At 51.3% G+C, this 60948-nt stretch overlaps 1 protein-coding gene and 1 long non-coding RNA gene across 2 annotated transcripts; both read right to left on the reverse strand.

The window, feature by feature from the left end:
* Positions 1-7735: 7735 nt before the first annotated feature.
* Positions 7736-9455, reverse strand: LOC132022792 (uncharacterized). Its single transcript, XR_009405717.1, has 3 exons — positions 9175-9455; positions 8797-9080; positions 7736-8202 (listed from the first exon to the last, which is right to left on the reverse strand). It is a non-coding gene; the product is annotated as an uncharacterized LOC132022792 (long non-coding RNA).
* Positions 9456-30624: 21169 nt separating this feature from the next.
* Positions 30625-60341, reverse strand: UBE2V1 (ubiquitin conjugating enzyme E2 V1). The gene is made up of 4 exons (XM_059407219.1): positions 60273-60341; positions 42158-42306; positions 33388-33513; positions 30625-32186 (listed from the first exon to the last, which is right to left on the reverse strand). Exons 1-4 carry the CDS (start codon positions 60292-60294, stop codon positions 32040-32042), a joined length of 444 nt encoding a protein of 147 aa, XP_059263202.1. The 5' UTR covers positions 60295-60341; the 3' UTR covers positions 30625-32039.
* Positions 60342-60948: the final 607 nt, after the last annotated feature.

Here is a 60948-nt window from a genome sequence, read left to right on the forward strand (position 1 = left end):
CTGCGGCCAGAAGCTGGATGCTTGCTCTATCCCTAGAGAAGTCCCAGGACTCCTTGCATTCAATTTTCCTGTGACCTGGGCTGGGGGAGGACCCACGAAGTAGAGACCTTGGACTCTGGGGAAGAGCCAGACCTGGACAGAGAGAGAGAAGGCTCTGTCCTGCCTGCAAAAGTCATTTCTCACCCCACCTCCATTCCGCCCATCTCCTGGCGTCTGCCGGGATCTTAATGGATAAAACATCCTGCCAGTGCCTAAGTTTCCGCCTCCATCCAAAGATGGGCGCCAGCTCAGGGGAGTGGCTCTGGGCGCCCGGATGGAGGGAGTCAGTGTCAGTCCAGTCAGCCTACAGAGGCCCAGAGTTCCCAAAGGGCAGGGTCATTACGGAAGGCTTCCTGGAAGAGAGGGTGGGGCTAGAAGCCGTTCTGTGGCTGTTGGCCTGGGAGGCAGGAGGTTTGAGTTCCACCCAGACCCCCCACAAGAGCAATGACTATATCATCTTGGTCTCTCTGTGTCCATAGCTCCCAGGTTAGAGTCTGGTACATAGCAGGCACTTGATAAGTTTTTGTACAATGAAAGAACAGAAAAGAATATCTTTAGAGAACAATTTCCCTATGCTAAGAACCCTGTGAGGTAGTGTCGTTTTTACCTCCCATTTTATACATGAGGAAATAGGCACAGAGAGGTTAAGTGATTTGCCGGAGGTCACACAGCTAGCAAGTGACAACCCAGATTCAGACCTGTCTGCAAAGTTTGGTGCATATCACTTCTTGAATGTTTCTGTGTCTGTCTCTACCTGGGGCTATGAAAGTCATAAAAGCTGAGTGTGTCTGTTTGATTCCTGCTCATCTGCTTCTGCCTGGCACATAGTAGGTGCTCAGTAAATCTTCACTGAGTAAATTACAAATGTCCTGACCTATCTCAGAGTCCTCAGACAAGTCACTTCTCTCTGAGCCAGTTTCCTCATCTGTGCAAGGGGCACACTCTGAGAAATGACTTCGTGAGTCGTTTTGACAATGAAGTGATCTGCTCAGTAAATCTACCTGCTAAATATGTGTTTTCAGTGAATTTGGGCCTGATTAAATGCCTGGCACACAGTAGGTTTTCAGCAAAGTCTATAGTGACATTGATGGCCCAAAGAGGGATAAGTTGAAGGAATAGGAAAAAACACTCAGGTACTGGTTCTGCCTGCTGTGTGACCTAGGCAAGTGCCTTGCCCTCTCTGTCCCCAGGTCTCTATCACTTCAGCTACATTAGGGGATGACCACAGCAACAGCCTCCAGGGTTGCTGGGAAGCCTAGTAAATTCTGTAAAAACTGGAACCAGTCCACCCCCAGCAGGTCCCCCCATGCTCCCCTCCCCCAGCCCCTGGGCCGGAGGTTCCCCAGCTGCCTGGGGTGAGTGGGGAGGCCACAGCCAATGGTGTCTATGAGGAAGGATGAAGACCCCGGCCTGCTGCTGCCCCCCCTCCCCCGCCAAGCCCAAGCAGGGTGCACCTGCCCCAGGTCATAGAGCACAGGCAGGGAGCCGAGGGGGTGGGGAGTAGGCATCCTGGGGGTCTCCGAGGACAAACTGTCTATTGTGGCCTTGTGGGTGGCGGGGGCCCCTCAGGGCCTGAATGAGGGTGAGGAGGCAGGGGCAGGTGTGGGAGCAGGTGTCCACTGTCATCCCACAGCATTACCCGGCAGGAGGGAGGGGTAGGGCAGGGAGTACCCCCCAAACATGCCCTGGAACCGGCCTGGCTGGTCAGACACCTGTCCCCGGCTGCTGCTTGTCAGGACCCATCACAGGCCTGAGCCGGGCCCTGGGTGAGGGGGGTGGAGGGACCCTCCTGGGGTGGAATTCCAGTCCTACCCCTTCAGGCTGGGGACACTGGGCAATCACTTCATTTCTCTGAACCTGTTTCCTTATCCACAAATTGGGGCTGCAACTCCCTTCTGTGAATTTTCCAGGCACATGTGAGGCTTGGGGCTTGGCGGGGGTTCTCTGAGAAATGTTTTGGGGGCTCAGCTACTAACAGATACCCCCCGACAAAGATTATATCATTCTTCCATTTCATTGTTTCTCTCAAGAAACATTTACTGGGCACCTACTATGTGCTAGAATCATGCCAGGCCCTGGGGACCAGCAAGGCTCCTGTTGCAGGAAGAAGGCAGACAACCCATGGGAAAAAGAGTGAGCCTGAAAATTCCAGACAGTGGTACAGGCGATGAAGAATTAAACAAAGGTGCTAGAGGGGGACAAGGGCAGGAGGTCAGGGAGATATCTTTGCGGAGGTGACACAGAGCGACCTGGAGGGGGGGCCGCAACAGCCGGGAAGAGTTGGGGAGTGGGCTCCCAGCAGCTGCCACCGCCAGGCAGACCTCCTTCCTCCTTCCCCTGGGGCCGAGCTGGCTCTGCATTTACAGAGGAGCTGCAAAGAGGCCCCTCCGTGAGGGCATCTGGCCTGGGGGGACCCTCCTGCCCTGTTCCCAGGGGCTGAGGCCAGGGGGCAGGGCAAGGGCCAGGCTGGAGGAAATGGGGCCAAGCCCCTGGGGCAGCAGACTCTCCCGGGACGGCTAATATCGCGAGTGCCGGTGACGAGACCCAGTCCCGGGTGGCAGGGGCCGGGGGCCTGGGCCTCCATAAACAGCCACGGCTCGTAAAGCAGATCAAAGCTGCCTATCCGAGCCCTGGCCACTTCCTGCAGGGCCCAGAGCCCCCAGCTCGTGGGAAGGGGCCTCTCGGACTAGCTCTGGGGTCTCTGTGGGGCTGGTGGCAGCTTCCTGAGCCTGCCCAAGCCCCCTTTTCCCCACCTACCTCACAAGGGGGCTTAGTGGAACCTCTGGACAGGTCCTTTCATCCTCCAGCTTTGACAAGAGTTTAGCTTCTGGAACCGCAGGTCTGGGAGTTCCAATCCCAGTGCCGCCACTGGGTGACCTCAAACAGTGACCCCCACCCCATCCCACCAGACTGTCCTCGGCCCTCAAATGGGGCTCATGACGTTTTCTGCTGTGGAGTTATATTACCTAATTTATAATTTGTAATTAGAGTTGATTGCTTATCTAATGATAATTCGGTATCTGCAGGCAGCAGGACTGACAGAGGTCCGGCGAGCAGAAAGTCCCAGTCCAGGCACCTCGGTGGCTCTTCTGCACAGGTCTGGGCACAGAGATGCCCTGGAGGTGAGGATTTCCAGGCCAGGTGGAGGTTGGTCCAGCCCAAAGCCTGAAGTCCAAGGCCCTGGGGGGAAGCAGCCCTTCCCAGGCCTCAGGGCCCTGGGGTGGGGGGGCTCCAGGACCAGATGGCCAATACGGCCTCCCTCTGCCCAGCGCAGCCCTCCCCATCACACTCTCAGCAGGGGCCACACCGCATAAAAGTTCTCTATACTCCTCCTCCCACGGACAGGACTAGGACTGCTTTTCTCGGGTCTTAACATGCGCTGTATAAAATACAGACGGACCCTGTCTGTCTCCCCCACAATTATCAGCTTCCTAAGGGCTGGGCTGTTATTGTTTTTTTTTTGTTGTTTTTTTTGTTTTTTTCTGTTTTGTTCCTAGCTGCACCCCACCCACCCCCGGGGGTTCCTAAAACAGTAGGTGCTTAATAAGTATTTGTGGAATGCTTGAATGAGTGTTCACCCAGCTCCAGGAAGTACGCTCTATTGTTATGTCAATATACGAAGGAGGAAAGTGAAATCCAGCAAGGCAGTAAATTGGTGAGTTGCCCAAGATCTCAGACAGCTGGGGAGTGGGAAAGACAGGGCCGTGGTAACAGCAGTATTGGCAGCTAAGGCGCATTGAGCACCTACTATATGCCAGGCACTGTAATGGGTGTTGGAATAGAAGTGGAAGAAAAAAGCCAGGCATATAGGAAGTGCTTTCTAGGGGCTACTCTCGGAATCCTCAGTGGGATTGTCCGTAGAGGAGGGGGCCGGTACACCCATTTCACAGATGAGGAAACTGAGGCTGAGAGGGATTAAATAACTAATCTATTCCAAACAACAAGCCTGGTTTGCTGGGCTGTGTTCTGGACCCTGGCTTTACATTCAGCATCTCTCAACTTTACCACGTCTTCTATTATACTTTCCAACGAAGAAACCGCACTCTGAGAAGCAATTTAGTGTCTGTGGTAAGATGGCATGAGGGAGCTTGAGCTCATTTCCAGGCTCTGTTCCAGGACCTGTCTGCACTGGGAGGCGAGCAGGTCCAAACAGAGAGGCCCATTGCACACTTGATGCCTCAAAGCCAGAGGACCCCCCCCCCCGGTACTTTAGTTCCCCCAAGTCTCTATAGGGTCCGGGGCTCTCCCGACCCCAGCATAGAATGGGCAGGTGGCTTCTTTCCCAATTCATACTTGGGTCTCCCATTATTTGACCATTTTACCAACACTATCATGAAACTTAATATAAAGTCAAATGTAGATCTGCATGTAGGTAAATCTAGATAAATGCTACAGACTCCTGCCTCTGAGTCACAGGAACCCATCCAATCACATTATCCAATGTACAACATTACTCCATGGTCTCCCGGCAGGAAAGTGGGGGGAGGCTGAAAAAGTAGTGGCAGCTGTGCTGTGTGACCTCAGGCAAGCTGCTGTGCCTCTCGGAGCTACCAGTCTCTAGTAAATCCATGGAGTCTCAGCTTGCTGAGAAGGCTCTGGGCTGGGGTCTGGAGCCAGGCTCTGGGGAGGAGTGAGGATTACTCGTAGGCTTGGCACCTGAAAGCACCTGCTCTCTGCCTGCAAGGACCAGGGAGAGATGACACTCACCTTCACCCCTGCCCTAGGCCTGTTTCTCCCTGTTCCCTGTTAGTGCTCTGCAAGCCCTCAAGAGATGGGGCCCAGTCCTGTCCACTGGTCCCAGCTGACCTCTTCTGGCCTGCCCTTCATCACTAGGAAAGAAAAGTGCAACGCAAGGAGGCCACATTCTGCAGACCCCGAGTCTTTGCCGTCCGTCCCTGTCCTGAATCTTTCTTACTCGCCCTTCTTCCACGGCTGCTTACCCCGTGATCCTTTCTGTCGTTCTATCCCTGCAATGTCCAGGTCCCAGTGTCCCAGCTCTTAGAGAGTGGGAAAGCGAGGTGCAGAGAGGTACCTGGACTGGTCCTGGGTCCAAGGAAGCCAGGACATCCTTCCCAGAGTGCCGCCCGGGGATCTCTCTGAAGGCCAGCCTTCCCCGTCATGCCCCTGCCTAGGGTAATAATGCTTCTGTTGAGGGAGCAGGCACAGTGTGCACTGTCCCCCCATTTTACAGGAGAGGGAGCTGGGCTTCAGCTACCTCCCTGAGGTCTCATGGTCAGGAGATGGCAGAGACTCTGACTACAGAGGGGGAGGGTCTTGTCCAAGGCCATGCAGGCCCCTATAGGGCCTAGATTCCCACCGAGGCTGGTCTGGTGCTGAAGAGCCTTCCCATGGCCCCAGTGGGGTGGGGGTGGGGGCACCGCCTGGCATTTCGTATTGGTTTGGGCAGGACTTGGGCAAGACCTGAGTGAGAAGCTGTGGGGAGACTTCCCATGGTCCCCTCCTCGCTCTCAGGCAATAACCCGGACTGAGGGGCCAAGCCCCCACCTTCCGCCAGCACGCAGTTGGGGGGCAGAGGCTGGAGGCTAATGTCCTGGCTTCCAGGTCTTTCTCCCTCATTGTCTGTCCTTGCCCCTGTCCCCCCACGCCGCCCCAAAGTACCTGCATCCTTGGGAGTCTCCTTCTTCTTCTTTTTTAAGATTTTATGCAGACTCCCCACTGAGCAAGGAGCCTGATGTGGGACTTGATCCCAGGACCCTGGGATCATGACCTGAGCTGAAGGCAGACACTCAACCAACTGAGCCACCCAGACACCCCGAGTGTCCCTTTCTTACCATCCAATGAGTAGACTCGGCCAAAGTCCGGGCTCTCAGAGAGCACAAGGTCATGACCTTGGAGAATCACTTCCCCCTTCTGAGCCTCAGTTGCCTCTTCTGTCAAGTGGAGTCATTGCAAGGGTAGAATGGGGAATGTCAGCTCAGCGCTTTGGGAACGCCACTTCCCCGAGAGAGGGAGTCATCAAGGTCCTGACACTGACCTGATTCGGTTTCCCAGATGGGGAGCTGAGGCAGTAGAGGTCAGGGGACCCATACAAGGACACAGCCAGCGCAGGGCTCCCCCCTGCCATTTCCTAAGAAGTGGCTGTGCAATGTCAGGAAGGCATGTGATAGTGTCGGACACCCTGAGTTCAAATCCTGGCCCCGTCACTCACTGTGTGGCCTCAGGCAGGTTACCCTTCCTCTCTGAGGCTCAGTTTTCTCTTCTGCAAAATGGGAGAAAACTAACCTGGCGGCAGGACTTTTGAGCTAATTCAGCATGTAAACTCCTAATGACAGGGCCTGGCACCCAGTAGACCTTCAGTTCGTGCTAGGTCTTCCCAGAGGAGAGGCTGTGCTGGGCCTTCTTGGCTCCATGGCTGGAGAGGGTCAGGAGTCCGGCTAGTGTGGCTGGTCACTGACCTTCTGCTCTATGTAAACAGGATCCAGCCCTTCTGCCTCTCCCCCTCCCTGGTGCTAGTGAGCTGACCGCAGCCACTGCCCTTTCTTACGCTTTCGGGTACTTGGCCCTGCTGGCCTTTCCTGCCACACCCCAACCACGCTCGCTCACTAGCGCTGTTCTCCAACCTGGCCCCTTTTGCTCCTCTGTTCTCCCAGCTCACTCCAGCCTCAGGGCCTTTGCACCTACAGGTCTCTCTCCCTGAATTCTCTTTTCCCCACATTTCCCTTTTATTTTTATTTTTTATTTTTAAGATTTTTTAATTTATTCATCTTACTGACAGAGATCACAAGTAGGCAGAGAGGCAGGCAGAGAGAGAGGAAGGGAAGCAGGCTCCCTGCTGAGCAGAGAGCCCGATGACACGGAGCTCTATCCTAGTACCCCAAGATCATGACCCGAGCCGAAGGCAGAGGCTTTAACCCACTGAGCCACCCAGGCGCCCCCATATTTCCCCTTCTTTTTTTTTTTTTTAAAGATTTTATTTATTCATTTGACACACAGAGAGAGAGAGAGAGAGAGATCACAAGCAGGCGGAGAGAGAGGGAGAAACAGGCTCCCTGTCGAGCAGAGAGCCCAATGCAGGGCTCAATCCCAAGACCCTGAGACCACGACCTGAGCCGAAGGCAGAGGCCTACCTCTCTGAGCCACCCAGGCGCCCCTATTTCCCCTTCTTTAACAGAGATTTTATTTTTAAGTTCTATCATTAGAATCTAAAATAGGACCTAAAATACTTTAGACATTTAACAGATATTTGTCCCATAAATAAATGAATGAATTTTAATTTCTGATCCAATGTAACAGTCTATGTTTTCTAATAGAGCCACTCAACCCGTTTTTTATTTACGTGGATATGTTGGTCTCCTTTCTTCCTCTCTTCTGTTTCCTGTTGACTGGCTGACTGACAGACCGACAGACTGACAGACTGAATGAATGAAGCCGAATCCTGTGATTGCTGGGTCAGGCTGGAGATGGGGACTTCTCCAAGCTGCCCTGGGCAGTCTAAGGTAGGAAGAACTGACCTGGGAGACCCTACATTCCTTTTTTTTTTTTTTTTTTTTAAGATTTTATTTATTTATTTAAGTAATCTTTTTGCCCAACGTGGGGCTGGAACCTACAACTCCAGGGTCAAGAGTCGCGTGCTCTACCGACCGAGCCAGCCAGGCGACCCAGGTACCCCTCATTCTCACAAGTATTTATTCCACAGCTCTCTGTCCCCCAGATAAGGGCTTATCTTTGTCTCAACCAGCGTCCCTCACCCCTTCCCTCCCACCACCACCCCCACTTCCCTGCAGGAAGTGCCAAGCTTATGAGTCTGGCTTCTGGAGCCAGACCTGCCTTCTCGTCCCAGGTGCCCTGTTCCCCGGTGGTGGGGTCCGACTTGCCCCCCACATGTCAGGTGGCGGCGATGGTATTCACTTCCTGCCATGACGGCGTGGAGAGGACCAAAGGGCACGATGCAGGGCTGAGGCCTTCGCACGGCGCCTGGCTCCGAGTGCGAGCTGGGTAAGCGTCAGAGGTGACTGCACCATTGTGTTCTCGTACCTCAGTTTCCTTCCATTGTACAGGAGGCCGCTTGTCACTTCCTGGTGGGCACCTCAGGGTCCAGCCTCAAAGTCTGGAGCTAGAGGACTGTTTGGTCCTCCGTCCCCGTCCTTCTGCCCCAGCCGCAGAGAGGGTCGTTCTCCAGGACTCGGGGTTTTCCCCAGAGGCCTGTCCGAGCAAGGGAAGGTGGGGTGAGGAGTCAACACTAATGTGTGGAGAGCAGTTTGGTCCCAACCCATGGTCACACCAGTGTCATCCCCATCACACAGATGGAGAAACTGAGACCTGCCGGCTCATTAAATCCCCGGACACTGCCTGTGCTCCTACTGTGCGCGGGCTGTGCTGGGCCCAGTGGGGAGGACGGAGGACGGAAAAAGCAACCCACCCTGCAGGATTTAAATCAATGGTCTTGCCCTGCTCCTAAAAGTCTCCCAGAGAATCTTCCAGCATTCCTGAAGGGGTGGGGGGCCCCAGTCCCTTTGCACAAAGGAGAAAGTGAGGCCAGAGAGAGGCCTTCCCAGGCAGAACCGCCAGCCAGGCCAGCCTCCCCGGGGTGGGGCAGCCTTCCTGCCTCTGCACCAGCTGGTGCCCCGAGGGAATGTTCTTCCTCAGCCGCTAGCGGAGGCTGCTCAGGCGCCACTTCCTCAGGGACCCTTCCAGGCTGGGAGGTCGAGGTCAGGCCCTGACACTCTTGCTCAGGGGCCCAAGGCTTTCCTCTCCTATAACCCTTCCCTGCCCACTCCCATGCTCTCCCCGCTTTACCTGGCAACGAGTAGGTGCGCCATCCACACGTGAACCAGCCCCTGCAGGGGCCCCGCGTCAGGGAGACACTCCCCCGCCCCAGACGCCCCTCCCCCGCCGCTGCAGGTGCACCTCGTCCACAGCTGCACTTCTGCATTTCGTTTGAGCGGTGACTGCATTGCTGACGAGCATCGTCTTCTCTAGAACACGAGCTTCCCAAGGACGGGGGAGCTCTGCCCGAGCCCCGCGCAGTGTGCGCCTACACCCGGCACAGGACCTGGCCCACAGCAGGGGTTAATCACTCTCTGCGGAAAGAAGGAAGAGAAGGAAGAAAGAAGATAGGGAGGGCTTGCAGTTTACTTATCCAGCTTTTCATTCGTTTATTCAGCAAATGCTTACCGGGCTCTGATTGCAGGCTGGTTTGGGGACAGAGCATGACCAACACAGACACAATTCCTGCCCTGGGGACCCTGACTTTCTGGTGGCTGCAAACAGTGGTGATGTTGGTGGTGGAAAGCGCTATGGGGAAAGGGAGAGTGGGAAGGGCTGCAGACAGGGTGTCTGGGCTCCTGGGAGGGGGCTTCTGGGAGGAGGCGGCAAGCGGCAGAGGCAGGGGCAGGTCCCGGGTTCCCCGCCCCCAGCTGGCAGATGCGGGGCTGTCGTAACTGTGGGCAGCCAGGGTTGCCAAATGCCACCACAGCTGCGTCACTGAGAGCCGGGAGGGCTGGTTGGGGGGCGGGGGGAGGCGGGGGCGGGGACTAGGTGGGGGGAGGCGAGGGCGGGGACTAGGTGGGCGGGGCCCCCACGCTGAGCCAGCTTCAGGCCCCAGTCACGCAGAGCCGGGGCAAAGCCCGCCGGATGTCCACTGTTAGTCACTCTGCGTAATGCGGCTGCATGGACCATTGTCAACATACCTGAGTGTTGCGTTCCCGCTCCGAGAAAGAAAACGTGGCAGAAACCACGGAAGACCCTGTGCGTGCCCTGCCCCCCTTCCAGAGCTGACTTCATCCCGAATTTGGCGTGCCTGACCATGTGTGTGATTTCATCATGTTACTTTCCTGGGTTTGCTCGGCGTGTCCCTGGGCAAGGCACTTATCCTCTCTGGGCCTGGGGTTGCTCCTCCCTGTGATGGGAGCAACCACACGCCGCCCTCAGAGGGCCCGTAACAATCCAACCCGCTCCTCCGTGTCAAGTGATCAGATGAGAGCCTGGCACATCGGAACTCATTCTTGTGGCGGAACACCCAGGACGGGGGGATGCAGACAAGAATGTACCCTTTAAACAAGCTCTCTTGTGGGGGTGCCCGCCGCTGGCTGCGCTGGTGGTGTGGGGTGCGGAGGCTCTCATTCTGGTTCATTCTGCTCCACTCCCTGTGGGGTCCGCCTCCCCCATCCGCCTGGAAAACCCAGGGTGCAAGCCTGCCTTGTTCTCTTCTGTCACCCCAGCTCCCAACCCAAAGTCTGGAGACTCCCAGGATTGGTTTGTGGAGTGAATGAAGGGGACTCAGTTTCCTCATCTGTAGAATGGGTCTTCTCATTGGCACGAGAAAGTGCCTGATGCACAGTAGGTGCTTTGTAAACTCTTTATTTCCTCCTTTCCCTACTGTACCCCCTCTCCTCCTCCTCCCCCTGGGGCTAGTGCTGGAGCCCACTGCCCTTGGGGCAGCCATGATGCCAGCTGATCCAGGCTTTCCCCTAACTTGGTCATTCATGCATTCATTTCGGCATGCATGCATACAACAATTGTGTGTGTGTGTGTGTGTGTGCACCTGTTGTGCTCCAGACTCTGCTTTAGGATCTGGGGATTCAGAAATGAATCAAACAGGCAAAAATCTTCATCTTCCTGGAGGTGACATTCTGTCAGGGGACATAGCCATTGGACAAGAGCGTGACCCAAGCTAAGATTTGCTGGGGCTGGGCAGGGAGAACCAGGGGGAGGCTCCTGCTTAACCCGGTCTGGAGGTGTGGGGAAGGTGGTGAGCTCAGACCAGAAGGGTGAGAAGTTAGCCAGATGAAGGGTACAGAGGCTGTTCCCGATGGACGGACTGTGCAGAGGGTGAGGGGGGCCTGGCGATTTGGGGACCTGTCTGTGGCTTGGCCTGGATGGAGGGGAGGGGGGCGGGGGTGGGACCTTATCCTGACAGGTGGGTGGTGATCTGGGAGAGGCCTGGCTGGATGAAGGCTTCGCAAGTTTTGCTCTGGCTGCAGCATGGGGCCTGGCCTGGAGAGCGGAGGCTGGAGGTGGGAAGATGAGCGGGAGGCTGGAGTTCTGTCCACCCATCAGAGGAGAGGAGGCAGGCAGGCTCAGATGTGCTGGCCCGGATCCGAGTTTCCCTGGAAACAGGCTGCTGATGAGGCTTCCCCTGTCCTCCCAGGATGGTTGGATAATGGCCCTTGGGCCTCCGATGCTAACCCCCGTGACTGGCCAGGCCTTTGGGGGAAAGGACCCCAACCCCCAACCCCATAAGCATGACGTCCCACCAGCCCAAGATGGAAACAACCCAAGGATGCGTCACCCGAGGCCTCATCAAATTCGCCAGGATCCATCCCGACAGAATATTCTGGAGCCTTGGGAGAGGCAAAATGGTACAGAGGTTTGGAGCATAGACCTGGGAGCCTGACAGCCTGGGCCTAAATCCTAGCTCTTCCATCACTGCTGTGGTACTAGGCAGGTGCCTTGCTGCTCTGTGCCTCCATTTCCCCATTTACAAAATAGGGACCATGAGAAGAACAGAGCCTCTTAATAAGATCATTTCAGCCTTATGGCTGATTAATTAATCCGCGTGAAGCATTTGGAATTGTGCCCGGGTATAGGAGGTCAGAGGTACAGAAACCTTTGGTGCCATTATTATTAACATGATGATTAGCGGCAGTCATGTTAGAAATATGGATAAATCCAAGGGAGAGAAAAGGAAGGGGCAGGACAGAACGTGAAGTGGGCTGCTACTTGTACAAAAGGCAAGAAGAGTAAGTAGATGGTGTGTGTGCAAATATTTGCACCATTGCAGGAGACCCAAGACACTGGCCACATTGAATTCTCTGGTTAGAGGGAGTAGAGACCTGGGAGGAGGGGGTTAGGGACCCGGACTTTTCACTCCACACCTTTCTACCCTCTGTGCTGGTGTGTGTGTGTGTGTGTGTGTGTGCGTTTCCCCTGTGTGCTTGGATGTATATTCAAAACCAAACACCAGAAAGCAATTCTGCAAGAGGTTTCCTTCGGGAAGGCCCCAGATCCCCCCACCCCCACCCTCCCCAGCCCGCCCCCGCATCCTGGCCTGTGTGTGGCCCAGTCTCGACGCTGCTGGTTTTCAGAGCTCTAGGCCTTGGAGCAGGTCCGAGCTGGAGTGCCCTGCAAGAAAAGGGGCTCCTTGGAGACCCCCAGAGCAGCCTCGGCTCCGGGTGGCGCGGGGTGTGGGGGCTGGGGGGGTCCCGACCGACTGATGAGAACTCCAAATGCTCCCCAGCCCGGGCTGCTAATCACTTCCAGATTGGCCGGGTCAGGGCCAGGGCCGCCGCCGCCTGGCTCCATAAACAGCCCGTTGCTCCAGATGGTGGCTGGCTCCAGCCTGGCGAGCAGGTTCACGGGGGACTGGGCGGGGGGGGTGGGTGGCAGCAGGTGGAGGACCCCCACCCCGTCTCGGTGGGGCGGGGAGGCTCCAAGCAGCCGGCCTCGGCAGCCGCCATCCATGCTGCTCTGAGTCAGGGACACAGGGCGGGAAGGGGCTGCAGAGCTTGAACCCATTGCTCAGAGGAGAGAAACTGAAGTCCAGAAGGGTCAAGGGATGGTTCAAGGTTGGCGGTAGACAGAGGGAGGGGCTCCTGAGGTTGACGCTGGGTTTGCTTTGTCTCTGTGAATCCAGCAGACCGGCATACCGCATACCGTGGGGGCATGGTAAAGACCCAAGGGGGGAGGGGAGCGCAGGAGGGAGGGAAGGAGATGAGGAGGTATGTTGCTTCCTACGTTCAAATTCTGGCTCTGAGTATTACTCCCTGAGCAAATAAACTATTTTTGTTCTCTGGACCTTAGTTTCTTCATCTGTAGAATGGGGATGGCTGGAGTTCAGACTTCAGCAGATTGTTGGAAGGGTCAGGGACGTGGCTCCTGCGAACCGCCAGGCTTTGTGCGGGCTGCAGATGTTGCTCAGTCCTCCTCCCCCTCTCCCTGATAGGCCTTTGATTCCTGCTTCTGAGAGCACAGTGGCCTCCTCCAGGAAGCTGCCTGGACTTCCCCTCAGACATCTCCCTTTGTGCCAAGCACTGTGCCCTTCCCACGGCCGCTCTCATGGAATCTCCCCGCAGGGAGCCCTGCTCTGACCCCTCCGCAGACAAGGGGCTGGAGGGTCAGGAGCTCCCTATGCAGTCTCCACCTTCTGACCCTGTCAGTGAGGACACAGGGCATCACGGAGGCAGTGGGACACGGCAAGGGCCTCACTGCCGGGAAGAGGAGAGGTAGGTGTGCGCTAGAGCTGTTTCTCTGGGTCACAGGGCGCCCATCCCAAGTCAGGAGACCCGGCTGCTTCTCCCGGCCCTGCCCACTGACCCGAGAGCCCACATCGTGGACAGGAGGTGAGGACCCAGGCTGGCTGTTGCCTTGGTTGGTTCTGGGTTGAGATCCCCCAGAGAAGAGGAGCCCTGGCCTGACCCCGTGTCCCCACACCAGCCTGGAGCCCTGGCTGGGCAGTAGCCTCGTCCCAGGGGAACAGGCTGCAGAACAAGCTTGGGGGATGACCCCCTGGTGATCACACCTCCAGATCCCAACCACTGAGCGCCCGTCTCTCACACTCTTAACCTATGCTCGGCCCAGGACATTCTCTGTGCGGCTTGGTTGAGCGAGTGACCAAGCAGCCATACTTTACGGGCCCGGCACTCTTGGGAACAATGAACTTCCGGTAACTTTAGAACTCACATAAGCCACTGCAGGAGGACCTCCTGTTCCGCCCATTTTACAGATGTGGAAATGAGGCTCAGAGAGGTAGAGAGCCTTGCTCAGGATCACACAGCTGAGCCGTCCTTCGAACCCAGGCCTTCCAGCTCCAGAGCACACTCTCTTAACCACAAGTCCCCACTCCCAGGGCAGAAGGGGGCCTGCTGCGAGCTGGGCCCCTGGCAGGTAGTAGGTGCTTTTCCTTGCCTCTCCTCCCCCTCCCGCCCCATCGCCTAGCGCCTGGATTCAGATTTCAGCCCAGCCTCGAGGTCAGCAGCCTGTTCTGCCCTGAACAGGGAGGAATGTTCGTGGTGGCCTCGGCCCGGGTCCGAGAAGAAAGGCAGCCTTGTGGGCGAAAGGTGAGCCGCTGGGTGGGCGCGGGCGTGTTTACCCAGGGCCGGGCGTGCGGCTCAGGGTGGCGTCGCTGTCAGCCGCGCCGGCTGCCCCGGGCCTGTGCTGGCCTCCAGATGTGGGCTGGCTCCAGCCGGCCGGGCCCCCCCACCCCATGCACAGAGGGGCTTTATCAAAAGCGGCTGTGAGGAGGCCCGGGAGGCCGCCTGTCTCCAGCCTGCTGGCTCAGAGCCCCAGGCCTGCAGAAGCCAGGCCAGCCGCATGAGGGCTTTTGTGCCCGGGGGTCTCTGTCCGTGCCACCACCCGGCCAATCTGCTGTCCTTGGACCTGGGGGGAGCCCAGGCCAGGGGTGCAGCCCCCTTTCCCAGGAAACCAAAGCTCCGGGAAGAATCCAGAGGGATGGCGGTTTAAGAACACTTCTTTTCCATGCATTTTTCTGCATCCCTAAGGGGAGAGGTAACCCACACAGAGGAAAAAAGTGCAAAACTCAGGAAAACTTGAGGGGCGCCCAGGGAGCAGCCAAGGGGAAGGCACTCGTGGGAAGGCTAAACTACAGAGTGGGATGGTGGTTCCCTTAGCGGGGGGTGAGTCACGAGGATGGCTCTGTTCTCCCGCGTCGTATTTCCTTTCTTGGGGTGGGAGTGGGGCTGTCATTCTTCATGCTTTCTTTGGTGGCCGGAACTACTTTGCATTAACAAATAACAATAAATGGAGAACACATCAGACAAACAAAGACCTTTACTTGTAGCTGTCTTCTGATACCTTCTAGTGCTTGCCCAAGAGCCCACAAACAGATCCACGCACATTCCCTTTCTGATTTCATTTTCGTTTTCCTAGTAGTTTTCCAATAGGCACTGCTGGGTGCCTGGTGCTTGTACTTAACAGCCTGTCCAAGGCTTCCCACAGCCTCGGGCCTTTTCCCAGCCGTGTAGTATTCCACTGGGGTTGGGCTTGTGGTCATTCCCAGGGACCATGCCGCAGTGAATCCCCCCCAACCTTGCACCTGTGTTTGGGGGCTTGGGAGTGTGTTCTGGAAGCTCAACTCTTGGGAGGAGAGCTAGAGGGTAAATGCATTCAGTGTTCTGAGAGCTATGGCTGACTGGTCCTCGCTGCCGTGGTCCTCTATGGTCTCACCAGCAGTGCAGCCCCACACAAGGAAACTGAGGCACAGAGAGTCAGCTCTTCTTAAGGGCAGGCAGAAATAGCTTCCTGTGAGTCTCTCCCAAAAAACACACCAAAACACCCCTCTCTTGGTTTTGTTTCTTCCTGATTGCACAAGAGAAGCATGTCCTTTGCAGAAACTTCAGGAAGTACAGAAAAATCACAGCTAGAAAATAAGGCTCCGGCCCTCCCCGCCGCCCACCACCGGCCTCTCTGGTGGGACTTTCACAGTCCCCTCCCCTCCCCGAGCCCCTTCTCCCGCTTCCAGCCTGGTTCCCCCTCTGTCCCTTACGGGCTAATAGAGAGGTTTTGCATCCCTTCGCCGGGGGACATATGGCAAGGTTGGGGACATTGTGGGTTGTCACCCAGGCAGAGGCGCATGCTACCGGCATCTGGTGGGGGAGGCCACCACTAAACCCCGTCCAGTGCCCAGGCTGGCCCCGGGACAGACAAGCATCCAACTCCAATGGCAACAGTGCCAGGCCAAGAATCCCGAGTCCCGTGCCGTCTGTCCCGTGCGCAGATCTTCCACGGCTTCCACCTCGTACAGAGGACAACCGAGTCCTCCCAGCGGCCACGAGGCCTGCAGCTCGTGCCCCATCGCATCCCTGCCCTCCATCTCTGGGCTCCGGGACAAGCTCCTCTCGCGGAACCTCCATGCTCCCCACCCCCGTCTCTGTCAAGTGTCATTTCCTCTGGGAGGCCTCCCTGACCTCCCTATTTAATATCTGCCCCTCCCTGATCGTTTCCACCTTCTTTCTCCCTGGCACTAGGCTGTGATGTCTTGTGGACTTGTCGGCCAGGCTCCCCACCCAGAAGACCAGCTCCAGGAGGGAAGGAGTGGGAGGACTGGTCTGATGCAGAGTGGCCCCCGGGCACCCCAGGGGGCTCAGCAGAGGCTCATGGATAGGACAGCGGACCCTGCAAAGTCCTGATGTCTGGGCAGCAGCTGGGGACAGAGGATACGGATGTTGAAAGTTGGCCACTGGGGTGGAGGCTCAGAGGAACGTGCAGGCCCTCAAGGCCAAGGCTAGTGTTTCTTCCACCTGGCAGCCCACCTGAGTCCCTTCCAGCAGCTGTGCCCTTGGTCCTCCAGGCCCACCTCACCCAGGTCCTGCCCTCATTACACCAAAGCTTCTCTCACCAGGGACAGCAGGAAAGACAGAGGGGACTCCAACATTAATGGAGCACCAACCGTATGCCCCACTTGGACTAGGCAGCATGGGGATTGTATCTCAGTGATTTCCTGGAGGCCAGGGGTGGTGACTTAACTATCTCCCTGTCGTCAGGGCCTAGCACTATGACATTTATGGAGCACCTACTGTGTACCAGTGACTATACCGAATGTACCTTCCTGCGGGAGAGAGAAATACTGGACCGCGGATTTAGGGAGGGAGAAAGCCAGTGCACTTTTCTATGGCTGCTTCTAGTTAAATTTTCTTTTTTAACAGAAAGCAATCTTTTTCTAAATAAATAAAGAAATCTCAAGTAAAAAAAAAGACAACCCTACCACCTACTGATGCTGGGAGGAAATTCAAGAGGCCTTGGAGCCCGCAGGGGCTGCCTGGGGAGCCTGCCTGCCTCCCAGCCTGGGAGAGTCCTCCACGAGGAAATGAGTTGTAGCAGAGGCCCCAGGAGGTGTGGGCAGGAAGAAGCCTGTGGGAGGCTGCTGCCCAGAACTCGGGGAGGCAGCCAGGCAGCTGGGGTGCTGATGGTCCGGCCCCTTGCTGTGTGTCCCTGAGTCTAGTGTTTCTTGGTGGAGCTCATCACAGCCTCGTTCCTGCGATTGGGTTTCTGTCCCTCCGGGGCACTCCTGCACTGGGACTCGGTGAGGGCAGAGCCCACTCTGTCTCACCCACCTGTTTGTCCCTAGGGCCCAGAGCTCACAGCAGGCACCAAAACACACGTCCTTCCAGAAGCTCAGAATGTGGTTTTTTTGGAAATCAGTCTTTGCAGGTGTCGTAAGTTTAAGGACCTTGAGACGAGATCCTACTGGATCGGGAGTGGGCCCTACCTCAGTGACTGAGGTCCTAACAAGGACAGGGGAGGACACACAGACACACAGAAGGTCATGTAGAGATGAAGGCAGAGACCAGAGGGATGTGTCTATGAACCAAGGGATCGCGGGAGCCCCCAGGAGCTGGGACAGGCAAGGCTTCTGTCCTGGAGCCCCCGAGCAGGCGCGGCTCTGCTGACCTGGGTTTCTCTTGTTTTAAGGCACCAAGTTTGGGGGACCTGGTTACGGCTGCCTCCGGACACTCATGAAGTTTGCTCACAGAGACGAACAGGTGAGTGAAGGAACGCTCCAAAAGCAGCTTGGGTGGCTGCTCCCGGCCAGCTGTGTGTGGTGAGGTGACTGTCCTCATCCCCGGTGACTTCCTGGGGTGCCTGCTCAGGCTGTGGGGCTGGGGAGCTGGAGGCGGCCCAGCGAGAGAGGGTGTGAGCATGGGGAGCTGCGGAGGTGACAAGGAAATCAGGTCGTGTAGACATCACCTCTTCCCCCCCCCCCCGTCCCCAGAAGCCCATGTACATACCCCGTGTGGACCCCCAACTTCTGAGGGCCTCCCCCCTCCTGATGCCTTTCAGATTTGCTACAGCAGGTGCTTATTCTCAAATGCGGACGCTCTTCAGAATGTGCACCCAAGTCACTCTCCTCAACTACAGGTGGAGCCCAGAGCCAGGCTGTCAGGAGGGAATTTCTCCACCTGCTCACCCTTGGTCCTTCTGCTGTGCCTCTGGACGTGAGATGACTTGTGCAGAGACAAAGCTGGTCCTGGGCTGGCGGGGCACCCGGCCCGTAGGTGCTGACTAAGACAGTGGGCCCGGCGTCCTGCTCTCCCAGAACCCAGCCCTAAATCCTAAAGGGAGTTAGCCCTTCCCGGCCTCGGACCCCTTCAGAGCCCCAGTCCCTGGCCCGTGGCCTGTCCAGTGGCCCCACAAAGCCACTCCACTCCCAAGGAGCTCAATATCTTTAGGAGGACCAAGGCTTGGATTTCATGCCCATAAAATGCCTGAAATCAAAGCAGGGCTGCAGACACGGAGGGTTTTGAAGTTGGTTCAGGGCAGGAGGGGCTGAGGAGCCCCCAGCGGTCTTGGGCCCTCTCTGGGAACTGGGGTAAAGAGGGACCCCTGGCAGGAAAATGGTGGCCAAGTCTAAGGGGGCATCTGTCACTTTAGCAAGCAATCATCTGAATTCCAGCAAAGACTTATCGTACCAAGTTTTAGAGAAGACAATGGGGAAAACTCAGCTGGAAATTGACCCTATTCTGGTGTTGGAGGCAGGGTGGGAGCCAGCGGTCGGGCTGGGAAGCAAGGATCTTCATCCGTCCCCTGCCACTTACTTGCTGTGTGACATCAGGCAATTTGCCTAATCTTTCTGTGCCTCAATTTCCTCACCTGCCAAATGGGAGATCATCATGCCTCTCTCAAAAGGCTGTGGTGGTGGTGGTGGGGAACCTTACTGATTCTGTGTGACCTGCTGGCCCAGCCCTGGGTATGGTTGGCGCTTGGGCACGGACACTGTCACAGTCATTTGTCCTAATGACACAAACATCAGCTTGCTTCTCCTGAACCGAGGGCCTCCTACACGCTGGGCCTTCGGCAGGCATCATCCCACCGAACCCTCCCAGGGTCGCAGGGGTGGGCGGAGGCATCGTGTGCACCCCCTGGCCGCTGCTGGGGACCAGAGAGGAAGGACTCTTGCCCGGGGCACGCAGCAGGTGGGGCTCCGGGCTGCGACCTCGAACTCTGTCCTCTGGCGGCACTGCAGGTCACTTCCCGTCAGGAAATCTGGGGAGCTAACGGAAGCAGAGAAAAGCCCCTCATGTTCCCACGGGCTGGGGCAGGGCCTCTCCACCTTGCACTCTGGACATTCCGAGCTGGGTCATCCCCTGTTGTGGGGCTGCCCCACGAGGGGTCTTCAGCAGCGGCCCCTGGGTTCTGCCCACCGGAGGCCGGCAGCTCCCAGGAGCTGTGACTGCGGCCATGGGTGCCAGGGAGGGGGCAGCCCTGGCTGGCAGCAGGCCAGGAGTAAGGGTGTTAAATGTCGGAGTGTTTCCTCCCTGTCTTCACGCACACACACACGCACGCCCACAGACACACTCAAAGTAGATGAGCTTTCAGCCAAGTCCTACATTTTCCCATAAAAATACAGCTGGATGACAATCATGCATGCGTTTGGCTTTGGCAAATCCATCTTCTTGTTGGGGGGATTAAGATGGAGAGTGGGATGGTGCGTGAAGGTTGGGGTGACTCTGGTGCCCAGGAGCATGAGCAGGGTGGGGGGGGGTGTGCCCATTTGCTGGCCTGGGTCGTGGGCCTCTTGCTGTTCAAAATCACGGCTTTCAACCCACATGCTCTTATATCCCCTGCGAGGTGCGGCCAAGAGCCGAGTGGATTCTGGGGTGGAGGGATGGTGGGGGGCGGGGTTGTGCGGGGCGTTTGCAGCCTCTCACTGGGACCTCTCTCAGGGGCCACTGTGACCACACCTGGCAGGGGGGTGCTCTTCTCCCTGACCCTACCTCCCACTGTCGGGTTTTCAGGAACTTGGGCCAGCAGGTGCCGCATGGAACCAAGTGCCCAGTCGGCAGTGCCCGCTCTGTGATTTATCTGAGCAGAGCTTTGGCGGGGGGTGCAGAGACCCCTTCCCCCACGACAGCCCACAAGATTTGTCCCCCGCTGGAGGCTGGGGTCGGACTCTCTCTTTTGTCAGCCGGAGTGTCAGGGGCCTCAGCCCAGTGGATCTGGTCCCGGGCTGGGGGTGACCAGGGGCTTGGCGTTCCTCTCCTAGGGCTGAACTCCGGGAGGTGACGGGGGCCACTCAGAGCTCCCAGTCACAGTCTGCAGCCAGGCTGGGGCACCAAGGCTCAGGGACGAGCAAACTGCTTAAGGTCACCCAGCATGCTGGCCTCTCTCAGCACCTCGGGGCCCCGGGGGGAGGCTGGGGTCCAAGGGGCACCGGGAGCGGCAGGAGCCAGCGGACTTCCTCTGACAATCATGAAGGTCTCGATTTCTCCTTCCATACAATGGGTTTGGTAAACAGTCCCTGCCTTAGGGCTGGGGGAAGAGAGTTTTGTGATGTGCCCAGCGCGCAGAAGATGCTTGTCAGGATCTGACTGTTATCCTTAGTCCCTGGGTCACTTGAGCACCGCCCTGGACTCTGTCCCCTCAGGCGCCCAGAGGGAAAAGCTCTGGATGAAGCCAGTTTGGGTTCAGATCCCAGGTCTGGGGGGCCGCCCCATACTAGCAACTTCACTTCTCTGTCTCAAGGTCCTCGTCTGTAAAATGGGGACACCAACAGCATCACAGCACAGTGGAAAAGAAAAGAGATGCTGAGGGTTGGGGGGGGGGGATGTATTTAGTCCGTGCGGAATCAACGGACCTGGCCAGCCTGGCCGAGCGGCAACAAGCGTCCTGGTGGGGTGGTGGGGGTAGGCAGGTAAGGCCCTGGGACGGGTTGGAGGCCAACCTGGTCAGAGTAACTCTCACTTTGTGGCTCAGAGCTGTGTGATGTTGGGCTAGTCACTCAGCCTCTCGGGGCCTTGGTTTCATCCTGTTAACATAGAGGACCCCAGGGCCATGCAGCAGAGGGCCGAGTGGGGCCTGGTCTTGTCCCAGCTATGCCGTGCCTGGTGCTGGGCTGTACCCATAAGGAGAGGTGTGGGACGCCAATGGCTCTGGGCCTCCATAAGCCCTGGAAGGCTTATGCCTGCAGGAAGGGGACCTGAGCCTAGTTTGAAAGCATGAGCAACTTTCCGTCCAAGCTGCTCCTGGGAAGCTCACACTTGGGCCTTAGACTCCATTTCTGTGCTGTCCACTGTGGCCTCTGTCCCCTGCCCCAGCATCTGTCTCTACCCCAGGTCTTCACTCAGCTTTAGACACACCAGCCTCTTTGCTCCCTCGGTCTGGAGTTGCAGGCCATGTAGCGCAGGCCACGTGTGGCCTCCCCCTGCGTCCCCAGACTGACTCCTCCGAGCGCCGCCCCCCCCCCCCCCGGGACAGGAAAAGACACCTCCGGCTTCCTGGGCTGGGCCCAGGACTGGGGGTCTCTGCTCCTCTCCCCTCCCCGCCGCACCCACACCGTAGGCTCACTGTCTGATCACTCGGCTTTCCTTGAGTCTAAAAGGCCATGGAAAAAGACTGGAGAGATGAACAGTGTGAAAAGATGTGCGCCCTGGAGTCCGGGACGTGTGGCGTCCAGCATCCAAGCGCTCCTCACCCAGTCCCCTGGGACTGCCTGTGGCAGCCCCATGCTCTCTGCCACCCTCCTCACCCTGGTCCATCTCCGTCACCTCCCCGTCCCCCGCTTTCCAAGCTCACCCTCCACGGTCCGTCCTCTGCACGCAGCTAGAGGGACTCCGTGAAAACCCGGGTCACATCCTGTTCCTCCTTTGCAGTTTCTGGCTCCTTCAGAGAAAAAGGCAAATCTTGACAAGGTCCTGCATGACGTGTCCCTTGTCACCAGACCTCATCCTCTCCCTGCCCCCCCCCCCCCCACCTCTGCTCCAGCCACACCAGCCTCCTGGCTGTTTCTCTAACAAATCAGGCATGCTCCTGCCTCAGGGCCCTTGCACTGGCTGCCTCCTCTTCCCAGCATTTTCTTCCCCCAGGTGTCCACATGACGCGCTCTCACATCTTCTTCAGGTCTTTGTCCAAACGCCACCTTCTCAAAGAGCAGGTCTTTCCTGCCCCAGCCAATCGCCCCCATCCACTTACCCTGCTTAATGTTCCTCCACATCACTTATCACCAACCAGTATTCTCCATTTAAAATTGAATTTATTCTCCAATAAAAATTGAATTTTTACTTGTTTCTTCCTACCCGGTTCCATGGTCCCCACCCCCAGAATGTCAGTTTCACGAAGACAAGCGTTTCCAGCCTGTTTTGTTCTCTGCTACGTTCCCTGGGCCGGGGCAGAGCCTGCCACATTGTAGGTTTTCATTAAATACTTGTTGAATGAATGAATTTGGAGGACACGTCCCTGGGTTATCTGGGAAGCTTTAGGGAGATCTGCGATTGGGAATCCCCCTGAAAACTGTGGACGGTAATATTCCCCAGACACTACGGCTGGGTCAGCATGTTCTCAGCTGGGGTTTGTGGGAAGGGGGCAGCTCAGGGTCCTGGTGTTTACAGTCAGATTCCCAGAGATGGGCCCCGATCAGGGGCCAAGGCAAGGAAGGGAGACAAGGGGACTCCTGGGTCTAGCTTTAGGCCTCTGACCACAGTGTCAAGTTTGTGGAGAGAAAGATCAGGAAGGCAGTGGGTTCAGCGTGGCAGGAAGTGGCCGGCCCAGTCTTCTGGCCTGAATTATCTGGGAAGAAAAATAATCACATTCCAAGGAACCCATGGCTTGGGCGCCGGAGCCGCTTGTGGGGGTGGGGTGAGGAGGCGAGGGGTAGGGCTGGCCTGGGTAGGTGGTGGCCCTGCCTGAGGCTCGGAGAGGTCAAAGAGTCAGGTCAGGGTGACCCCAGATGGCTAGGATTTGGACTAGGGGAGGTGCCCCCAGATTGTGAATGACTGGGACATGGCAGCCAGGGGGAGGGGAGACCAGCTGCTGTGGGCTGGCGTGCAGCGGGGGGACCCTGCAGCAGGCTAAGCTGCCACTCCACACCAGGCAGTGTCCACTCCCATCCCCCCGGCCCTGATGGGAGCAACCGGGCCCATAGAGGGGGCTACTGCCCTTACGAGCCACCAATAGGGCCTGAAAAACCTGATGGTGCTTCCTAGGCCTGGACCCAGGGAGAATGCCTGAAGTTGGTAATACTAGTAATGATAAGAGCTTGTACTGTGCTCCAGACACTTTCCTGTACTGTCTCATTTTACCTTCTGATCACCTCATGAGGAAGTCACCCCATTGCCACCGAAGGTCCCTAAGGACCTGTGGGGTCTGCCTCATTCCTACCGCCCAGATCCTCACACACTCTCTTCCAGCCACGCTGGCCTCCTTGCTGTTCTGTCGTCCCATCAGACTCATGCCAGCCGCAGGATCTTTGCACCGGCTGCTCCTCTGCCAGTTCTTTCTCTAATCAGCACTCAGCTCAGGTGTCACCTCCTTAGCGGTCTTCTCTGACCACGCATCTAAAGCAGTTCCCTGTCCTTCCTCCTACCACATGAGCTCACTGGACTATTTTTATTGCCCCAATTCAGTTGTTAAATTATCTTATTTATTCATTATTTCCTTACTCTGTGTCTCCCATTTCCAGAATGACAGCAGTGTGAGGGCAAAGGACTTTTCTGGCCTCTCCTCTTCTGCACAGCCGGTGTCTGGTGGAGAAGCAGCCCTGCAGGCGTGCGCGGAACGAACAAGTGGACAGACGGGGCTGCTCTCTGTGCATCACTCATGACCGGGCGCGCCAATGAACCTACCTTTTTTTTTAGGAAAGGCTCCATTTCACCCAGGCTGGATTCCAATGAGGATGGGTGGGGAGTGCTTCTGTGGCCCCCAAATCACCGCCCTTCTCTGAGGACAGGGCTGATGTTCCTGGAGCCTCCTGCCCACTCTGGCCTAGGGAAGTCCGGTGTCAGCTCAGCTGCTCCTCCCTACCCCGTGCCCCTTGACAAGTCCACGTGGACTCTGAGTCAGTCTGTAGAGCATAGAAAAGGGGGCTCAGGCTATTGATGGGAGGATGTCTGGGGCTGTGGAAGGAGCCTGACAGCCAGAGGGAGAACTGGAATATCATTCCCAGCTGGGCCAGGGCATGTGTGGGAGAGGCCTGGGATCGAGCTGATGAAACCAGAGCAGGAGCCGCTGAACTGGCTCTGTTCATTCATTCCTTCATTCTTCATCGGGCATCGCCTCCCTATGCCCAGCACAAGGCCTGCCACGGCACATCCATGTCTACTTCTCCATCTGTTCAGGCACTGTGGACTTTTAAGGTGATGATGTGACATACATCTTCCTACCCCAGGGCCTTTGCTCTTGCTGTTTCTTTCACCCGGAACTGTCTGCCCTTCCAGGTTCTGGGCATGCCAGGCCCTTCACATACTTGGGAGTCATTTCCTCAGAGAGGCCCTTTCTGCCCAGTGCTGCTGCCCTTCTGTCCCCTCCATTTACTTGGGTATGTACTTAATGCTTTGAAAATAACATTGTCTGTTTTCCGTCTCCCCCAGTCAAACATCAGCTCCACGAAGGCGGGGGATCTTTGTTTTGCTCCCTGCTGTGTCCCCAGCAGAGTGGTCAGCACAGACAAAGCACTTAGTAAATGCTTGTTGGATGAAGGAATGAATGAAAGCTCTTCTGGAAAAGCTCAGGGATGGGGGTGGTTCCTAACCCAGAGGACTGGGGTGACCTGCAAACTGGGGCCTGGAGGGAGCCTGGGGGGCAGGTGTGGAAACAGAGGGTCATGGTCTTATCTTAAAATGCCTTCCTCCAAGGTAGCATTAAAAGTTAGCTCAGAGGTGGCAACTGGTGATTAAAAGTACAAAGTTGGGGGGCACCTGGGTGGCTCAGTGGGTTAAAGCCTCTGCCTTTGGCTCAGGTCATGGTCCCAGGGTCCAGGGATCAAGCCCCACATCGGGCTCACTGCTCCACAGGGAGCCTGCTTCCTCCTCTCTCTCTCTCTCCCTGCCTGTGTCTCTGCCTACTTGTGATCTCTGTCTGTCAAATAAATAAAGAAAGAAAGAAATCTTTATTAAAAAAAAAAAAAAGTAAAAAATTGAGATATTTTACTAAATCTGGATGTCTGGGTTCTCTCTTGAAAAATCAAAAGATGTGGCCATCCTGAGCCCACACTCCAGGGGCAAATAGGTCAGATTTCCAGCTCACAGCAGCCCCTGACGGGCCCTTGAGGCTTTTGGGTTTGTGACCCCTGCAGCCAGAGGCTACAGGAGTGTAGCTAGCGTGCACTAGGGGTAGAGCTCCTCTAGGTACAGGGGCGGAGGTTGCACATCCTCTCCCTGGGTTTCCCGCAAAGCCCCTTCTGCTAAATGCGCAGAGCCCAGCTCAGAAGTGGTTCCTCCCTGCCACATCTGTCCCTGGGGCTGGGCGGGGACCCGAGGTGTGGCCCGCAGAGCTCGGGGCAGCGGTCCGCGGCGCACGGGCGCCCTCTGCTGGCCACATCAGGAGTACAGGTCTCAACCAGAATGGGGCACCAAGGGCCTGGAGACCTGGGAAATTTCTGCTCTGCTCAGTGTTCAGTAGCTAACTCAGGTTTCCTGGGGGCTTGCTGTGTGCTGAGGACTGTGAGAATCCCACTACACATAAAACTTCTGGTAAGCCTGTGGGGCGGATACAGAGAGGTTAAGGAGCCAGCCGAGGACCACACAGCGGGCAGACAGATGAGCTGGGGCTGGCCCACCTGACTCCTGGCCAGGGCCCTGCACTGGGGTCCAGTGAAGTAGCTAACATGAAGATCTCACCTCTACCCCCTCATTTCCACCTGTTCACCATTTACAAGCTTCATCTGAAGCTACCAAACTCAGCCAAGCCCTCCACCCACTCAGCTACCCGCCCTGCTGCCCAAATGTCATTTAGTGAGTTCATGGCAGAGGCGGCTGGAGGCATCACAGGACACGAGACACACAACCCCCCCCTTCCCCGACTCATTGTCAGTGGCCTGGAGAGGAAGGCCCAGCTCTGGGGAGTCATTCACATGCTGACTTAATGTGCTCTAACTTCAGTGAGGGAAAGAGGAATAACCATCAAATCAGATGGTTAGAGATTAGTGACTGCCAAGAACAAAACACAGTCAGGTGATGTGGACAGAGAGGGATAGGGGCTGGGAACGCCTCTCTGGAGAGGACACACAGGAGCTGCTGGCCCGGGCTGGGGAGCCAGCCACACGGAGAAGAGGGGAGGGCACTCTAGGCTGGGTTTCTGGGTGGAGACGGGGGCACAGCTGAGAGCCCAGGACGCTGGCAGTGGCTTGGGCTGGGAAGGTAGTGGAGCATGTGAGAACTGGCTTCTGGAAGGAAGTTACTTAGTGCACCCACTCCCTGGCATGGGGTCTGTGCTTCTCCGAGCACCGCCAGGACAGGGCACGTCAGAACCCCCACAGCCCCCCCACCCCCAGGCCCACGCAGCCAGCCCCGGGGGGGGGGTCAGGAAGCTGGGCCACTGGCCACGTGCCTGTCTTCCTCCTTACTCACTTACAGGATGGGTGGACAGGCCTTGAGCAGGGACCGAAAGGTCCCCAGCTGACCACAAGGGAAGGGTTTCCAATTTGACCTCCTCATACCACAGGGCCCTTGATGGCTGGTGAAGGGTCCACCCATCAGCCAACCTGCCAAGTCCGCCAGACCCGCTGGCTTGTGCTTCAGATGGCCGTGTTGGACAGTGAGGACTCCTTTATGTAAGACACTCTCAGAAATCAGTCGGAAAAAGGAACAGAGAGGACACGGGGGCGGGGGAGGAAAAAACAGGACTTTCCAACTTGAGAAGACACAGCCTCACACATGCGAACATGCACATGAAACTACGGGACAGCCGCTCGGTTCCGAGACGGGAGGCAGGTGAGAACTGGCCCGTGCCAGGCAGCAGCCGGGGACCTCAAGGTATGATCAGAGAGGCCAGGAGGGGGACACCTGTCCCACCTTGTTGATGGAATGTTGATGCGGGGTGAGTTGATACGTCTTTGGGAGACAGCTTGAAAATGACAGAAAGTGCCCCTGTCCGTGGATGGAGAAGCCCACTTCCAGGACTGGGCTCCACAGATGGGCACCTGCACACGCACATGCACGCACACACACGTGCACGCACACACACGTGCACCACACACACACACCCATGCGTGCGCTGAAAACATCAGAGACACCTTTGTGTCCACCAGGGCCATGTCACCTGGGTGAGGGCACGCCGTGGACTGGGTGTTCAGAACTCCACGGCTGTTTCCCCTGCTGCTGCCCCGTGGGGGTCTTGAGAGGCCCCGTTTGGAAGGAAACATCCAGGGGGAGAGAACAGTGGAGGCCACCTTCCCAGTTACGCGAAGCACAATGGTGGGGAGGAGCTACGGGGAGGACGAGGGAGCACGGGTCTGCACACGCGAACTGGACCTCAGAGGGACCCACAGCCCAGGTGCTGGCCTGGAGAGGATGGGGTCAGACGCGGGAGAGAACCTCACTTCCTTTCTAGTCCCTGTTTGAAGTTCATTCTAGGCCCAGGTACTCTCCTTCATTGAGATGGAAGTGGGAGCCTCCAGCTCAGGTGTGCGGAGTGTCCTTCACAGGGGACGCCATGTGCTGTCTGTCCTTTGCCGCCAGCGCGGCCGCCTCCCCCGTCCTTATCACAGCGGACAGTGCACCGCTTTGCACCAACCGAACGCTTTCACACCTTAACACTTCCGGATTGGGACATTCCTTAGAAGCAGTAGGGTCTTTAAAAAAAAAAAATTAATTATTTGACAGAGAGAGTGACAGAAAGAGCGCGCGTGCACGTGCACAAGGAGGATGAGCAGAAGAGAGGGGGAAGCAGGCGCCCCACTGAGCAGGGAGCTGGATGCGGGACTCGATCCCAGGACCCTGGGACCATGACCTGAGCCAGAGGCAGACACTTAACAACTGTGCCACCCAGGCACCCCAATCAGTAGGGTCTTATACTTATACACTTACACAGCACTTTTTCTTGGTGGGACATAAAATAATGGTACATCTCAGTGAAACCTGGGTCTGTTTCCTGTGGGTCCTGCAGCAACTCTGATTTCTTAGAACCTTTCACCTGTACCACAGGTGGTGCTGCCCCTGCTCCAAGGACCCATGGTATGTCGGCGGGGAGGGGCAAAGGCCACCAGGATCTTAGGAGGGCCAAGGTGGAGCTGGTGACAGAGCCGTAGGTACGCAGAGCTCCCCCATGGCCTGCCAGCTGTCTCGGGACTTTGTACTACACACGGAATAAAAAGGTCAGACAACACACTAGTGTTGGGAGATTCCGCATAAAAGTCTGCATTCATAATTTGTCTTGCCAATCAAGGAGCTGCCATTCACGGAGCCCACATCCCAGGCATGTGTACCTGTCCCCACCTGCCCGCGAGCCATCAGGCACATACCTCAGCTCCACCGTGTGGCCTGTGCCTTCTTGTTCACAGGGAGACATCTGGTGGCCGCAGTGAGGTTGGCTCTAGCACTAAGAACTCCCTCCTCCAAGGTCACCTCCAGCCAATATGGGGCGGCTTGGACTACAAGCATAAGAGGGTCACCTCATGTCATCCCAAGAAAGCCTTCAAGGTACGTCCAGTGATCGTGTGCACAGCTCGGAACTGCGCAGTCTGCAGAGCCCCCACCCGGCACAGGAGGACTCGCAGGCTGGAAAGAAGACCTGCTTTCCTTCGATTTCCTCCTCTGCTGAGTAAGGAAGGGGCAATCCCTAATGCTCTGTCCCAAGGGCTTCTGATGATGCAGTAACACAGAGCAGGCACAACATGGGGAGGGGAACGTTGGCTGAGTGTCCACTAGCTCCCTGGGGACCGGGAGGGAGCACAAAGGGCCAGAGGCCAAGCAGGGAGCCCGGATGGCCAGGGTGGGCGGAGCAGCAGCGCATGGAGTCTGTGCCATTTACTCGACACCATCACAACTAAAGGCACCAGGACCCCAGCGCTGCCCCCAACCAGAAGGCTCCAGGAACTTTCCCAGCCTGGTGGAGCGGAAGCTCAAGAGCCCTGCCCGCATCCTACGATTGAAGTCCAAGGTCACAGGTAATGGAGACCCACCACAGTCTGCTGCTGGTGTTATCAGGGGGTGCTTCCTCTCAGATCACTCTGAAGACCTCTATGTACCCCGACACCCTGCAGGTCTACACGATGAAGAACACAAGGGTCTTCCCTCAAGAGCAAAGACCTTGCAGGCGCTAGGGCCTGGAGATGTGAGCGGAGGCCACCCGGCGAAGCAGCGTGCTCAGCCCCCCGGATAAGTGCTGCTTCTCTGCCCTAAACTCAGGCCCAAAGTGCAGACCACCTGTAAACCCACCAGCAACAGTGAGGGGCAAATCACATGTCTGGGGGAGCATAACCACAGATTAGATTCCGTTATCACAAGACGGTTCTGGGCAAATTTCCACAAGCTCGGAGGTCAGTTCTCTGTCGCACACCAAGAAGCTGAGAAGTGCACACTCCAGCATTTCAGATGGCTCGTTCGTCTCTCTGGAGGTCACATGCACAAGAGGGCTGCCACCTTTAGATTCAGCCCTGAATTGGCCTTGGGGGTTTTCCAGCAGCATTTTGAAATAATTCTAGAACCTCCCCTGTCCTTTCCCTCCCTCAGGGAAGGTAGGACTGAGTGCGGAGAAGCCACAGCTGGAAGGCAGGAATTCACTCCAGAGGCCTCCTAGGGACCCACCTGGCAGAATTTCGGGCAGTGCCTTCTCTGAGTGGCCTGGCAGAAATAGTCTGGCTGTACCCGGGCACCAGGTTCTGACATCTGAGCTGGCCCCAACAGCCACAAAAGAATGGCCTGGCTCCTGCCACAGGACACCAAGGTCGTGCCTGCTGGCGGTTGGGACCACAGCAGAAGTTCAAATCCTGGATAAAAACGGCCACAGACACATGTCCACTCCGTACACAGTAGGCAGTAGATAAACTGTCCACTGTCAGGCAAAAATTTTATCTCAAACACCAAAAATCCATGTGAAAGTCTCTTCCAATAGACTCCTAAATCCGGCTCTAAGTAGGTACTAGAGGGGACTTACTTAGTAGCTGGAGTCTACAAAGCTACTTAAAGCAGAGACACCACCCCTAGCCCGCCCCGCCGCCCCCTGCGCCATCACCTCGCCTGTTGGGGGTTGGTGAACTGTGGTGCATGGGCCAAAGCTGGCCCACTGACTGTTGTGCACAGCCCCTTGGTAAAGAACTATTTTTACAGATGAACATTTACAGATTTGATAAACCAGGAATATGAACTTTGAATTCCAGTAAGAAAATGTTATCCTCTAAAGAAAGAATTCCGTTCTTCTCATCAGTTGAGCTCTAACGTTAGGAAAGAACTATACTCAGTTACTAGATTTTTGTATTCCATCAATAACCAATTTTGTGGAAATCCATTTTCTCACTATATAAATATTTACACAGTACCTTCAGTTTTGCCTCTTGGCCAACAAAGCCCAAGTACTTACTGACTTAGGACCTTGGAGGAAGAAGGTCAGCAAACCGCTGACCCCTGGTTTAGGACATCCATTTGAACCCCAAAGCATCTAAGACATCAAATTCTGTTCCTAAATTATATGCCAAGAGGAAGAAGGGCACAGCTTCTTAAATATTAACGCACACTTTTTTTTTTATTATATTAAAATCAGGCAATGGTCTGACAATAAAAAGGCTGCTTATGGAATACTGTTATGTTCAACTTTGCTTATAGGATGTTAAATCCTTAGAACTAAGGTATCCCCCAGAAAAAGATTAATGGAAACATCGATTGCTTTTCAGACTTGATAGTTGCTGCTTCAAAAGGTGGTTTTATATAAACACTAAGTTAAAAAAAAAAAAAAAAAAAACCCTTTAGAACACAATGAATCGCTTTTATTTCGGTATGCATCCACATCTCAGCATTTAGTGGTCCTGAACAGAAAAGTGGAAAAATGCAGCAATTTGCCAGGAAGTCAAGCCCGCCAGTTTCGGGGATCTGCTGTGCACACCGAGCTCTTTCTTAATCCCTGCTGAGGACCGTGAGAAGCAGCAGCACCAAAACCAAAGTCTGCACCGAATTCAAGGTTCTTTTTTTGTTCCAGTTGTCAGATTCCAAACCAGACCCCAGTGGATTGTAAGATGACCACATGAGAACCCTGTTTAAAACTTCAATTTTTAAAAGCAAAAGCAATTACAGGAAAAGAAAAACAATTCATTCAGAGGGATCGTGTGTGCTTACAAGTGTCTTCTGTGGCCTTTCTCCAAGTTTAACCACCAAGCACTTTGAGAGCTGGCAGGTCTGAGTACCCCTGGTGACTGTTCTTTTCACTTTATCAAAACCTGAGCTAAAAAAACCACATCGGCTGACGACGGCGGCAGCAGAGGGTGGCAGGGCTGAGGACCCAGTATTCATTCCCAGGCTGGTGGAGAGTGAGTACATATGGTTCCAAAACTAAACGAGGGAAGTCAGAGACTCTTTTCCAACCTTACCTGATGGCTTCTGGCCAAAGCAAGGAAGTGTGTCGAGTGTTGGGTGGTGATGGTGCAAAAGGGTCTCGAGGAGGCGTAAGGAAAAAGCAGCACCCCTCGATTAAGGTGGGGGAGAAGATATGGGGAAAGCCCTGAATTCCTCACCAAAGGCCAATTTCAGAGGGGAGCCGAGGGGGTTACAATCTATGCTTCGGCCAAGGGTGGTCACGGGAAGTGGAGGAAGGATGATGGCTTGGAGGGGGGGGGAGGGCATCATTTAAGACTTAAAAAAAGAAACCAGGGGTGCAGCCGGAGCACCCCCGCACACCTAGCAGTAGTCCCACAGGCTGCGACCTGAAACCTTCACGCCTACTCTAGCAAGCCACCCCGGGCTGGAGGGGCTGTTGCAGGGACAGAGGGAGGGAGGCAGGGGGAGGAGAAGGGGAGAAGGCAGAGACCCCAGGCCATGAATCAGCAGCAAGGTGATCGTGTGATGTGCCTTTTCACAGTTGAGTTAGATGTGCCCCACCGGTTAGGATGGGAATCAATTTAAATATACTTTCTTGATCCCAGAAGTTCAACTATGTGGACAGTGGTTACACTTGACAGGATGATTTGTTATAGCACAACTTATATATTTCAAATGGACAAAAAATTAGTATCGTTTACAGTATCTTAAGATAAATTGCCTTTGAATGGGAGCTTCCTTTCCAGTACTTTGAGGTCTACAAGACGTATCTAGAAAATGTACTACTGTGGAAAATGACTGCTTAAATCGAATGGGGGAGGGGGGAGGGCCTGTGGTTTCTCTTTTTGATTAATTGCTGTAACACTGTCCTTCAGGCGGCTGAGGGAGTTTCATGTTTTCTTTAGACATCATTAGGCGCCGGAGCTCTTGCAGGACAACTTTGATGCTATATGAATTCTGCCATTTTGCTAGCACTGATATGGCTCTTGGGTCCACCTACAAAAAGGCAAACAAAAAACTGTCAGGCTCTCAAACAAACGAATCACTACAGGCTGGAGTAAGGCGGCAGATAGGATTCAAGGCATTTTTCAAGTTGAACACGTCCATCACATAATGGTATCTGACGGGCAGAATGACCTGTGCGATGCCCTCCCCCAGGTCAGTTTGTGTCCCAAACCCTCACTGTTTGGGAGAAGGAAACAATGGGTAAGTAAAGCCACCCTCAGGGCCCTGACACTCGGCAAGAGTCCAACTGGTTCTCAACAGTGACCTGCTCTCCTGGACCGGCTGCTGCCACTGCTCAGGGCTGGCCCCTTCTCGACTCCACACCCAGGTGGTGGATACTACCGCTGCACGGGGCAGTAAGGAGCAAAGGCAAGCGGTGGCCCAGATCCACACTCTCGTGACAAGGATCTGTCTCCGAGTCACACTCTCTCAAGTTAGTGCAGCAATTCCCGAAAGAAGTCTCCCAAAGCATGGGTCGAGTTCTGGGTTCAGGACTTTCGGTGGAACTCAGATGCAAGAAACAGTGAACACACAGCAAAAAGGCTCATCTCTTTTGTTCTTTCAAGTCTTCTCAATATCTCACAACAAAGACTTAGCTCACATGATGCTAATGAGTAAAACCTTTCAACGCTTGCTGATCCCCCCCTTTAAATAAGAGAGCAAGTCTCAAAGGCTCAAAGCCTTTGGCAAGAAACCTGGGAGGAAGAATTTACCAACATCACTCTGATTTTGTAGTATTTACTGCTGCCATTACTGCCTTCTTGGGACAACTGAGACTGCTTTTCCATCTATGGTAGTCAAAATAAATTTAAAAAGCAAGGCCATTAAAGGGGAAAAACCAGCCTGTACCATAAAAAAGGAAGTCCAAGTAGGACCCTGGGCAGGATTCCGCACCTCTGTCCCTCAGGCCCCTCCTCCCCACCTCAGGAGGACCCATCATGAAGACAGAACGAGCTTCTATCTCACGTGAGCAGCAGGGGGTTGGCCGGGAGTGAGTGTGGCATAAAATGATGATTTAAATATAGTTTGGGGACAGGCCCTCACCCAGAGTCTGCCCCTGTTCATACTGCAGTACCTTTCAGCATCAAACCACCATGAAATATACGGACTCAGGGCCACAGCGCCCCTGATGTTTAAGCACAAAGCACTTCTCAACCAAAAGGAACAAGCGCGGGCAGGAAAAACAACTTACCACTCCATTAGAACTATTAACTCCATTCATATTAATTTTTGTTACAAATCTTACAAAGGGGGGTGCTTCTGGGTATTTAGGTCCACATTCTATTTTAAGGCTGTATATTCGGTTTTCATAAATTGTCTGGAAAAAAAAGGTACAGAGACATCAGGCAATTACAAACCATGAATTCAAAAAGGCAGATCTTTTGAAACCCCATTCCTCCCTGCCTTGGAACTGGTGCATCTGCTTCCTTTATACAGAGTCTACCCGTTACCTGTGAAGTTAGCAGGAATGAGTTCCCACACTAGTGTCTATGAACTCTTGGGGGATACAAAGACGATTTAAAACTGTATCACTGAAGTTTCAAGTTTAAGTCCAATCAGGTGGACTTGTTTTTGCTTTAACTTCTCTACTCTGCAGGCCTGTCCTGTGCTCTGGGTAATGGTGTGTAAGGGGCCCTCCTTACTCTGGGAAGCCACACCAAATGCTTATTCACGCTAGGGTCATCCAGCAATGCATTAACTAGCGCCAAGTGCAAAGCACAGGCCAGGCGGCTCTTTAGAAGAACTTCAATGTGAAACACAAGCAGGGGTGTGGGTGCACATGCGGGAGCCGCGTTCCCACCTCCTCCTCACTCTGGGGCCGTGTGCCGCACCATCTCCCCCTGCAGGCTTTACATCCACCTGCGCGGCTACAGGCATGTCGTGGGTGAGGTGGGGAGCCACGGATGCCAGGCCCGCAGAGGAAAAGACCGTCCTTCACATGCCAACCGTGGCTCTGTCGAAAAACACTGGGAAGTCCAATCCCCCACAGCAATGAACTTTCTCCCTGTAACTTCCACCTGATGAGCAGCAAAACGCGCTGTCACTAGCAGGTTGTTCCGTCTGCCTCGAGCACCCTGCCCCCACCTCAACTACCACACATCCTTAAGACCCAGTTCAAACATCACGTGCTCACACGTGCTCAGCCATCATACGGGACAGGTGAGTCCACCGCTTTCTGTCCTATATGAAGCGGCGATGTTATCATCAGTTACATGTCCAAAGACCACCCTGAAAGGTGAGGTGTCTGATTAGATAGGGCCCCTCGAAGGCAGAGGCCACCCACCCTCCCATGGGTCCCGTTCTCGGCACCAGTACTCCCACCTTCCTCAGCGCCTCCTGCACAAGCAACAGCTCCCACGCAAACAGCGCCATCTAGCTGTCTTTGGGGGAATAAATTACAGAAGATGTGACCGAAATCCTTGAAAACATTACGTCTAAACGGTGGTCTACGCCTGAGAAAAAGACAGGAACTTATTTTAAGATTCAGAAGGCATTCATCCTTCACATCCACTTAACAGGGACTCCAAACTGTGACAAATCTAAACTCAGTTTTGGATTTTCAGCCACCCTCAACCTGCTCGTCTTCTCTCCTTCCTTTAAAAATGGCACCACCACCGAGCAGTTAGTTAAAGCAAAACACAGGAGCCGGCCACAACCCCCTTTTCTCTTACCCCCCCTTCTAATCAAAAGAGGGTCTCAGCTTCCACCTCCAAGAGCGATCCCACACCCACCCACGTCCCTCCACCACGCCCCTCCCCTCAGTCACCCCAGGTCGCTGCTCTCGCTGCCCCCCTACATCTGGTCTCCACTACAGCAGCCTGACCGATCTCTCAACACCAAGAACTTAACCCCTCCGATGGTGGCTAGGGACCCGAGAAGGAAGCCCATGTCCTGGGATCAGACCCTGCGCAGCCCTGCCTTCCTCTCCTCCATCTAGCCCCCAACTTCTCTCTACCGTGGGGCCCCGACACCAGCTGCCGTTCTGTGTCCACCCTGCAGCTCTCTGGCTCCAGAACACCTTCCTCTCAGATGTCCTCCTGATCACCCACCTGAGGTCTCCTGTCAGACCTCCCCCAACAAACTGAGAACAAGGAGGGCAGAGGCCTCAACAGAATTGATTTCTCAAATGCTCCTTGACTCACATATGGCTCTTCACAAGTTTATAAAATGAACAGTCTGTTGCAACTAAGGTGCTCCCTCAGAAGATCAAAATTCACTCAGTTAATACAAGAAGGAAACGACAGGTATTTATGGAAAATAGGATAAAAGGTCTATCCTCAGCACCTAGCACAGTCTCCATCAGCAACTCTGCACTTGGCCGTATCTGCTGACTGCGTGGATCCCAAGTTCATCCCTGGACATCTGCCTTACATTCATGCTCAATGGTTTTGTCACATAATTCAGACAGAACTTCTTATATAAAATAGTCCCTGGGGGTATGTGCTTGTGGTAAATATCAAAATCAGTAAGTCTTTTTAAAAATATTCAATGTCACATTTTGGAGGTTCTGATGCACCAATGAATTCACCTGCCGGGATGTTCTGTGGCTTATCGGTCTCGAAAAAATTTCACTCATCATTCTAAGTTACAAAAGCATCAAAATGGTTAAGCACTAAGGTGAGCAGCTCGGTGACAGGATTCTGATTATTACATATATTAGATCTTATTACTTTTGACACTATGAAGTCTAATTTTAAAATGTGCCTCTAAGACGAAGTTCTTAGAAAGCAGAAAGGCAATACTAAATTTCTGATCACTGATGTTCAACTGACAAATTCACAGCAACATAGTAAAAAATGCCTCAAGTCAAGCAAACATAAAGATACCTTAAGGATCATTAAAAAGGACAAAGCAAGACTTTTGTAGAAAATGGGAAAATGGTTCTGGTTTTCTGTTTGGTTTGGTTTACTAGTGCTCCAGAGACCTGCTAAAAAGGTTTCACTGAAGAAAGGAACTGTGCCTGGAGAAGAACGGCTAGAACATTCTGTGGATGAGGAACACTGCTCAAGATTCGTTACTTGATCATGAAACACTGTCTACTTTGTTGACACTGCTAGAGCTTCATGGGGCAGTTTGGCAGTGCCTATCAAATGTGAAACGGGCATGCTTAAATCAGAAATTCGAGGAACTTCCTACAGCACACCTGTACTTCTGCATAAAAATATGAAGCATTAAAAAAAAAAGCATTGTTTGCAATAACAAAAATAACTATGAACAATTTAAATGTCCACCTGCAAGGGACTGACTGAGCAAACACGGCACATTCATAAAACTGGATACTTCGTAGCCTTTTCAAAGGCTGAGGCCCAGATACACACATGGAAAGATCGACAAAGACAGACAAGACATGGGTCTTGGTACAACCACCCAGTTGCAGAATATGTACAACCTATAAGAGCAGAGAGACACCCCCCTCTATCTGAGGCTATGTGAACGTGCACACGCGATGTTTCATCCACTGCACACTACAGGCTCGGAGCCTAACGATGGCAAACACTTCCTGGGCCTAAAATATATACATGAGAGAATCCCAGCTGAATCATGATGAAAAACGTCAGATAAATTCCAATACAGACACTCTACAAAATACCTGACCAGCGTGCTTCAAACTGTCAAAGGCAAGAAAAACCTGAAATTGTCACAGCCACAAAGAGCCCAGGATACGACAACAAAATATAATGTAGTATCCTGGATAGGATTCTGGAACAGAAAATAGACACAAGGTAAAAATTGAGAACATCTAAATCAGACACGGACATTGGTTAATAGTAAGGCACTAATATGGGGCCACTGGTGACAAAGGTACTATCCCAACAGAAGATGCTAACAACATGGGAAACTGGGGGAGAGGTACACATGGAACTTTCCAGACTTTTCCACCTTTTCTAGAAATCTAAAAGTACTATGAAATAAGTGTAGTTTTAAAACGTAGGATATGAGCAAAGGGAAAAAGGTACTGGTTGCAAAAACGAGAAAATCACCAAATCTCAGTATATGAAAAGGTGACTCAGGTCAACCAGATGACCGCTCCTCAAGCAACAGCTTCCACAGGTGTGCATAACTTAGGTGTGCTGTCCAAGGTCGGCACGTGCTGTGTGAGGAGGAGGAGTGGGCCCTTCAAAAAGGGAGAAAGTCTCTATAGCTCTGGATGAAGACGGAAGAAAATGCACGAGAAGAGCCGTCCAGGAGGTGGACCCGACGCGGCTCAGAGTCCACCTGGAGAGCAGGCATATGGCTGGCAGGGATAAGCCAGGACACGAGACATAGCACTAGGCATTTTAACAGCGAATTTAACATAGGGAATTGGTTAAACAGGTGTCACTGGGCTGAAAACACCCGCTGCTGATGCCAGGGTGAAGGACCATTGCCAGAGTGGCGGAGAAAGAACAGGCAAACAAGCAGAAGCAAGTCCCTTCTCCCTGCCGCTTGGGCATTCTGCTGTGTCCCTGACTGGAGGAACCTAATAGGGCACCAGCTGGCAAAGGAAAAATGTAGTTCACAGAGTCCCAGCCCTAGCATCCAGCAGCAGAGCTGAGGAAGTTGGGTGTGGAGCTTAAGTGGGCTTCTGCAAACCCCTCCAGTGACAAGACACAAAAATCTTCCTCTGCACCGAGCCTCTCCCTCTTGCCACAGTCAGGGTATCCTGCTGTGGCAAGAGGGTCCCCAACATTGTCACTGCCTCCTGGGACAGCTCCTCCCCATGCTCGGCTCTGATGGCTGTGCCCCCCATGTCCTCGCAGCGCCAGGGCAGTTATTATTCCCTGCAGTGTTATCTCTGTGGTCCCACATGTGCCTGCCTGCTTTTCTGGTCCAACACTAATTTGATCAACTTCCTATATTAAATTCTCTCTGTTGAAATACCTAGCATCGTTTCTCTTTTCCTGACTAACACAAAGAGTTAAGGGGAACAAAGGGAACTTCTTACTTTACATACTCTGTATTGTTTGAGACTTTTTATGAGGATATATTCATGTACCAGACCTGCCACATAAAGCTGTTTAAAAAGACAGATCAAGATGCACTGACATGGAAAGACATCCACCATCTGTGAAGTGAAAAAAATGAAGGTGCAAAACATTGTGTACAGCAAGGTCTCATTTTTATTGCAAAGGCTATGTGCTTATGTTTATGTCCCCAAAGCAAAAGCCAGTAGAAACACACTCATTCTGTGGGGAGTATAATGAAATGGGGGAAGGATCACTTTCCTTTTACCTCACACATTCCTGTAATTATGTTTCGTTCTTAAGCATGCGTACAGTATTTTTAGATAAGTAAAAACACACCCAGGCTCTAACTCACACCTAAAAACATTATCTTGGACAACCCAGAGACACAAACAGTGTTTCTCAACCAAGGCAATTTCTGACTTGGTTTCTCCCTTGAGGGGTGTGGGAATTAGGAAACATCTGGAGACATTAATGACTGTCACAGCTCCGGGAGGGAGGTGCTACTGGCATCTGGTGAGCAGGGACCAGGGGTCTCGCTAATCCAACAATGCACAGGATGGCCCCACAACAAAGAATGATCCAGCTCAAGATGTCAGTGGTGCCGAAGCCGAGAAACTGCTCTGTAACCTGGCTCTTCTTAGCACCTCTGTGGCCAGAGCAGAAATAATCCACGTTAAATGCTGCAGACAGCTGGATTTGCCTGCATTTTGCAAAGGGCACTTGGATGAGAAACTTACTTTTAGGTTTGGAGAACTTGCCTTCTTAAAAAAAAAAAAAAAAAAATTCAAAAACGAACACACATATGGTAAGAAATGAGTTTCCTTTCCACCCTCGTACCAGCCAGCTAGATCCCTTCTGAAGAAGGCAACCGTCGCCCCCAACTTCTTTCCTGTTCCCCCAAAAGTACTGTAAACACAAAGAAGCACGAGTGTATGTATGACCCTCTTCTCCCTGCCCCTCCCCGCCCAAACTCCGGGGGCAGCATTTCCTATACTGCTTTGTACCTTTTTTCACTTAAATATCATGGAAATCATTCCATTTCAGCACACATTAAACTGTCTCTTTTCAGCAGCTAAACAGTACACACGATGGTCTCGTGAAAGACACTGACGTGGCTTCCGGAACTCCGAATGCACAAACAGGCATTTGGGCAACACATTAAAAAAAGCTGAGTAAATTCCGAGAATTGCTGGGTCACTTTTGATGGAGGATTTTCTTTTGAGTTATACAGTTATACAAAAATCCAGTAGGCAGATGAGTTGCTAAGTGTTCTATTTAGATATTTTAATAATTATGTTGCTATTCCAGAGGCCCAGCATATGCCTTGTAGGCTAGTCTTAAGCGGACTGGTCACAGGAAGCACCTAGAAGCAGACAGTTCTTTTTACGACCTTGTTTTTAACCTTGGGGAACCAGAGCAAGTGTAACTAAAAGGGTGAAAAACCAGTCAGTGGCAAGCACTGGTGAGGGTGTGGAGAAGCAGACCCCCTCATGGACTGCTGGTGGAAATGTACATGGTACAGGCGCTTGGGAAAACAGCCTGGCAGGTATTTAAAATGTTAAGCATAAAGTTACCATAAGATCCAGACGGTTCCACTCCTAGGTATACACCCAAGAGAAATGAAACCTTTTATGTCCACACAAAATCCTGTATACACATATTCATAGCAGCATTATTCATAATAGGCAAAACAAAACAAACAAAAAGCAAAACCACAAACCCAAATATCTATCAGCTAGTTCATGGATGAAGAAAATACAGTCCATCTACTCAATGGAATACTATTCAGCCGTAGAAAGGAATGAACAACTGGTAAGTGCTAGGACTTGTATGAACCCTGAAAACAGTAAAAACTACCACAAAAGACCACATGCTGTGTGATTCCATTTATATGAAATATCTAGAACAGACAGAGTCATAGGGACAGAGAGTAAATGAGGTTGTCAAAGGTGAGGGAATGCGGTGGGGGACAGATTGGGAGTGACTGCCAATGGGGAAGGAGGTTTCTCTCTGAGGTAGTGAAAATGTTCTGAAATTAGTGACAGTTGCACAGTTCTGAATATAACAAAATCCACTGAACAGTAACTTCGTAAGTACATTCTACAGTAAGTAAATTCTACGATATGTGAATTCCATCTCGGTGAAGCTACTATACACACACACACATATAAAATACAATACATACATGTATGTATGTGTGTGTATACATGCACATACATGTAAATATACAGAATGTATGGAGAGCCCCTTGCATACCATGGCCACTCACTAAAAGTGAGAGCCCTGTGGAAAGAGTTAAAATGAAACTCAGGATAATCCAAGGTGTTGTAGGTAGAACAGAATATTTTCAATGGAGTTTGGTGGTTCATTTGTTTAAGCATATGGTTCAGTAGTATTTAGTATTCGCAATGTTGTACACTGCTTCGTTCTTAATTTGTTAGAGCCTGAGCATCGATCTGCTAATGGACATATCTCCTGAACAACTAACTCACGCTGTGTCATTTCCAGGTGCGAGCGGGAGTTGAGGGAAGAGGGTTCTCCTCAAGCCGCCTAACCCGCTCTTAGGCAGAGAAGAAAGGCAGTGAAGGAAGCCGTCAGCAAACAGCGGGCTTTCAGAGATGGCAAGAAACGATCTCCATGAAGAAACACGCTTTCTAGATCGAGTTTTCCCCGGTATTTAATAGATCCAGAAATCCTGGTTTTCAGAGATTTATTTTTAAGATAAAAAAAATAAATTAAAATAGTAAATTGGGATTTTTTTTTTAAACCCAGAAAATAAAACCACAGGGTCAAAGATGATTCAAGAAGTAACATTAAACAGCAAAGCCAGTCATTCACCGTGAGTGTTTAGGACGGTCCATGATGAACAATAGATTTTCCTAACAGTTAATGAGCATGACCTTGCTCCTTGTTTCAGACGGCGCCACATCCCACTTGTCTACTGCCCCCGGAGCTGGTGCAGGGCCTGTGCACGCAGTGAAAAGAGTGCATGGCCGCCATCATCTTTAAGCACAAGCACACACAGGAAAGGTCCTGCTACATTCAGGCAGAATCTCCCATAGTCTGAAACAAGTGTCATATTATGGGAATCCATTTCCTTACTCCTACCTCATATTACTACTTAACATTCTAGGTAATTCTATAAGGGAACAAACGAAAACTCAAAATCTAAACAGAAAAGAGATAATGTAGCATAAGGTTAAGAGCACAGGGTAGGGAGTCTGAACCCCTTTGGGAATTATCAGGTATGCGACTTTGGGCAAGTGACTTGACTTCTCTGAGTCTGTTTCCTCACCTGTACAATGGGATGTGACAACACAATAGTAATACTAATGCTACTAACAACAGGTTCTCGAACAATAGGTTCTTGTGAGAATTCAATGACTTTTCTTGGGGGTTTTACTACATACACTAAAAAGCTAGCTAGCACTTATGAAGTCTGGGAACCCTCACAGATCACGAAGCTCTAAAAGAGAGGTCAATTTTCTCCTCCCCGCTGTCTCTGTCTTCCATGCAAAGGCCTCTGGATCTCACGGTGCCTGCAGGAGACCAGGGCCAACCAGGCAGGCAAAAAGCCTTTGCTGAACAGCCTGATGAATTAGGACATGGGCGCGTGGCAGACCGGGAAACTGTGAATGAAATCCATAGCCGTGAAGGCTTTCCGAAGTTCGTTTGGACACGGTCTTCGGAACGCTGGCTGTATCTGAAACCTGTTATTTGATAAGCCCACGAATTTCTTCTGAAGTGCACGTGAGGGTACAATGACCTCACAGCTCCCTGCCTCCACTGCCATGGAAATTCACACTAGGAGTCTGAACAGGTTTTTGCTTACCATGTAGAGGGATTAAACAGCATCAGAGGAGGTTCAAATATATAAACTGAAACTGGTCAAAACAGAATAGCCACATTTCAGAAAATATACCGAGTTTTTTCCGTGATTAAGGCTAATATTTCTTAAAAGGAGGCACAGTGAATTTAAGACATTGACATTTATAGCCGTAGCTCGACGCTTACTCTTGGAGGCCCAATTATCATCCCTGTCCATCTTGTAAGTGTCATGTCTTCGTCATCTTCTAGACCCCAGCTAACTGTGCCATCTCCTACTCCTTTCTGGCCTTCTTCCAGTTCTTCCAACAGTCGAAAATTGCGAGGGACTTTTACTCCTAAAATAAATGGAAAGAAATTCAAGATACTAGCAACTCCAGGGGAACCTGTAAGCCTAGATCTCGCTGCTCATTATTACTATGTGGATATAGAGATGCTGACATGCAAAAAAAAAAACTGGCTGAGAGTTGTCGTTTCTTAAACTTGCTTACAGAGCTTCTGGGACCGAGCAGCGTGCCCACGAGGAAGGGTCGTGGTTTTGTTTAAGGTGAAGTGACCACTAAACCAAGCCTAGAAAGACCATGCCCCCTCCCCCCCAGGTCCCGCAGCTTCGATAAACTTCATCAAGAGTTTGTGTCAAGGGGTGCCTGGGTGGCTCAGTGGGTTAAAGCCTCTGCCTTCGGCTCGGGTCATGATTCCAGGGTCCTGGGATCGAGCCCCACATCAGGCTCTCTGCTCAGCGGGGAGCCTGCTTCCTCCTCTCTCTCTCTCTCTCTCTCTCTCTCTGCCTGCTTCTCTGCCTTCTTGTGCTCTCTGTCTGTCAAATAAATAAATAAAATCTTAAAAAAAAAAAAAGTTTGTGTCAATATGTTGATCAATTTGGGTCCAGAACAGATGAAAACCACCAACACTGGTTATCATGAGTAGCAACTGCCTCAGAAGAGAAAAGGCTCCTGCTTTTGTTTCGTTCTTATTACACGTTTTTGAGGCCAAGGGTATGTGCATTTGTTGGAAAGACGTTCAGACTACCTCAGGAGGAACAACCAGCCGCGACAGCCACATGAAATAAAAACAGTATTCTCTTGATCAGCTAAGAGTCAACTGAAGGCGCCAAGGGTAAAATTTTCAGTTATTCAAGCCGTAGTTTCTCTCTTATGAAAAAGCCCAAAGAGAGCAGCTGGTTCTCTGATTTACTTGTTTCCAAAAATTCCAAAGCCTGGCAAGTAGCTCGTGGAAGAAATCACACAAACACATCTCACAGGTTCAAGCTACTATACCCGAGTTCAGATTAAGGCTTGAGCCATTTCTGGGTGTTTTCCAGAAGAGAACCGAGGCACTGGGGACAGACAGGGGACGAGGCTGTGGAAGGGCAGGGAGAGCAACTCTCTTCTTGTGCTTGGGCTCCGAGCAACCCTCCCAGGAATGTTCTCCCAGCCAGGCCTGCCTGCCCCTCTGTCCCCTCTTCCACCTGCCTCCCCGGCATTTGACCTATAACCTCTGGGGGAAAAAAACTCAAATTCAGACAAATTATACGCTCTCTTTTGCCTTGAATGCTGAGCCTCCGACTGGCCAGACATCCTGAGGTGAGCAGCACTTACCACGGAGCCGTGGAGGAAAACTCACTGGAGGGACTGCAGACTAGGAGGTGGTTCCCAGGATCTATGAGTGTTTCCTAAGGTGGGGCGCCTCTATTATTCGTTCAACTGGAGTAAATACCGGAGCACCTGCTCTGTGTCGGGCACTTTTCTAGGCAACGGGGACTAAGCAGTGAAAAAACAAAAATGCCTGTCCCCAGTGGAGCTGACATGCTAGCGGGGACAGATAATCACAGAACAGAAATACAGATCAGAGACGAGGACAGCTGGTGGCGTTCTGGAGCAGGGAGCAGTAGGGGGAGGAGCTCCATCTTTAAACGGGAGAGATCAAGGAAAGCCTTACTGCGACCAGGTGTCCTGAGGTCCTGTCCCTAACCTGCGTGAAGGTGCACGACCTACGAGAGCTGAGCGGAGAGGCTTCCAATGAAGAAAGAGCAAGCGCTCAGACCCGCAGGTAAGACCTTGACTGGAATGTCACAGAACAGCAAGAGCCCAATTCAGCTAGCAGCGGGACAGTGAGAGGGAGGAGCAGGGGATGGGTAGACTCCAATTACTGATCTGCGAAGACAGCGGGGTTCCGAACAGAGGAGTGGTGGGATCTGACTTGCTTTTTAAAAATAGGATCTCTCTGACTGCTGTGCACAGAGTGAGGCGAAGGGAGCTTCGGCCTCCTGTAAAAATCCTGGCAAAAGAACATACTGGCTTGGGCTGGTGAAGGTGGTGAGAAGTAGTGCAATTCCAGCTATTCGGGAGGTACACAGTGCTAAGACTTGCGGCCAGACTGCCTGAGAAGCACGAAAGCAGAGCAGTCTACCACTCTGGCTTCCCGGCTTGTGTCGGAGCAAGTGGAAGGCGGAGCTGCCAATGGTAGTTACAGGAGAGGATCTCGGTGGCCAGAACTGAACACTTCACTTGACAGTTCTGTATTCATTTAAAAAAAAAAAAAAAGATTTTAATTATTTGACAAAAAGAGACAAGTGACAAAGGGAACACAAGCAGGGGGAGTGGGAGACAGAGAGGTAGGTTTCCTGCTGAGCAGGGAGCCCAATGAGGGGCTCGATCCCAGGACCCTGGGATCATGACCTGAGCTGAAGGCAGAGCCTTTTTTTTTTTTTTAAAGATTTTATTTATTTATTTGACAGACACAGACAAGTAGGCAGAGAGGCAGGAACAGAGAGAAAGGAAGGGAAGCAGACTCCCTGCTGAGCAGAGAGCCCCATGCGGGGCTTGATCCCAGGACTCTGGGATCATGACCTGAGCCGAAGGCAGAGGCTTTAACCCGCTGAGCCACCCATGTGCCCCTCTGTATTCATTTTTAAGAATAATTTAAGGTATCTATGGCCATTCCACGCTGAACGCGCCTGATCTCGTCTGATCTCGGAAGCTAAGCAGGGCTGGGCCTGGTTAGTAATTGGATGGGAAAATAATTTAAGGCCAAGTAATATTATACTAACTTCCCATGTACAATGATGGTATGGTAAAAAATTTCCTTTTAGCATAAATGTAAGCAAACGAGTCGGCTGACTGAAGGTAAGAGTAAGTGACACGGACAGTACTTTAAAGGAAACAGAATAAACTGGAAAGCATACTTGAATGGCTCATTTGTAAAGCACTGGCATTTTTAATCTAAATAGTCAACTGGATTATTCGGCTATACTGGCTTGCATTCCTCAGCAAACACGAAACTAAAGGATGTTTATGATGTTATAAGCAAAACACCAGACAATACAATGTCTTTCGTCCAGAGAGTTAACTCTGAATCTTTACTAATCCTAAGTAATTTGCCTGGGCAGCGGAGCAGGGAGGGGCATCACTGTGTGGAGCTACGGCTATTACCACTGGTTAATGTATAAAATGAGTACCATGAGTACCGAAGGGACACCATCATCCTCCGGAGAGGAAGACTGATAAATGTCAGATGGTCTAACAGGTGAATTGTGTCCCTGCCCATTCATATGCTGAAGCCCTAACTGCTATCACCTCAGAATGTGACAGTATTTGGAAATAAGGCCTTTAAAGATGTGATTAAGTTAAAATGAGACCATTGGGGGCACCTGGTTGGCTCAGAAGGTAGAGCATGTGACTCTTGATCTTGGGGTTGTGATTTTGAGCTCCATGTAGGAGGCGCAGTTTACTTAAACACACACACACACACACACATATGTATTTTTAAAATCTCTTAAAAATATATAAACAAAAGGGGCTCCTGAGTGGCTCAGTTGGTTGACTGTCTGACTCTTAATTTTGGCTTGGGTCCTGATCTTGGGGTCCTGGGATCAAGCGCTACGTCGGGCTCCTCCTATGTCGGGCTCCCTGGGTAGGGAGCTTGTTTGGGATTCTCTCTCCCTCTGACCAACCCCCCCAACCCCAACCCCATGCGTATACTTTCTAAAACAAAACAAAACAATACACACACATAAATGAAAACTAAAATGAGTCCATTAGGATGAGCCCTAATCCAATCTGACTGGTGTCCTTATAAGAGGAGATTCAGACAAAGAAACAATGGAAGCAAGAGTGCACGGAGACAGAGTGTGAGGACACAGGAGGAGGGCAGCCCTCTGCAAGCGAAGGAAGAGGCCTCAGAAGAAATAAACCTGTTGACACCTTGAGCTTGGACTTCTAGCCTCCAGAGCCATGAGCACATAAATTCCTGTTGTGTAAGCCACCCAGTGTGTGGTACTGTTACGGCAGCCCTAGGAAACTAAGGCAGATGCTAGGTGACATTTTAAGCAGCTTAACAAAGCTGAAAAGGTTAGAGACCGAGAAGGTAACAATGGTTATCTCTAGGTGCAAGGATAATGGGTGATTCCAACCCCTTTCCTGTGTTTTCTTTTTAAAATCATTTTATTTTTTTCATCATGATAAGTGTACTCTTTAATCCCCGTCCCCTACCTTTTCTGTATTTTCTGATTTCTTTTACCACGATCTCATTACGTGCAAAACAAAACACTTAGGAAATATGCCAACTATACTCAAACAAGGTCCTATGTCTGGGTTTTCACACTGACTGTTCCCTCTGCCTGGAACACGCTTCCCCCAGATACCTATCAAGCTCCCTTACCTTCTCAGGCCCTCATTCATATGAATAGGAATCTGACTTAATGGTTTTTTAAGTGACTAGTTTTAAGTAAGTAGTCCGTATTTTTTAATATTTTTAAAACCTGTTCAAGACAAATGCATAATGGCAAAGTACAACAGTTACCATAACTGAGCCCTCGGAACAGAAGCTGTGTGTGTGACTTCTATTTCAAGCTGCTCTTTTTGGAAAGATGAAAAATGTGCCTTCTTGTGTCAGTTATCTAAATCAGGCTGGATTAACTATTCCTGATAAGACTACCTCTCTTGTAAACTTAAGTAAAATGTTGAGGCTGGAAATATTACCTCTTCATTAACAAGCAGATCTGATAAGGGACTCCTAATCCAATGATCACAAGCTCATTGTATTAGTTTCAAATAGTAAATTCAAGTTATATTCTTCTGATGTTTGATTTCTACTTGTGAAATAGGGAAAAAATATTCTACTATTTAATTCTGTACTTCCAACAGTCATTTCTACCGGATCAGACATTCAGTTAAAGCCCATGTACACAACTGAACCAATGAAATAAAGGGTTCCACTTATCTTGGGTTCGCATCTGGAACAACTGCAGAGCACCACACAGGACAGAGAAACGCACAGTTCTCGCAGTACTGACATTACAGCATCATTAAATTTGATTCAAGTTATAAAAGAGGATTCAGAAAAAGTTTAAGGGGTGCGTGGGTGGTTAAGCATCCAACTTGATCTCAGCTCAGGTCTGATCTCAGGGTCATGAGTTCAAGTCCAGTGTTGGGCCCCATGCTGGGCATGGAGCCTACTTAAAGAAAAAAAAAGTTGAAAAAATCAAAAAACTCTGGAATGGCTAATTATCTATTAGGTTGTCCAAAAACATTCCAAGTGGGAGTTGGAACATATATATAAATATTGGAATAATTGAACAATATACTGATTAATTACAATAAGCATTCATTCCATTTGAACAGCAGTTCTCAAGTTTTGGGTGGCTCAGGGGGTTAAGCCTCTGCCTTCAGCTCAGGTCATGGTCTCAGGGTTCTGGGATCGAGCCCTGCATTGGGCTCTCTGCTCAGCAGGGAGCCCGTTTCCTTCTCTCTCTGCCTCTCTGCCTACTTAGGATCTTTCTCTTTGTGTCAAATAAATAAATAAAATCTTAAAAAAATAAAAAGAAATAAATATTAAAAAAAATAAAACTAACTACAACAAATCATCATGTGTTCAGATAAATAACCTATCTTACGAGATAACTAGTTTCCAAAGAACAAAAGAAAATTAGTGAGAAGAGTAGGATAGCTTTACAAATTTTCTTTAATGTCTGGCTTAAAACAGGGAGTGTTAAGAACCGAGGTAAGCTGGAGAATATATGTCCTATTCAAAGGGGACAGTCAGGGGTGCCTGGGTGGCTCAGTGGGCTAAGCCTCTGCCTTTGGCTCAGGTCATGATCTCGGGGTCCTGGGATCGAGCCCCGCATCAAGCTCTCTGTTTGGTGGGGAGCCTGCTCCCCCCACCCCCCTGCCTGCTTGTGATCTCTCTCTCTGTCAAATAAATAAACAAAATCTAAATAAATAAATAAATAAATAAATAAAGGCGACAGTCACTCCTCTGGTCTGACCAAGTATTTGTGGGTCAAGTTCTGCTTATGAACCATCACTATATGTGGGGACACCTAATTGTTCTCAAGAATCTCTTTGATCCCTAACATCCTAGATTTAGCTCAGAGAGTTCTTAAAAACTTTTTTGTCAGAAGGGTAAGATTGATAAACACTATGCTAATCTGGCATGGGGTGGCTAAGTACTCTGTTCACCTTTATTTAGCTAAATACTGAAGAATTTAAGTCCACAAACTCAACAGCTTTAAAAGGGAACTGTCACTCTGAATTCATTTTTACTAAGACATAAACTTTTATTTTCACTCAAAAACTGACTAAAAGCAGTTTTGGAGAATAAGAACAGCTAGCAGAAATCAGGGATTATAAAATTATGGAGCAGTTCATTCATTTTTTTCTGATATTTACACAGGAGTGGCTAATGAACACCTAGTTAAGTGGTTTACTGAACTCTATTTGGTAAGGCACCATTCTGGGGTTAACCATGTTTAATGTGTGTAAAACTGAGCTCACTCCACACTTCTAAGCAAAAAAATCCACACGTTTCAGACCTGCAAATAAAGTTTGCTAGGAGGGGTGACCGCCTGGGCGGCTAGTCAGTTAAGCGTCTGCCTTTGGCTCAGGTTGTGATCCCAGGATCCTGGGACTGAGTCCTAATTCAGGCTCCCTGCTCAGTGGGGAGATGACTTCTCCCTCTCCCCTCCGCTTGTTCTCTCTCTCTCAAGTAAATAAATAAAATCTTTAAAAGAAAAAAAAGTTTGCTAGGCTTTTTACCTGCTTGTCAAAATTTTCCTATAAATTTGTCAGTAACATAATCGTTTACAACTTCTTTCTGTGCAAGAATACCCAACACTTATCCAATACCATGCTAGACCTTCGAAGGGCTATGAAAGAAATAAAAACAGAAGTCTCACAGCTCAATAAAGTATAAAGTCTCACTATGAAAACAAAATACACATGCCAAAAAGGTATACACATACAAAGCTCAATAAAACAGAACAGTATCAGAACTGAATGACAGAAACACAGCCTATCACAAGGCAATGAGAGGGTCCAAGACCCCTCTGAATTTGATGAAAGCTGGAGGTGGGGCCTTGCTACCAAGAGGGACCAGACTTTATCGCCAGGGTCTCTATGCTCCAAGTAGGCCAAGAGATAAGGTGAATATCTTGCGTAATGCCCAGGCTGGGCAGGGAAGGAGGAGAGGCCAGCTTAGGAGCACGCAACCAGCGACGTCTCAGGATGCACAGCCAGAAGCATCTGCTTAGAGCAAGTATTATGGCAGAACATCTTATCAAGGTGCCAGGCGGTGGGAAACTGAAGGAACATTAAGAGGGGCACCTGGCTTAGTTGGTTAAGTATCTGCCTTCGGCTCAGGTCATGATCCCAGGATCCTGGGATTGAGCCCCACGTCAGGGTCCCTGCTCTGTGGGGAACCTGCTTCTCCCTCTCCCTCTGCCTGAGATTCCCTCTGCTTGTACACATTCCTGCTCTCTGTCCACCCTCCCCCCCAAAAGGAATGTTAAGGAGACTTAAGGCAGCACATATCAATTTGCATGACTGTGGCAGTGGTTCCCATTCTTACAATGTGAGAAAAAAAAACTGCTGGCCTGTACACAGCAGGCTTACCGTTGAGTATTTGTTGAAAAATCCTAAATTGGAGGTAGGGGGAGAGGATAAAAAGGTATGCAAACTCCATTTTATAAAAAAATAAGCACAGAGGTGCCTGAGTGGCTCCATCAGTTAAGTGTCTGACTCTCGTGGAGCCTGCTTAAGATTCCCTCTCTCTCTCTCTCTCTCTCTCTCCCTCCCTCCCCCCCCCCCCCCCCCCAAGAAACAGCACAAGGTCACCCATGCTTCCTTGTATGGAATAATGATCTTTACATGTCACAAACACACAATCATGAGGATACCCACCTGGGCTAGCATTCTATTATTTATTTTGAAAGATTCGATTTTTAAATAATCTCTACACCCAATGTTAAGGCTTGAACTCGCAAACCCAAGATCACGAGCTGCGCACTGTACTGGCTGAGCCAGCCAGGTGCCCCGTTATCATTCCAATTTTTAAACGCTCGTCAGAGCAATGGCTAAGTTATCTCCCACACAAAACAATCAGCGTGCATGCTAGAGAAAATTCTATAATCTCTCCACAAAGGATTAAGAGCAAGACCTGGGAATCAAGTTTCCGCTCCACAGTCTCCTGGCAATCTAGCTGTGTGACTCTAGCAGCTACCTCGAGGCTCAGGGAAGCAGGGATGCCATCACTCCCTGACGCTATGGGTGGCAAGAAGAACTGACGAGATAAAACCCATAAAGTGCTGTGTGGAATTCCCGGCAGAGTAACTTTTCTATCGCATCCCTTTCATTATTAGCCCATTGTATCATCCGTCATAAAATCAAACCCCCAACCTCTCGCCCGATCCCAGACTCTCCCCAGCTACCATCTCACTTCTTTGTTCCTTCTTAGCAAAAAACCTCTAAGGGTTTTTTCTCGTCTGCCGTTCTGCACCTTACCTGCACCTGTCCTAATCATCCTTTCTGTCTAGTCACTCGCCAAAACTGCTCTGGTCAGGGGCACAAGGGGACCCTCTAGCAAAACCTGGGGCAGATTTTCAGCCCCAATTCCCACTTCCTAGCGCTCCAGTGGCGATTTCAGGGGCTTCCCTGAGCTTCAGATTCTCTTTCTAGCTCACTGACTCCTTCGGCTCACCTCTCCAACCTCCACATACTGACTGCCTGGCCTCTTTCTCTTCCATTCCCCCATCCCCAGGCTATTTCACCCAAACGAAGGAAGGTTAGATGTCTACAACCTAAAACACTTCCAAACAGAACCTTGTATTCCTTCCAAAAAAAAAAAAAAAAAAAAAATCTCCCCAAACCACCCACTCCTCTATCTCAGTATATATGGCATAAACATTTACCGGATTGCTCTGGTCAAGTACCCTGGGGTCAAGATGAGAAATCTTTCCCTCACCCCCCATACTCAGTCCATTTCCAAATATATTCCAAATCTGGTCATCTTTGCCATGTCCACTGTGGTCCCTGTAGTCCGTGCCCCCTCAGCGTCCTAACTGGTGCCCAGCCTATTGGCCTATACCTACAGTCTCGTCTCCGCGGTGAGCTTTTTAAAGTAAGTTTGCTCCTGTCACTCACCCAGCCCTCCACTGGCCGACCCAGCACACACTGGAGCACCACCCGTGTCTCTAGCCTTTCCTGCCACCCGCGCCCTGGCTCCTGGTCCTCCTTTGGCCGTACCCACCTTCGTTCAGTTCCCACACGAACTGGCAACTTCACTTTCTGCCTCCCCTGGGATTCTCGGGATGGCCGGTGAGGTGGTTCTCTTACTCCTCACTAAGGCTGGACTTCCCATTCCCTTATCTTGCTTTGCTTTTCTTCACCGCACTGGCTACCACTTGACATTTTTAATACGTTCATCTCTAATTATTACTTGTCTACTGTCTCTCTCATCTGAACATAAATAAGCTCCGTGAGAGTGAAACTCCGTCTCTTCTGTTCACTGCCAAACCTTCAGCCCCGCAAGGAGCGCTTTGCCAGCCTCTGTGCTCAAGTGCTTGCCGACTAAATGAAGGGGTGGCTGGGGGTCAGCGAGGGATCTTATTTCGGAATGAATAATGCTCCATGTCACAGAATTCTAACTCTGGTTTATTTCTGAAAATACAGCATGGAAACATTCATAGCACTATTAAAAGAAAGCCATTATGTTAGAAAGATGATAAGTATGGATTAAATAGCCGAAGGAAAGTTATACACTGAATTCTGAATGATCTTGGGAAGAAGCAGAAATCTTAATTTAGAAGCCAGGCAAAGGTCTTCTTGGAGCGCTCCTCCCCCACATCCAATTACCCTCACGCAATGTCTGTGCTGGACCTTTTCTTTTTTCTTTACATTTTATTTTCTTTCATTTTTATTGTCTGACTCACTCTCAGAGCTTCTTGAGCTAGAGCTGTGACTCATTCAGTCCTGCCTCCCCAGAATCTGGTGTGTTACCTGGTATACAATGGCGCTCAATAAATGTTTCCTGTCAGGAGACACAGCACTAGCTCTTCCTTTTCTACTGTAAACTCTAACAAGGTCTACTGTGGCCAAAACACTGAACACTGATACCATGTAACTGAGAAACCTAATGTCTTTTATTTTTAAATCATTAAAAATTGATAACTAAGTTTATTTTTTAGTCAAGTATGATAGAGACTTTTAGGGAAATCTACATTTTTTAAAATGACGGAAAACTGTGTTTTTGTTTTTTTTTACCCAAATCACACAAGCCAAAGGATTCTTCACTACAAGATGACCTTTGTTTCATAAAATATATATGAAAGGATATTCTACACTGTTTAGAAACTGTATACAAAGTTAATACATCAGTATTTTCTACAAAGCAAGTGCATTTAACTCTACATGGTCTGACAACCTTAGTGCTAGAACTTCAGGGGCTATCTAGGGACACAAATCCAAATACTGGTGGAGCTCCGGGGTGCCTGGGGCTGGCTCAGTAGGAGGACTGTGTGACTCTTAACCTTGGGGTGACAAATAAGAGCCTCACATAGGGTGCAGCATTACTTAAAAACAAAATCTTTAAAAAAATATGTATTACTGGGGTTCAGAAATCCTATAGACCTCGTATCAGTTACAGGTTAGAACTTCATCCCACCCTGAATGGAGAGTATAAGCTTAAAATGATGATACATTAATTTTAACAAAATATCTCCATAAATATACTTAAAAATTAAATCCACACATGCCAAAGAACAGAGGCGTAGTAGGTCAGAAAAACTTAAGAATACTCCTTGTATGTTTAGTTCCTATGGCACTTTAATCCACTGAATCAACCTCAATATTTGTGTGTGAATCTTACACCAAAGTCAGCTAGAGAAGCAGCTTCAAGGGACAATACAGAGGATGCAGAAATGAACTCCTGTTAATCTTGGTAAACTATTAAAAATTTAACAATGGAAATGTTAAGATAACTTCACCAAGGTGCTAAGATATCCCAGTAGTCCATGATTTTTTTTAAAGAAAATATTCATCCTGTGTAACTTCAGAATTCTTTCCAGATTTTTCCTGGATCTGTGTCAGCAAAGAGTCAGCCAGTTATTTTCCTGGCTAAGTATAAGCTGAAAAGTCAGCAGCTGCAGGATATTGCAAAGAAAATGTGACAACCAGGTAAAAAAGCATGAATATTTGATAGGGTTTTACACCATGTCATAGTAAAACATTTAATGCAGTCATTGGAGACACAGCAACACAGTAAAGTATTTGTGGTACAAAATGGATGTGAAGCCCTTTACAACACCTTTTGGGAAAGTCACAGCCACAAAGCAGCAGCTCCCATAGCACCCCATCCTGGAAAACCCTGGCCCAGCTGAGCCTCACAGGTTTTCTCCTGAAAAGAAAGTTGCCAGTTAAAACTGGTCTGGTTGCCCTTTTTAAGGAAGACTGTGAACCAGGAGTCTGGTGCTACTCCTGTTTTGGAAAATAAGGAGGCCTGGAGGTGATACATCAGCTTCAATGTTTCTGAAAAGTAGCCATAAAGTCAGGGGCAGGTAACTTTTATTCCGGAGCAACTGCCAAAGGCAGTCTGGCTGCATAGTTAGTACCTGCCCAGAGAAGCAGAATTGTTCTCTCCTCTACAGCAATCATCCTCCAAGTATGGTCCCCACACTTGCAGCCTAAACTTACTAGAAATGTAAATTCACATGCCCCATCCCAGAACACCACAACACACTACAGAACTACAGACCCTGGAACCCTAAGGGTGAAACCCAGTGACTGAGCAAGCAATCCTAGAGATTCAGACACTAGCTTAGGAGCTGCTGATCTAGGGGAAGAGTGGCAATCTGTCTCTACAGCCCAGACGATGGGACAACAAAGAGCTGGTGACAAAATGTGAGATGTTGGGTTTCTCAGATACTAGGGTGACCAAGGACAAGGACCAGATTTTCTCTGACAGGGGCAGAAGCAAAGAATAAAATGTGGGAACTGGTATAGGACAGTTAGGGAAGAAGAGGACAGAGTTAAGTCTAGCTAAAGTCCCTCTAGAAATACCAACTAGTCAGGACAAGAGCTTTCCTATTGGAAAGGCTGAAGAGTCACTCTTGCTTCTGCCTTATCAGATACATTGTTTCTCCAAATATGTCAAATTTATATATTTGGCTACATCAAGATGAGACCTTGGATTAATTCATTGCAAAAGTCAACAGATATTTACAGAGCAGGTCAGGGACTGTGCTGGGTGCTACGACACAGTAGTGGAGAACAGGAAAAAATCCCGCCCTCGGGCGCCTGGGTGGCTCAGTTGGTTGAGCGACTGCCTTCAGCTCAGGTCATGATCCTGGAGTCCCGGGATCGAGTCCCGCATCGGGCTCCCAGCTCCATGGGGAGTCTGCGTCTCCCTCTGACCTTCTCCTCGCTCATGTTGTCTCTCACTGTCTCTCTCTCAAACAAATAAATAAAATCTTTAAAAAAAAAAAAAATCCCGCCCTTGTGGAAAAGCACAGAAAATATGCAAGAGAGCAAATAAGAAAGCTTCAGATAAGGCGAGTGCTTTAGAAGAGAACAGAAAAGAGATGTGATAATGACTGAGAAGACTATATTGAATGGGGTGGTCAGGGATGTCCCTTCTGCAGAGCAGAGACCTGAAGAACGGCAGGCAGATCATTCCCAAAGGGGTTAGAGCAGGAGCAGAGGTGTGCGAGATACCACGCGAGGTCAGGGGGCGGGCCCCAGAGGGCCTTCAGGGCCCCAAGAGAAGAGAATGATCTGATTCAAAGTGCAAGGAGATTTGATTCTGAGGGCTTTCTGCAGTGGGGGGGGGGGGGCAGTTTCTGTTTTCAGTCTGCAAAACATCATTGTGCTTCCTCTAGAGAACGAACTGGAAAAGGGTAAGACTGGAAGCTGGCTTCTGCGGTCTTTCAGAGAGATGGTTCTGGTCTAGTTTCAGGAATGAAACTAGTGGAGATGCAAAGGAGGATTTAGCAACTTTTGTTGGGTTTTACCTACCGGACTTGTGATGGATGGATGTGAGGATGAGGAAATGACCCTATCTAAGCGCCTCGACTATCCACCTGTGAAAGAACTAACTGGCCAAGTTGGAAATGTCGACGGACCTGCCAGAGGCTGAAGGAAGGTGAGATGCCTGGCTGGAGAGAAGGCAGTGGGGGCTGGAAGGATGATGACGTGGCCGAAAGCACATGCCCTGGGGGGGCAGAACTGTGCTGCACCCTAGCTCCACAAGTCACCAGGTCTGTGTCTCAGTTTCTCACCTTCACGGCAGGTACCTGTCTCCAAGCACTGCTGTGAGGGGCGGGATCGCTGAATTGAGTTGAATACACTGACTAGCGCATAGCAGGCCCTAGAAGTACACTTTAAAAACAAGTCTGGGGGTGCCTGGGTGGCTCAAGTCAGGTGGGTTTCCAACTCCTGATTTCAGCTCAGATAGTGATCTCCGGGATGTGAGATCAGGCCCACATCAGGCTCTGTGCTGGGCGTGGAGGCTGCTTAGGATTCTTTCTCTCTCTGCCCTTCTCCACCCTCTTAAAAAAAAAAAAAAAAAAGTCTGACGAGCTTGCAGCTTGCACGTAAATGAAGATAAGGCCCTACTCCGTCAATGACAGGAGGGGCCCCAAGCCTAGCGAGTACTGACTTCCTTAAAAATGGACTTCACTATCACTGGACAGCAGGTTACCCAGAATGAGACAAACAGTGGCCAGGGCTGCTATAAAAAGGGTCCCTGTGACAGCTGGCAGACCCCTCTCATTAAAGCCCTTTCTCTCACCAAGATTAAACACTGCAATACCTACAAAGAACCGATCCCCCAAATCCATGCCTTTCCAGTTCTTTCCTAAGGCGCTGGAGCAGGCTGGAGGGAGCTGGAGACAGACCCCCTGGGCTCTCGTCCGAGTGCCGCCACTCAGCCACCCATCTCCCTCAGTAATACTGTGGGGACAAAACTGACTCTGGTTAGCTCACTGGGTTGTGGGGAGTTGGACGAGATGACGTAACAGGTCAGTGAAATTACCGGGAAACTTCAGTGTTTACTTCACCAAATACACTGCTCTGTACTTCACTGGGGCCTTTCAGAATCAAACAGAGCATTCCTGACTTTACATTTTGTATTCCACTTTTATCAAAGTACTGTGGCTACAATTCAGGTGAGAGACAAGGGTGGGAGAAAGAGAATGCGGTGGAGTGAAAAGCATGGTTTGAAAGCTACCACGAAGGGGAAAATCAAAATCATCAAAATGAACCTCAGGAACCCCTGAAGAGGGCAACAGGTGGTATGGTCCGACTCCGTCCCTAGAGCCCGCGGCTCTAGCTGAGCACTGAGCAGGAGGCAGCTCTCCGGCACGGAGCTCCCGCCGTTGTACACAAGGCAGCTGGCTACAATCAGCACAAGACACTCACATGGGGAGACACACAGGAACAAGACCAACTTCTCAGACTATAGGTTCTCATCACCGGTCTCCAGCTCTCGGGAACACCCTTGAATGGAATGGAAAACGGCTGAACCTCCACTGCGGCAGGTTCCATTCGCACCTGCCGAATGTGGACACGAGGCCACTCCAGTGAATGCAAATTTAAAGTCAGGCCCAGCCAGGGCTGCTTCTTCTGGCACTCAGGTCTCTGGCAACTGTCAGGGAAGCCTGTGGGGTGCTGGGAGAGGGGAAGGGCCTGGCAACCAAGGGCTTGAGGTCCTGCAATCCTGGCCAAGGCGGGAGGAAGTTACCCATCACAGCACCAGCATCCTGATGGATTCTCGTGGGCTTCTCACAGTCCACTCTCTAGGGATCTATGCAGAGTTCATGCACTGCAGAACCCAAGTGTTGAAAGTAGTGACCATTTAAAAACAACAACAACAACAAAAACCCCCAACAACAACGAAGGCCAACCCTTTACAGGAATTCAGACTTCAGAGCTATTTCCTGGCAACTAGGGGCACAGATTAAGAAAGTGGTTTGTTCTAAACCCGACTAAGAAAGACTTCAGGGTCCCTGACCAACCTGAAAGACTTCTCAGGGTTAGAAAGCAGAGGCTTGAACATTCATTTCCATTTAACCCAATTAAGGCCCTTCTGCTGCCACTCTAGGCACTCTGCACTCCTTTACTACACAGGGGCACAGGTCAGACCCTCTCACTCCCCTCTTTCTCTCTCTCTCTCTTTTTTTAAGTAGGCTTCATGCCCAACACAGGGCTCGCACTCACAATCCTGAGTTTGAGTGTGGCAGGCTCTACCAACTGAGCCAGCCCGGCACCTTGTCATTTCCCTGTCATTTTTCAGACTCATTCATTCAATAAATATTTAGAATGCCTACTTCATAACAGCGAACTTGATGGCTTCCCTTCACACTTAATAAAATCCAAAGCCATATCTCCCCACCTCATCTCCTTAACATGCCTCTCGTGCACAGTAAGGACTTTAATCTGTTCTTTCAACACACTGAGCTTGGTCCTGCCACAAGGCCTTTGCACTCACTGACCCTACCTCCCCTGCCTACGATACACACTTCAAGTTTGGCTCCTTCCATCACTGACACCAGTTCAAATGCCGTCTACTCAGAGAAGCCTTCCCTGATCACCACTCCACACACTCTTTATCACATCACACAAATTTCTTCATAGCACTAGTTTCTATCCGAAATTGGCTTAATGATTTAGTCCTTTAATGGCTTTCTTACTGACTTGAATGTAAGCTCCTCAAGGACAGGGGCTATGTCCATCTTGTCCACTATTTACCATGGGACAAAACAGGCCCTCAATAAATATCTGTTGAATAAACAAAGGACTTTCTGGAAGCCCACTATTTAGAGAGCACCTTAAAGCCGGTTCTATGTTATCTAAACCACGTCAAGTGCTCTTGACACAAGACAGCAGCTGATGGTGTTTTATCTGACCACATTAGCATTTATGAAGCACTCATCCATTGGCAGGGCTTCAAGAAGTTAGAATTAAGTAGCTGTTACAACAGATTGTAGGCAGCCAATCTCAAGTGACTGCAAACAGGGCTGAGTTGCAATATGACCATAATGCTGGCTGCCACAGGCACACTGTACCCCCACTTCACAGCAACCTGGCAGGGGTGCTATTATGGTGAGAAGTTTCCCACAGCAGTCTGGCCTGACTCAGCCTCTCTCCTCTGGGTCAGTATCTTAAAACATGAATTGACTCAGCACTATTCTGGCTAAAACCAAAATCTAGGAAAAGGATATGTGGTCTCCTCTATCCCTCACAGGGGACCCCACTGCTTGTGACAGGTCACTTTAGTCTGATCCCCTACAGCCAATTCTACTGCCACTCTAACAGACAGGGCTGGCTCCTTGGGATAAGGCGGGAGCAACATCCTGGAAAGATGGGACTCCCTTCACTCTGTTCCCTTTAGGTCACCAAGCCTCTCCTAACAGTGCTGATGCTGTGGCCTTAACCAGCCAGAGGATTTCAGCACCTAGGCTGGTGGCCCTGTTTGCTTCCTTCATCAGCGGTCACCCATCGTCACCCTGTGAGGACCTCCATGGCCAACATCACTGCAAGGTACCTCAGGGTTCAGCCTCCTCGCCGTAAGGAGGACACTCAGTCTTTCCCCAAAACTTGCACTTCCAGAATCTCTCTTGCCTTATCAGCCCCTCCAGGGGATCTCCCCCAGCCCATCTTTACCCCAGCCCCCTCAAGAAGGCCATCTAAGTTCATCCCCTGATGCCCATTTGTGATGTATTAACTCTTGAAACAGACCCTTCAGGATTTGATCCTCTGGCCCATCTTAGGAGTGCAGTAAGGGAATCAAGTTTCAAACAAAAATGCTGCTTCCCTTAACCTACAAGGGACTGGAAGAACTTCCCTCTCCCAAAGTATAGCTCCCTTATTCCCTCTTCCGCATCCTGAAGATGGGGGTTTGCTCACCCTTCCTGCCCCAAAGTCATCCAGAGTTCTCATTTCATTTGTTCCTCTCCCCATGCCCATCCACTCGAGGTGGATCTTCTGAGCTGAACCCACATATCTTTTACCAACATCCAAAGGAATGCTAGGGAGTGACAATCTCCTTAAAACAGACACTTTAGGCTATGCTTCCTTCATCCAACAGAGGAGATTTTTCTCCTGTAAAAGAAAAATCTCTGAAACAGGACTTTTTCCCACTCTCACTCACTTCCTGGGAGCTTCTATCAGTTGACCCTCCCACTCCAGACAGACCCCTTCAGGGCTCCTAGCTCACCTGTTCTTCACCTAATATCGAAAGCTTCCACTACTGCTCCACTCAGAGCTTGCCTCCTAAAACCCAACATGTTTATTCAAATAAAAGCCTGATAATGACGAGGTCATTTCCTCTTGGAATCTAAGAGAACGTTTTTTCCCTTCTCACTTACCCTGCAGAGATGCCCTTAATCCCTCTTCCCCCAAAACAGCCACCCAAGACGCCCCCTTTCCAATCAGCATAGAGATTTCTTCAGCTAACCCCATCCCCCAAACTAACGCTGAAGCCGTCCCCTTAACCAATGGAGGATCCTCGGTCACCCCTTGAGATCCTGTTTTCTTCTCCCATCCATCCTAAGGGGTTCTCTGAAGTCCCCGCCAAACGGACATCCTGAGGCTCCCCCCTGGCTCGGACCTCTAGCATCCAGTAAAGGACTCCCATGCGTTTTGGGGACCCTTCTCATCCCCCAAAGAGACCACTTGAACTCCCCCGAGCCGCCAGCCTCGGTATCCCCAGGAGTGCCTCTAGACTCGCCTCTCGCTAGCTCCGGTCCCTCAGTAGTGCCTTGGGGCCCAGTCCTTCCTCTCAACCGGGCCCTCACGTCGCCCGGGGGAGCCTGTGGGCCCCGCCGCGCCGCCCACAGGACCCTCCGGCCCCCGCCCGTGCTTCCGGCCACCGCCTGCTCCTCCTCCCCACTCAGGCCGCCCGGGTCGCCACCGCGGAGCCAAGCAGACAGAGGCAGCGCAGAAGCCCTGGTCCCGCTGCAAGGACCTTTGAGGGTCCTTGGTCCCTGGCCCAGGCCCGCGCCCCCTTGGCCAGCCGGCCCGGCTCCCCAGCTCACCCGAGCCCGTGGTGGCTGCCATCTTGCGTCGCTGTCGCTCGAAGGCCGGCCCCTTCTTCACCCCCCCACCCGTCCCCTGGCCCTTATACGCAGGCGCGCACGCGTGCGCACTTGCGGCCGCTGACGCCCGCTCCGCGGACCCCGCGACCCGTTGCGGGGAAGGTTTTTTTTTTTTTTCCCTGCTTTTTCAGAGGAAGGAAACATGATTTGCGTGCGGAAGGGCCCAGCAATCTTCACGTCCCTCCAGGCTGGGATGCGAAGGAGATACTGAGGTGCTTGATGAGAAAGGCAGGGGTGATCAGACTTGGGAGGACGCGGTTGTGAAAGACACAGAAGAAAAGAAATATTAAAAAAATATCTCCTGTTTCGTTTCGGCCATTTTCCTATCTAGTTGGATCCTCACAGTATCTCTACCAGGTAGGGATTAATGTGAAAATTGAAACTGAGATGGGGGGGCGAGATTCAGCGATTTATCTAACCTTAGCTGTTAAATGGCTGAGTCAGAATTTGAACCCACTCCAGATGCTTCCGAGCCAGAGAAGGTTTGTTCTAGGGCATTAAGATGCCAGGGAAAGCATTCATTCATTCATTCGTTCATTCATTATTCATTCATTCATTCATCAATCCATTTGTTCATCCAAAGAAATACTAAGACCTACTGTATGCCACATACTGT

Source organism: Mustela nigripes, chromosome 7, assembly GCF_022355385.1.
Source record: "Mustela nigripes isolate SB6536 chromosome 7, MUSNIG.SB6536, whole genome shotgun sequence".
In the NCBI taxonomy this organism is placed as follows: Eukaryota; Metazoa; Chordata; class Mammalia; order Carnivora; family Mustelidae; genus Mustela; species Mustela nigripes.

Bases quoted from the DNA above. Each gene is read 5' to 3' on its own strand.
- UBE2V1 (XM_059407219.1), bottom strand. From the start codon at position 60,294: ATGGCAGCCACCACGGGCTCGG. The intron at 42,307-60,272 runs GTGAGCTGGGGA...CATTTATTTTAG, and splicing joins GGCAGCCACCACGGGCTCGG to GAGTAAAAGTCCCTCGCAAT. The intron at 32,187-33,387 runs GTAAGTTGTTTT...GCCTTTTTGTAG, and splicing joins TTAATAGTTCTAATGGAGTG to GTGGACCCAAGAGCCATATC.